This window comes from Benincasa hispida, chromosome 2, assembly GCF_027475165.1.
Source record: "Benincasa hispida cultivar pf3 chromosome 2, pf3_genome.v1.1, whole genome shotgun sequence".
Lineage (NCBI taxonomy): Eukaryota > Viridiplantae > Streptophyta > Magnoliopsida > Cucurbitales > Cucurbitaceae > Benincasa > Benincasa hispida.
The window spans coordinates 65,740,999-65,813,087 of NC_143479.1; the positions used below are offsets into that span (position 1 = coordinate 65,740,999).

Consider the following 72,089-nt stretch of genomic DNA (forward strand, 5'->3'; position numbering starts at 1 on the left):
TAGATTTAAAAGAAAAAGATTGGATCTCTAAACTTAGGAAAAGAGTCCTTAAGAACGACGATTCAATTGACAAGAAAGACGTTAAGAGAAGTTTTAAGTTCTTACACAATTCTGAAAGTGATATAGTGCCAAGGTTAAATTGGCAAACCTCCTCTTCTTGGAGTCTTTTTTAATCCATAGGCAAGGACATAATGTTGTTAGCAGGAAACATGTCGACATAATGGACAATGAACAAGCCTTTAAAAACTATCCTTGGGAATGATTATCATACAACTTGACATATCAATTTTTCAAAAAAATGGGGATCGGGGAGGTACGGAAAGGGTAGTGGTGAAGAGGGAGAAAGTGAAGCAAGCTATTGAAATGGTGATGAGAGTGAAGAAATAAGAAAGAGATGTAAAGAGATTGTTAAGAAGGTGAAGAAGGTAGTGGAAAAAGGAGGTTAGCGCCTTTGCCCATGATAATACAAGCTGTTGATTTTGATTTTTTAGAACTTCTGAAATGAGATTCAATCTTTTTCTTCTAAATCGATGGGAGGTAGTTAAGTACCATTTAAACCCGTGATCAAGCAAAATTATTTTAATCTAAATTCTGCTATGGTCATTAAAGCCAAAAGCCAAGACATTTGGCTTCTTTGTGACACATTATTTTTTTAGCATATAATTTATGAATTGTGTTGGCATTCTCTTGATTTTTAGATTTAGAAAGTGGCATAAAGAATCATTTCTAAAAATATTTAAATTTGTATCATCTAATTGCTTCTTTATATTTTGTATTACATCTAATGAAATGTACATGCTTATTCTTAAAGCCTTGTTTTAGTCTTGCATTATTATTTGATGTTCTTGTTTTGCCAGTTTAAAAATACAACTATTAGCAATTATCTATAAGAAAGTGATATTTTTCCAATGATATAAGGCTATCATTGACTATCACTCTCCCTAATTAATGAAGAATAGAAAGAGAAGGAAAAAGAAGGCACACATAGGGATACGTGGAAAATCCTAATACAAGGATAAAAAACCACGATATAGAGTTTTTCTTATTATGATTTGATACATCAGACACATAGAGACTACATGCTTAAATAGAAAAAGGGAAACCCTAAAGTATAGTGAAAAGACAAAATTGCCCCTAGTGCTGACACCCTATTTTCAACACTCCCCTCAAGTTGGGGTGTAGATATTAATGAGGCCAAACTTGCTAATACATGAGTCAAAGAACTGTCTAGGAAGCCCTTTTGTAAGAACATCTACAATCTGCTGACTGGAAGGAATATAGGGAACACAAATGTTGCCCCTATCAAGTCTCTCCTTGATGAAATGCCTATCAATCTCCACATGCTTCGTTTTGTCCTGTTATATTGGGTTGTTTGCGATACTTATTGCGGCTTTGTTATCATAGTAGAGTTTCATTGGACTGTCATGGCCTTGATCAAGATCACTTAGGACTTTTTCAAGCCAAATTTCTTTACATATTCCTAGATTCATGGTCTTTTATTCAGCTTTGGCACTACTTCTGGCAACAACTCCTTGTTTCTTACTCCTCCACGTAACAAGGTTACCCCACACGAATGTACAGTACCCAGATGTCGACTTTTTGTCTACCACAAAGCCTGCCCAATCAGCATCCATGTATGCCTCGATGCACCATCTGTCAGACTTTCTGAACATCAACCCTCTGCCCGGAGAGATTTTTAAATACCTCAGGATGCGCTCTACTATTCTCATATGTTCTTTGTAAGGAGACTGCATGAACTAACTACCTACACTGACCGCATACACAATATCTGCTCTGGTATGAGAGAGAGAGATTAGCTTCCCAACAAGCCACTGATATCTTTCCTTGTTAACCAGAGCACTGTTACTTAAGTTATCGAGTTTAGCATTAGCTTCCATAGAAGTATCCACTAGTTTACAGCCTGTCATACATGTCTCTTTAAGTAAATCCAGAGTATACTTTTACTGAGAAATCGAAATGCTTTCGATCAAGCCACTTCCATTTCGAGAAAGTATCTCAACTTTTTAAGATCCTTGATTTCAAATTTCTCAGCCATTTTCCTCTTCAATTAGTTAATTTCTGAAGCATCATCACCTGAAATAACAATGTCATCTACATACACAATCAGAACTGCAATTTTCCTGGATACTGATTTCTTTGTAAAGAGGGTGTGATCTAAGTGTCCCTGATTGTACCCTTGTGACTTCATAAAGGTAGTGAATCTGCCAAACTAGGCTCTCAGAGATTGTTTCAACCCATACAAGGACTTCCTCAGTTTACATACTCGGTGATTGGACTATTTCTCGAACCCTGGGGGTGGACTCATGTAAACTTCTTCTTCTAATTCTCCATTAAGAAAGACATTCTTCACATCAAACCGGTGGAGAGGCCAGTCTTTATTAACCACAATTGAGAGAAGAACACGAACTGTGTCTAATTTTGCTACTGGGAAGAAAGTCTCTGAGTAATCTATTCTGAAGGTCTGAGTGAAGCCTTTGGCAACTAATTGGGCCTTGTACCTATCAATCGTTCCATCAGGTCTATATTTAACGATAAACACCCACTTGCACCCAATTGCTTTGTGTCTCTTAGGAAGAGTAACCTGGTCCCAAGTGTTGTTTTTTTCAAGTGCCCCATTTCCTCCATGGTTGCAGCTCTCTACTCGAGAATCTCTATTTCTGCATGTATACTGCTCGATATTGTAACTGTGTCTAGGCTTGTAGTGAGGGCTTTGAACATGAGAGACAAGTTGCTATAAGATAAGTAACTCTGTAGTGGATACTTCATGCAAGATCTCATACCTTTTCTTAAGGCAATAGGGAGGTCAAGAGAGGCATCATGGTCTTTCTTCTCCTCTGACTCCCCCACTGCATTAAGCCTCTTGCTCATGTGTCTTATCTTCTAAGGGATCTCCTCCACCATCAACAATGTTCTCTGTTGGAACAGGTTTTTCACAGCTACCATCAGTTGTATCAATCACATTCTCGTTACAGTCCTTGGTGCTGTCATTGTCTTCTTTGTCTTTACTCACATCATTTTCAACACAAGCATCATTGTCCACATAAATGTTACCATTATCAGGTATAGGATTACTAGTACCTGGAACTGACATCCGTTCTGACTCATGAACTGGAGCCAGAGAAGTAAGAGGCGACGCTATTTCCTTTATGAGATTCCTCCTATAGTACGTGATCCATGGGACTTGTTCAGTAGGCAGAATGGGTTCGTTGATACTTATGTTAGGAATCAGTTCAAGAGTAGGTTCAGGTAAGACTGACAGGCTCGGACCCCAATTAGTCTCTTCACTAGTATTCTCCCCCTGAAGAGAACTAAGGAGAAAAAAGGGGTGATCTTCGAAAAAGGTCACATCCATGTAGACAAAATATTTTTGGGAAGAAGGATGGTAACATTTGTACCCATGTTGATGAAGAGGATATCCCACAAAGACACACTTCTGAGCCCGAGGGATAAACTTTGTTCGATTAGGACCATGAGTATGAACAAATACAACACACCCAAACACCCGAAGAGAAACATCAGGGATGAGTCGATTATGAGGATAAGACTCTTTGAAACAGTCTAAGGGGGTTTGGAATTTTAAGACTCGGGAAGGCATTTGGTTTATCAAATGAGCTGCTGTTAGAACAACATCTCCCCACAAATAGGACGAAAGAGAAGTTGACAACATAAGAGACCGAGCAACTTCAAGAAGATGACGGTTTCTCCGTTCGACTACTCCATTTTGTTGAGGAGTATACACACATGAACTCTGGTGGAAAATTTCTTTAAAGACTAAGAATTCCTTAAATGAATCATTAAAAAACTCTCAACCATTGTCACTATGAAGGATAGCGATTTTTGCATTAAACTGGGTTTCTATAGAACTGTAGAACTATTTGAAAACAGATGTGGCTTCAGACTTGTCGGTAAGGAGGAAGACCCAAGTTAATCTAGTGTGGTCATCAATGAAAGTTATAAACCACCATTTTCCAATGGTAGTAGTAACAGGTGACGGACCCCAAACATCATATGGAAGAGGGTGAATGGTTTGGAAGGCTTATAAGGCTAAGGTTTTAGTGAGACACGAGGTTGTTTAGCTTGGACACACGCATCACAATTCAAGTTAGAAAGATTAATAGTGCAAAATAGATGAGGAAACAAATATTTCATATAATGGAAACTAAGATGTCCAAGACAATAGTGCCATAACATATAATCAGTTTCAGAGGTAGAAAAACAAGATGAAAGTAAACCAGTTCTATCACATATCCTAGATGAAGCATCTTCAATAAGGAAATAGAGCCTCCCATCATGTCAGGTAGTGTCAATCGTCGTCCCCGGGTTCAGGTCCTGAAAAACAACAACATTAGGTGAGAAAGTAACTCAACATCTCAAATCCCTTGTAATCTTACTAACAGATAAAAAATTATAAGAAATTTTAGGCACATGCAAAACATCCTGAAGAACCAAACCCTCAAAGGGTGACAAACGACCTTTCCCGGCTACAGGGGCAAAGTGTCACAATCACACTTTCGAAAGCTTCCCTTAGTGATTGTGCGACACTTATTTTCGCTCATAAACAAGTTAGCCAATTCAAATATGGAACGTCGATGGCACACCGAGTAGCTCTCGCAACCTCCACCTTCGTTTTAGGGAAAACGGTTTTAGAAAACGGGTTTGGAGAAAATGGTTTTCGCAAAAATTTTTTAATGTATGAATAGAGAAGAGAAAGATTTTAGTAGGCTAGAAAGAAATAAGCAACAACGAATTTATAACATACTACTCCGGGTATGGGGAAGTGATGGTTAGTCTTATCCCCATATAGTGCATTCTGAACAGAAAGCCAACTGGCACCCTTGCATATACAAAAGGGCGAGTGATCACTTACAATAAAAGTATAAGGAAAGCAAACTAACTTAACCAATGAAATACATAACATGAAAGCATGATAAAAGGGGGTTGGATTGGGCATGCGGCCATGGGTAACAGGCCCTGGACAAACATGACCATGACATTTCCCCCACTTAATTATATCCCTATCAATCGACTCTGCTCGAACTCAGTGATCACTGGAGCAGCATTCTTCAAGTCTTTCGCGCGTTCCAAACTGATTTCTTCGTCAGGGAGGTCTTTCCTCTTCACTTAGAACTCCGTCAGTTCTTGTGTTGGTCTTCCAATATGGCGTGTACGTCTGTCCAAAATTCGTACGACTTTCTTCTCAGTTGAATTCTTCATCGTGACGGGTAGGCGCATCAACATGTTACGCTACTTGTCCTCGTGGTCAGGATGATAGGGCTTCAAAATACTCACATGGATGATAGGATGGATCTTCATCCACGAGGGTAGCTTAACCTTATATGAGGTTTTCCTGACCTTCTCAATCACCTCCACTGGTCCTTCATATTTTCTTATGAGGCGTTGGTCTTTTTGGCCTTGAAAACGGAATTATTCTGGTCGTAACTTGATTAGCACTTTGTCCCCACTTGGAACTCGAGGGGCCTACGCTTCTTATCAGCCCACTTCTTCATTCTCTTCGACGCTTTCTCTAGGAAGGCGCGTGCTATCTCAGAGGTTTGACTCCACTCTTTGGTGAAGTTATGCGCATGAGGGCTTTTTCCTGCATAGGGATGGTCTACCAGATGTGGTGATAACTTGTAGAAATACAAGTTATTTATACTGTTTTATTTAGATATTACGGCCAAAAGGAAGAAAAGTTGCATCGATAATATGGAAATTGGCTAAGAAATGCGAGAATTATAAATTGTCATCAATACACCCACTGACGCCATTGCGATGGTAGAAAAGAATGTTTCAAGTCTGTTTTGCAGGAAATCAAGTCACCGCATGCATTCATGGCTCAAAGATAAAATGAACAACGCATCTACGCACCTTGCGCCCGTCAATAAATAATGAAGAGACGATCAACGCAATGACGGCGCATGCGACAATCGATCAACAGCTTTGCGATCAATGCAACTTCAACCGCATGCGGTAATAAAAAACAACACCGTATGCGGGCAAACGATCGAAGATGTAAAGAGCAACGCAATTGCAGAGGATTCTGATGCATGTACAACTGACCGTTGTGCATTACTGATGGGATTGATTGCGTAACAGAAGGAATATTCACTCCACCATTTCAGGAACTACCTTAACAATAAAATGGGGACCACAATGTAAAGAGTCAAAGTTTCGCCTATAAATAGCTTATGTAATTCCATTGAAAAGATATACTGGATACGAAAGAATTGATACGTGTATATACTGATCTGAGAGAGAGATTGGTTGAGCGATTGATCAGAGTAGATCCGGGATAATCAAGAGACAAGGCCAAAAGGTGAGTCTCCGGGAAAAGAACCCTTTCAAACCCCGTTGTTGAAGCTCTATACGAAGGTCACTTCTACCAGACGAGCAAGCCTGAGAGGGAAGCTCTTCTCTTCATCCAGTCCACATGCCGGCATACAAAACCTCCGTCTGATCTGTGTCAAGACGTTGACACTCTTCTGTATTTGTTTACATCTCGTTTTCATCACTTGTACTCATCTTCTTTACTCTATCATTCACACCATGTAACAAACGCTTAATCTTAGTATTAATTGTTATGAACATTTCCATCATCATCTCTCTGTCTATTTCCGTTCATCCATGATTCACTTTCTTCATGATTTTTTCTTAATTCCCTGGGTAATTAATAAGAATTAAGCAAGTAAATTAATCTGTGTTAAGGAAGTAATTTTTGTTTAGCTAAAGCATACTAGACGACATCTTCACCTGTGAGAGCAGAATTGAGGATGCCATTCCGCTTATTGAGAGATGGTTGGAAAAATGCGTTAACTAAAGCGAGAAGTACTTCCAGAGATGGAAGCAACCTTATGTTCATCACGTTCATCCCTGGTTCACCATAGAGATATGGGAACGCGGCCGATCACCGAAAGGTGTATGCCAAGGGAAAGTGGAACCTTAGTTACATCTTTAACACAATTAACAAACTTGCGATGTTTTTACTAATTATTCTTTCTATTTCTGATTCATACATAAAGACTTGCCATCACATACCACGATCCTTTGTATAACTTCACATTCAGTCTCGAACTCAGTATCATGTATCATGAATCTTGTATCTTGTATCATAATAGTTTAAGACTTTACTTTTATCGCACTTTTATTTTATCAATGCAATTTATGTTTATCGCAATTTAAATTCATGTACAAACCAAATCTTTTATTAATTGTAAAACCGGTTGCATATATCACGAAAGTAACACATTAATGAAAACAATCCCTATGTCCGACCTCAGATTACTCTGAGAAACTTGCGTTGTAATTATACTTGGTTTCAGCGCAAGGAAACTATGACAACACATTATTCCATAGCATACTACAAGCATATAGTTGACAACACATATATTTAGAAGTAGTATTGCATAACACAACATCCACATTCCATTTCCATCTTTACGTCATCAAGTTTATGGCAACATGAGCTTATTATTCGTTCATCCATATTCATGTTTGTTCACATGCTGTAAGTAAGAAATAAAACAACATTTCTAGCGATACAAGTTTATGGTGCCATTGCTGGGGATTGGTAACGGTTAGTGTTGAGTACTTTTGTAGTATGTGCAGGACAGATCTCTTTGTATTTTCTGTTTATCGTGAAGAGTAGGCTGACGGTTTATGAGTACTGGAGTGATCCAGAAATTCTAAGCTGACCCAGAGATTAGGTGTACTTTTTGCGCAGGAGCACATCAGAATCAGATTAAGTGCCAGAATTTCAAGACCTACGGTTGTGGAGAATGCAAAGGTTGAGAAATGTGCAACGCATTCTCCATAACTGGTGTGATTCCCGAAGGAAGTAGATCATCTCTCTCCCCGTATACATTGCGAGATGAGACCAGGAAGAGAACAATGTCCTTGACATTGGGCAGGCAAGCTTGATCGCCTGCGGAGGTGTGGATTGCGTTCATCATGGGAAATTGTCTTCCGATCCATATCTCAATTCTATGTTTACTTGCTTTTTGAATTATTGTCTTTATTGCTTTATGAATCTAGTTATTTAATGCTTCTTTAACATTGTTTTTATTGCTTTATGAATTTATTTATCATTTAATTCACTTGCGTTAATTTTCGTACTTTCTTTAATTTCCTTACTTTTCTGTCTTAAATGCATTATCCTTAAATTTTGGCGAATGATTGTTTAATAAGAAGAGAATTAATACCGCAAAGTCCTTGTAACTTGCGTTGATGAAAGAAAAAAAAAGAAATAATAATAATAAAATAAAATAAAATGATCAACATTCAGTATGCATTGCGATGATGGGTGCATCTTGTACCAACCAGATACACTTTGCGCTCATCCAGCTCAAATGCATTTCGCTGAGGGGTGTGTTGCACTCGTATGTATTCTTTGCCCGTCCTTAGCGAAAATGCACGATGTTGAGGTAGTGTTGCGCCAGTAGAAATACCGTGCGCCCGTCCTTCAGAAATGTGTTGAGTTAAGGGGTGTGTTGCGAGGATACATGCATTGTTGCCCGTCCTCTGCAAAAATGCATTTGCGTTGATGGATGCGTTGTGTTAATTCTTAACCTTGCACCTATCCGAATAAAACACCAAAGAAAAAAAAAATTCTTTTTGCAAATTGAGAAGTCCAATCGCTTAGGCTTCCAAGGACATGATGAATTCGCAGTTGAAAGGACGTACGTCTCTGCAAATTCATAAATGTGAGGTGTGCGGCGACAGGCTTTTTGAGTAACTCGAGGCCTGCCACCGAAGAATTCGTGTTGGGCCCAGCAAGGCCCAACCTATAAATTCCATCTCCTCCATTTTAGGTTGTTTATTTGAATCTCTTTGCAACCAGAAAACCCTAAATCGCCTCTGCATACCAAACTTACTCTCTTCCTAAAACCCTAAGTATTTCCCAGCTTTCTTGCTCAATTCATCCATGGTCGACCAACCATCTTCTTCACCCTCATCACCCTCATCACCCTCGTCAACCCAAATCACTACTCGAGAGGTGGAAATCCTCGCGACAAGCCGTCGTCTCACAGCTCAACCACAAACCATCCCTCTAGTCATCAGAAAACCTCGGCAAAAACCTGTAGCAGCCGTACCACTCCAGTTTAAAAAGGGGTAGAGCTTAGAGAGTACCTCACTCCCAACATTTTCCTCTGAAATTGAAAAGAAGAGAAGGGACTATAAGAAGGTGTTTGGGAGTATACTCAGTAACATGGAGAAAAAAAGAGGACTGTTAGAAGCTGGGATTGTGAACTAGCCACTGCCTTCGGAGGAGAAGATGGAGGAAGCATCAAGGAGAAGTGCTCTGGCAATCTTGGATCCTAAGGAAACTGCTAATGCAGAATCCTATGAGGGACCCATCAGGGTCGGTTTGGAAGAAGCGGCGACAGAGAAGCAACCTGAAGTGGCTGAAGAGAAGAAAAAGAAGAAGAAGATCAAAGAGAAGAGGGCTGAAGGAGATGAGGAAGCCCATCCAATCAAGAAGAAGGAAAGGAGGACGGATGAGAAGAGGGAACACAGGCGGGAGGAGAGGCGCCTGAAGAAGGAGGAAGAGAGGGGAAAGAGAGCTGAAAGCCCAAAACTGGACTGAGAATCCACCTCTATAAGGAGGGATAAGAGGAGTCAATGCAACTGAGAGAATCAGCGCAACCCGAGGAGGAAACAACCGAAGTAAGATTGGTTACGACTGATGATGGAGAAGATACAGACATTACCCCCTTGATGCGGCGTCGCAAGGAGAATACGCCGCAAGGGTCAACAATTTACCCATCAATTTTGCAAGAAGCATTAGAAGAGAAGGAGAGGAGAAGAAAAGCGGAGGAAGAAAAGCAAGAGAAAATATTGCGGGCACAGAAAATCATCGCAGAAGGTAGTAGAAGGAAAAATTTACACGATGAGAAGGTGTGCTACAACAATAAGATATAGGCAGAAGAGGAAAGAAAAAGGCTCGAGGAAGAACAACGCATTTTGTTGGCCTCAGAGCAGTTCGAAAGAGAATTTGAGAAAGAAATGAGAGAAGAGGAAGAAGAAAAGAGGAAGAAGAAAAAGCGTCGAGCAAACGTTTAGCGCATAAGAGAGAAGAAGGGAAAAGAAATTGCAGAGTAGGAGAAGGAAGATCAATGCAAGGCAAGGGAAAGGAAACAAAAGCAAAAATCCCGCCTTGCATTGACCAAAGAGAAGGGCAAATCAGTTGTAGAAAGCAGTGAGTCTGCGTTGGCTAAGGGACGACCATCAAGGAAGAAAGAAAATGATGATATGATGATGGAGATGGGTTTCTTCCCTGCGCCAACACCACTACCGAACTTGATCACAAGCATTATATTGGAGCATGGATGGGGAACATTTTGCCAGTGCCCATCCATCGTCATTCCAAAGGTAGTGCGTGATTTCTACAATGGACGGCTCTATGGCACCAAAGATGCGGTGACCATGAAAGGGGGAGTGGTGCTTTTCAGCGCAAAGGACATTAATGAATTATATCAGATGAAGGACATCTCGGATACGTCGGGTAATAGAATCATTGATGATACCACAGAAGAGCAGATGGAAGATGCGCTAAGGGTATTAATGCAATCGGGCACTCAGTGGTCGGTTTCCTTAAAAGGCATTAGAACCCTGGCATCCAAGAGATTGCTTCCAGAAGCGCGACTTTGGGTATATTTGGTGAAACGACGACTCATCCCGACTTCCCATGACAAAACAATTTTGAGGGATAGAGTCATGGCCACATACTGCATCGCACGTGACATTCCAATAGACGTGGGTCAGTTGATCGCAAGACAAATTCGAGGTTTTATGGGGCACATAAGAGGCCAATATTTCTTTCCTTGGATAATCTCAAGCCTATGCCTCTCACTAGGTGTGGGTATTGAAGAAGAACCAATGCCAAGAGTACATGGTCTCATCAACGTCAAAATTTTGAGAATGCTTCTCAAAGATTCCTTACATTGCCCCGAACTTCCACCAAAAAGGCCCATGATTGACTTAAATGCATCGCAGCAACCAAAGCCAAAGAAACAACACAAGGACGACAAAGGAAAGGAAAAAGTACAAGAGGCATCAACGCAAGATCAAGAAACCTTGGACCCTTTGCCTTTGATAATTCGCCCTCCAAGCCCTCCTGCAGAACCTTCTCCCTCATTTCCCGAACATTTCACCAACCTTCTCCTTGCCTCTGATTCTCTAACCGCATATCTAATAACTCCATCCTCACCTTCATCATCATCGCAACTTTCCCTTCCACCGCCGCATGTTGATGAACCACGCGATTTGGGTGAAGGCACTTCTGCCCAACCCCAAAACGATGATGGCAAAACATCGTAGGCACAACCCACCATCGCCTCCTTAGCTGTTGAACTAGCAGATATGCGGTCCCTTCTCTCCCAACAACAAGACTTTTTCTGCCAGAGAATAAATGAGGTAAACGAGCGAGTCGAAGACTTGTAACGCAATGCTGCTATGACAAGGCAGGTGATGATCAATATTCAACGCAACATCTATGTGATCCACCTGAACCGAAGGCAAGTAGTGGAGCGCAACCATGAATATTTCAACTTCTTGACTGCCTATCTTCATGGTCCCATGGTGCCTCCGCATCTTCAGCAACATCTGCATTTCGAAGAAGCTCCTCACGTACCTCATCAGAATCCTCCACCGGAACCTCCTCCTCCTCAATAACTTTACAATTTTTTTTATTGCGGTCATTCTTTTATTTTTACTTCATTCATTGTTTACTAATTCTTTGATTCTTTGTACATGATAAAATTTTGTATTGCGTTATTTGTAATTCCTTATATACTTGGTGAATTTTTAATACAACTGAGTAGCAATTCCTTCCATATGCCTTAGCCTCTTTTTTATCATCCTTTATCATTATTTGTGATATTCTTGATCTTTTATTTTGCGTTATTCATTACGCTGCCATGATGAGCTATATGCATACACTTAGTAGCATTTTCCACACTTTGTATTTTCTGACTAACACTTAGTTAATTCGTGGCTATAGCACTATTTTACCTTTTATCCTTCAAAATTCTGCTCAAATCTTCTTTTCAAAATTTTGTTTAAGTGTTTGTCTATTCTATCCAAACAACGCAATGAGAACCTTGCGCATCTCTAAATTTGGGGGTGGGGAAGGTTTGAGCAGATGCGATCAAGTAAATGCGATCATTAAGAAAAATGCGTTCATTTCCATAAAAAAAAAATTCATACAAAACTCCAATGGCAGCGCAAGGGAAATCCCAAAAAAATCCCAACCTGATACGAGTTAAATTGTGAAAGGAACTTGTTCGTAGTTGGATGTTCGCATGACACCCGTGGGAGCAAGCCAAAACGAAGGTGGGTTTCCAAGAACGACGCAATATGAAAAAAAATGAGAAGAAGAAAAATAAAAGAATATAAGAGACAACTCCTCTGACCAGCAAAAGTTATACTTAGCTGAAATTCAAGAGTTAAATTTGAGATTGGCACACAACTGTAGTTGGATGTTCGCATGACACCGGTGGAAACAAGCCAAAACGAAGAGTGTAACATGATCAACAGTCTCTAAATGAATGACGAAAATTTGACCACCGCATCTAGACACATCGAGTTGTTTTTACAAGAAGAGGTAAACATTCTTTTTAAAACTAGAAAAGCATTTTTGAGTAGAAATTTGTTGTATAGAAGAATAAAGTAGGGATTTATTATGAATTATCAAGGATAGAAAGAAATTGTGTTGTTGAGTAATGTTGCCTAGGTGGAGCATTCGGAGCAACCAATCGACGCAAAATTTAGGATAGGAATTTAGAAATGTTGCCTTAGTAGAAGATATGCTAGAGGACAAGCATATATCTAAATTTGGGGGTATGATAACTTGTAGAAATACAAGTTATTTATAATGTTTTATTTAGATATTGCGGTCAAAAGGAAGAAAAGTTGCGTTAATAGTATGGAAATTGGCTAAGAAATGCGAGAATTATAAATTGTCGTCAATACACCCACTAACGCCATTGCGATGGTAGAAAAGAATGTTTCAAGTATATTTTGCATGAAATCAAGTCACAACATGTGTTCATGGCTCAAAGATAAAATGAACAACGCATCTACGTCGCCTTGCATCCGTCAATCAATAATGAAGAGACGATCAACGCAATGATGGCGCATGCGACAATCGATCAAGAGCTAAAGGATTAACACAATCTCAACCACATGCGGTAATAAAAAACAACATCGCATACAGGCAAACGATCAAAGATGTAAAGAGCAATGCAATTGCGGAGGATTCTGACGCGTGTATAGCTGACCATTGTGCATTACTGACGAGATTGATTGCGTAACAGAAGGAATATTCACTCCACCATTTCAGGAACTGCCTTAACAATAAAATGGGGACCACAATGCAAAGAGTCAAAGCTTTGCCTATAAATAGCTTCTGCAATTCCATTGAAAAGATATACTGGATACGAGAGAATTGATATGTATATATACTGATCTGAGAGAGAGACTGGTTGAGCGATTGATCAGAGTAAATCCGGATAATCGATTGATCAGAGTAGATCCGGGATAATCAAGAGACAAGGCCAAGAGTTGAGTCTCCGGGCAAAGAATCCTTTCAAACCCTACCGTTGAAGCTCTATACGAAGGTCACTTCTACCAGACGAGCAAGCTGGAGAGGGAAACTCTTCTCTTCATCCAGTCCACATGCCGACAAGCAAAACCTCCGTCTAGATCTGTGTCAAGACGTTGACACTCTTATGTATTTGTTTCCATCTCGTTTTCATCACTTGTACTCATCTTCTTTACTCTATCATTCACACCATGTATCATACGCTTAATCTTAGTATTAATTGTTATGATCATTTCTATCATCATCTCTCTGTCTATTTTCATTCATCCATGATTCACTTTCTCCATGATGTTTTCTTAATTCCCTGGGTAATTAATAAGAATTAAGCAAGTAAATTAATCTGTGTTAAGGAAGTAATTTTTGTTTAGCTAAAGCATGCTAGATGACATCTTCACCTGTGAGAGCAGAAGTAAGGATGCCATTCCGCTTATCAAGAGAGGGTTGGAAGAATGCGTTAACTAAAGCGAAAAGTACTTCCAGAGATGGAAGCAACCTTGCGTTCATCACGTTCATCCCTGTTTCACCATAAAGATATGGGAACGCGGCCGATCACCGAGAGGTGTACGCCAAGGGAAAGTGGAACCTTAGTTACATCTTTAACGCAATTAACAAACTTGCGATGTTTTTACTAATTATTCTTTCTAATTCTGATTCATACATAAAGACTTGCCATTGCATACCACGATCCTTTGTTTAACTTCACAGTCAGTCTCGAACTCAGTATCATGTATCATGAATCTTGTATCTTGTATCATAATATTTTAAGACTTTACTTTTATCGCACTTTTATTTTATCAATGTAATTTATGTTTATCGCAATTTAAATTCATGTACAAACCAAATATTTTATTAATTGTAAAACCGGTCGCATATATCACAAAAGTAACACATTAATGAAAACAATCCCTGTGTTCGACCTAGGATTACTCTGAGAAACTTGCGTTGTAATTATATTTGGTTTTCGCGCAAGGAAACTTGTGACAACGCATTATTCCATAGCATACTACAAGCATATAGTTGACAACACATATATTTAGAAGTAGTATTGCATAACACAGCATCCACATTCCATGTCCATCTTTACGTCATCAAGTTTATGGCAACATGAGCTTGTTGTTCGTTCATCCATATTCATGTTTGTTCATATGCTGTAAGTAAGAAATAAAACAAAATTTCCAGCGTTACAAGTGGCATGAGTGGTCGTCTGTTGCATACTATCTTGAAGGGCGTCTTTCTAGTTGCGGAACTTTGCTGACTCTTAAAGCTGAACTGAGCAACATCCAACAACTGAACCCATTTCTTCTGTCTAGCGTCGATAAAGTGACACAAATATTCTTCGAGCATGTTGTTAAAGTGTTCAGTCTAGCCGTCTGTTTGAGGATGGTAGGTGGAGGAAATATTCAACGTAGATCCTAATATCTTGAACAATTCCGTCCAAAAGGTCTCAATGAATTTCCCATCACGATCACTAACGATGCTTGCGGGGACACCCAATGATTTCACGGTGTTTGAAAAAAAAATTGGGCAATCATTATAGCTATACACATCTTCGGTGTTGGAATAAATGTGGCATGTTTTGAGAATCGGTCGATGATAACAAGGATCGATTCAAACTTTCCAACTTTGGGTAAGTGGATGATGAAATCGAGGGACACATTCTCCCACGGTCTAGAGGGCACAGGTAGAAGCTCCAATAGACCCACTAATTTTGCCCTTTCGACTTTATCTTATTGACAGACAAGGCAATTCTTGGTAAATTGCATGATGTCGTCTCGAAGGCTCGGCCAATAGTAACCTTGTTTTAACAGCGCATAAGTTCTCTGCCAACTATTATGTCCTACCCATGGTGTGTCATGATACTCTTTCATCAGTGATCTTTGTAGCTCCCCAGATCGGGGAATGTAGAGGCTGTTTTCCTTGGTGTATAGTAGGTCGTCTTCAACCCAAAATTGGCATGTCTTCCCTTCTTTGGCCAACTGCATAATGGCTTGAGGCGATGTATCGTTTACCAAGTGTGCCTTGACAGTTTCACGCACTATTCCACTTAATACTTGCTTTCAGATGCGCGAGCATATACAGGGCCACATGCTCACTCTTCTGGCTAAGGACGTTAGTCACTTGATTGCTTTTCCCCGGTCTATGCTTAAACTGGAAATCAAATTCTGCCAAACACTCCTGCCATCATGCCTGCTTTGACGATAATTTCGGCAGATTGAAAAAAGTGGAAAATGGAGCCATTGTCTGTTTTGACCATGAATTTGGCCCCTAAGAGATACTGTCTCCAGGCTCTCAGGCAATGAACTACTGCCAACATCTCTTTCTCGAAGCCAACATACTTTCATTCCGCATCATTTAGTTTTCTACTTTCATACGCGATGGGGTGCCCGTCTTGAAGGAGAACACCATCCAATGCAAAGTCAGAAGCATCTACCTCAACTTCAAAAGGTTTGGACACGCCGGCAATCCTAAGGACCGATCCTTCAATCATTACTTTCTTCAACCCCTCGAAGGTGGCTTGACATTTAGGAGTCCAACTCCAATGATTATCTTTCTTTAACAACTCAGTCAATGGTCCTGCTCTTCTGGAGAATCCTTCTACGAACCGTCTATAGTAATTGGCTAGTTTGAGGAAAGATCGTAATTCTGTAATGGATGTCAGCACCTTCCAATCTCGGATAGCAGACACCTTACCCTCTTCTATGCCTATCCGACCACATTCAATCATGTGGCCAAGGAAATTTATGCGCTCTTGAGCAAAGGAGCACTTCTCTCTCTTTACGTATAGTTGGCTCTTTCTCAATTTTTCGAAGACAAGTTGGAGATGATACCGGTGATCTTCCATTGAGGTGCTATAGACCACGATATCGTCTAGATATACTACGAAAATTTTTTCGAGTTATTCATGAAACACCTGATTCATCAGTGTACAGAAATTTGTCGGAGCATTAGTAAGGCCAAAGGGCATCACGAAAAAATCGAAGGCCCCATACCTCCTAACGCAGGTCATCTTTGGTTCGTCTCCTTCAGCAATTCGAACCTGATAGTACCCCGACCGTAGGTCCAGTGTCGAAAAATATCTGGAGCCATGAAGCCAATCAAATAAGTCTGTGATGATAGGAAGGAGGTACTTGTTACGAACAGTGAGCTTGTTCAAAGCTTGATAGTCAATGCATAGCCGAAGGCTTCCGTCTTTCTTCTTTTGAAACAACACTGAGCCCCATAGGGGACTTTTGCTGGTCTAATAAACCCTGCATTCAATAGCTTGTCTAACTGCTTTCAGAGTTCGGCCAACTATGGTGGGGCCATACGATATGCATTCTTGGTGAGCGGCTTTGCCCGTAGTAGCAACTCGATTTCATGGTCAATCCCCCTTCGTGGAGGCAAACTATCGGACATAACATCGAGATACTCTTCAAGGAAACACAGGATGTCCGGGGGACTTTCTCTTCTACAGTCTCAACTGATTCAATCGGAATGGCCATGAACGTGGGTTCATTGTGGGCAAGGCCTCTTTTCAGTTGGAGGGCTGAGATCATTCTTACACCGTTCGGCTGTTTGATACTGGCTTGAACCACGGTGGGCATAGATCCAGCAATTACTAGACACTTGGTGAGGGACATCGGTATAACTTTGTGTTCGAGTAAGAATTTTGTCCCCAACACTACGTCAAAATCGTCTATCTTAACAATTACGAAGTCAGCAAGGCCTTTCCAGTCCCCTAACTTCATTGGCATTCTCTTCGCTATTCCCGTAATAGGCAGGGCTGCAGAGTTCACGGCTTTCATCTTCCTTGCTTCTCTTTTCCAGGTTAAGTTCAGACGACGGGCCTCTATTTCAGTCATGAAATTGTGGGTTTCTCAAGAGTCGACCATGGTGCTCTTAGCCGATCTCTAGTTGACTCAAGCATTCACATACATGAGTCCTCTCTCCAACGACTCCTTCGTCTCTCCAATCTTCTTTTGGAGCGTAGACAAGAATTTCAACGCCCCTATCCTGGGGTTTTCACTCTCTATGGCCGACTCAATTTCAGGTTCACCTTTCTCAGCCTTGTCTTTTGAGCTTGAGGCCAACGTGGCTTGTTTTCTCCTCCTCCAGGTCTAGGAGGGCTTGAATAACTGTTTCTATTCCCACCATTTGATGAAGTTGGTTGCTTCCTCGCGTCTTGAGAGTCTGTGTTAAGGTCATATAATCGTTTTGCTGCCACATAGGCAGAAGAGAGGTCTTGTACTCTCTGTTCATACAGCTTCGACTTTGCCCACGATTTAAACCCTTCGACAAAATATAAAACTTTTGTCTTTCTTGGACATGTCACATATATCTAACATAAGTCCCGCAAATTTCTTGTTTCAACTCTTGGAGTTTTCGTCGGGCCAAAATCTCAAAATTCTCAGGAAAGAACTACAAACGAAGTTCTTGTTTCAATTTATCCCAGGTATCTATCGTACAACACCCTTCTTGCATGTTCGCAAATCGTGATCACCACCACAGTTTTGCATCTTTAGTTAGATGCATGATCACCAGCGTGACTTTCGACTCCTCTGTCATGATGTTCGTCGCCTCGAAATATTGCTTAAGTTCGAAGATAAAGTTCTCTAAAGCCTTCGCCTCCCGCACCCCATAAAAGGGTTTTGGTTTTGGGATTTTTATCCTGCTCACTTGAATTGCTCCCCCAGATGGGGCTTGGTTTCCTACAGCTCAGATGGTGAGATTTACCCTCGCTCTTACATCCGCAATCTTGGCTCTGACGACGTCAAGGACCGATCGAAAATCTTTTGACAGATCAGTTACCATCTAAATTATTACTTTCTGGGAGCCGTCCAACTCTTCGATGCGCTCCTCTATGTGGGCAATAGATCTTGTTGAACTATCCCCACGCTCAAAACTGTCGAATCGTGCAACTTTTGTCTCTAGGGTTTCCACCCTCATCATCAATTCTCTGACGGGTAACCCGTCTAGGTGGCCAACTCGCATCAATTCCATCGGCTTTCTCGACAATTGAGTTTCCAAGAAACGAATACTATCAGTGACTTGTTCAACATTTGCTCTTCCATCTCTACCAGCCTGTCCACATGGGACTTGTTTAAGTTCTTTGACATGTTTACTAATTTTTCCTTCTGTAAGCCAACCCTGATTCATATACCAACTATCACAATCGCACTTTCAAAAGCTTCCCTTAGCGATTGTGCGGCACTTGTTTCTGCTCATAAGCAAGTCAGTTAATTCAAATACGGAACGCTGATGGCACACCGGGTACCTCTCGCAACCTCCACCCCTGTTTTAGGAAAAATGGGTTTGGAAAAAAAGGTTTTCGCAAGCATTTTTTAATGTATGAATAAAGAAGAGAAAAATTGTAGTAGGTTAGAAAGCAATGAGCAACAACGCTTTATAATATGCTACTCCGAGTATGGGGAAGTGATAGTTAGTCTTATCCCCATATAGTGTATTCTGAACAAAAAGCCAATTGGCACCCTTGCATATGCAAAAGGGCGAGCGGTCACTTACAACAAAAGTACAAGCAAAGCAAACTAACTTAACTAATGAAATACATAACATGAAAGCATGATAAAAGAGGGTTGGATTGGGCATGCGGCCACAGGCAACAGGCCCTGGACAAGCATGACCTGACACGAAGGACCCATCAGCAATTCTGATCCTCTCATTCTTAGCACTTGGATGATATGAAAGAAACTGGTCGGAAGAACCAGTCAAGTGGTCTGTAGTTCTTGAATCTAGAATCCACGGCTTGCTACCAGTTATACTAACGAGATCAAAAGATTGAAAAGTACCTGACTGGGCGATCATACTTACACCCACTATACTAGAGCTACTCTGATTGGTCTTCTGATTTTGAGGTTGAGGTCCTCCGGTTGCCAATTCACCTACCAGTGCTCGTCCAGACCCTGACTGACGTCGTTTACCATTCGGTGGATGGCCATGCAGCTTCCAGCATTGATCTTTAGTGTGTCAGGGTTTCTTACAATGTTCACATATTGAAGTTGGCTTACCATTTTGCTTATCATTAGTAGAACCTGATGCTTTAAATGCAGTACAGTCAGTTGGCGAAACCAGTATATTATTCATAGCACTAGACTTGTCTTCCTCAAGGCGGACTTTAGAACAAACTTCCATTAGGGATGGTGTCAGACGGGTTCCCAGTATCCGACTTTTTACCGCATCAAACTTAGAATTCATCCCCGCTAGAAAGTCATAAACTCGGTCGGTCTCCTCAGACTGGTAATGTAAGACTCCCCCACACGGACAACTCTAGACCATCTCTCGGCATAGGTCCATTTCTTGCCAGACAAGAGATAGCTTGTTGAAGTATGTTGTAACGTCCATTGTTCCCTGCTTGCATTCATGGACTTGTTTGCGTAAAGTATAAAGCCAGGAAGCATTCTGCCGTTTGGAGTACAATTTCTGCACAACCTCCCAAATGACCCGTGCAGTGGCTGCATATAGTAGGGGTTTGCCAATTTGAGGCTCCATACTCCCCATTAGAATAGATCACAATAGGGAGTCTTTTCCCTTCCATATACGTTCTTGAGGAACACCCAATCTCGGTTTTGATATCTCACTTGTCAGATATCCGAATTTATGATGACCTTCGAGGGCTATTTTTATGGATTGAGACCAAGAAAACTAATTATGACCATTTAATTTCTCCCTTACAATACAACTAGCAGAATTTCCTATTACACCAGAAAATAAATTTGTTGGCTAAGAGGTTACCGAGCTTCTTGAGTAAGCTAGTAGACTAGAGGGGAGTTCTGATCGACCATTAGAGGTAGCTCCAAGAACCTTTCCGAGGGTAGCCATCTGTTGCTGAACTGACTCATTCTGCTGTTTAATCTGGAGTTAAAGTTGAGCAAACTGTTCCTGGATATAATCAAATTTTTGTTTCAGATATGACGAAGATGATTCACCCATCTCCAATCTGCCACCCATAGGAATTCCTTGGTTGAAACCACTACCCACTCTTGGTTGGAAATAAGGCATCGCGACTAGAATAGGGAAATCTATAGGCGCAACTGCAAAGAAGATGGCTTGGGTCTGAAGCATTGTGGCTGGCTGGGATGGCAGAGCTGGAGCCGAACACTTGGGCTTGCGCACGGAAGTCTGTGCTGGAACCGAGCGATGGTTGAGGATGATCGAACGACTGTGCTTGACTGAAGCCAGTCCAAAAAGATTCGATTGGGTAGGCGCCGGATGAATGGTTGCTGTCTTCGATCAGATGGCTATCGCTCGTGGAAGGATCGACGCGAGTTTACGTGATCAGTTGGTTGCTGGTCGTGGAATGGTTGGCGCGAAGTTGCGATCTCGTTTGGTGTGCCATCGCCTCTATGTCTGTCGTTTGGTGGTCGATCCAATCAGCTGGCTGGGTCTATTGATTTTTTACCCAGCCGGCTACCTGTCCTCTGGGTTGGGCTGCTCCAATCGACTGATGAAGACACGGTAAGATTGTCTAGAAGTATCGTTCTATGGCTGTTTGTATGATAACTGCAATATCCATGGTTGTGGGGCCAGATGGCACTTGTATTTCTCCTGTTTGATTTTCCTCAATGGCGGCCGGAGTTTCATCTCCTTTCTTTGATACCATGATGAAAAATAGAAAGAGAAGGAAAAAGAGGCCACACATAGGGATACGTGGAAAACTCTAATACAAGGAGAAAAAACCACGATATAGAGTTTTTCTTATGATGATTTGATACATCAGATACACAAAGGCTACATGTTTAAATAGAAAAAAGGGAAACTCTAGAGTATAATAAAAAGACAAAATTTCCCCTAGGGCTAACACCCTATTTTCAATACTAACTATTAGCAATAATAGACAATTATAAAATACTTTAAATGTTTATCACAGATAGATACTGATAGAATGTCTATTGTGATAGACATTGATAGAAAACTTCTATCCCTGTCTATTAGCGATAGACAGCGATAATGAAACTTGTACTTCTTTAGCATGACTAAACCATGAAATCAATCCTATAAGCAACTAAACTTAAAACAAAACAAATATCAAAACACTAACGGTATACAATCCAATAACTAGCCCCTATCCAAACATATCTAAGAAAGTATATCTATCATTGAGCAAACAAGCAAACAAGCAAAATATCAATAATGAAATCATATCTACCACTTTCTATCAATGATGGATAGAGATAGAACACTTTCGATACCTATCTGTGATGGACATGTTATCAGCGGTCTATCACTCTCTATTAGTGATAGATAGTGATAGAGCGCTATCACCGTCTATCACATGTTCCTTTATACCTTCAATTTTACTTTCTCTTGTTCCTTCTTTTGAGTTTTTATCTTCTTTGGTTTGTTTGATGATTCCCCTTTACCTGTCTTCCTTTTGATGTTGCTTACCACCTCTACACAAAATAGGGTTAATAGGTATTACCATTAAACAAAAATTAGGCTTAATAACTATAATAATTGATAAATTGATAAGAAGAAAATAAAAGAGCTATACCTTGAAGAGTTGTTAGTGATAGAAGAAAGATGCGGTAGCAGTAGCAAAAAGATGAAGAAGGAGAACAACAACAGTGGAAGAAGGATTAAGAAGAAGAAGAGGAAGAGGGGTAAGATGCAACAACATCGGATGTAGAAAAATAAGAAGCAACAACGATGAAAAAAGAAGAAGAAGAACGATAGAGAGGAATTCGATTTTGATTGATAGAAATGCATAGGAACAGGAAATGGAGATGAAGCATCAGCTTGCATTGGAGGGAAAATTTCTTGGAAAGGCATGGAGAAAATCACATGATTTCCAATTAATCGTGGATCGAGTTGGGTCATCGCATGGATTTCACGTTTTTTGCGTGTGGGCTGGGCTTTTTTTGGTATTTGACTTGATTTTTTAGGCTGCTAACGAATTTTCGGACATTTTATTTTATAAATTGTGAATAATATGGCCCATTTTCCTATATATAAAAACCCCCCTATAGAAAATCTAAAACAAAATTTTAGTTCAAGATCCTTAAAAATTTAAATTAAAAAGAAAAATTGAAATTTAAAACTACCAAACTCAACAGTTCTCATGAAAATATTCAAAACATCTAGGAAACCTGATACTAAGCAGAAGCGGTAAAGGTTGTCCCATGGCACCATCAACAAAATTCCTCATCAAGTACTTGATACATTACTTCTCGTACCTGAAATAAAAAAAAAATATTTAAGAAAAGAATGAGTATTTTAAATACTTAGTTGTAATCTCATTGCTAGAGTCAAGCTATGCAATAACAAGCAACTAAGTGTTTATAACTAGTAGAATCTAACTAGTGTACCCTATGAAGCACATACACAAATACGGCTACACGATACGGATATGATCGGATACGACGATTCGTCAATTTCTAAAAAAAACTTAGATATGGATACGTCTAAGGATGCGTCCTTTTTTTATATATATTTCTAAGAAACGAGGATACTGATACGTTGAAGATACATTTTTCTCTTTAAAAAAATCTAGGATATAGATAAATTTAGCATACAAGTTAATAACAATAGCACAAAATAAAATACAAAACACTGAAATACAATACAAAAAAAGCAACATCTAAGATGTTGAAGTACAATAGTTAATAAAATGCAATAGAAAAGTGACTCATATTGCAAAAAAGAAGTATGAAGATAAACGAAGAACTTATTGTTGAAGATGTCCAAATGGTTTATATTTTGGTGGACTTTGTGGGTATTCAAATGTGAAGATAGAGATTAGATGATTCTCTAGGGTTTGGTCCGTTATTTTTTTTTTCTCTTTTAGTTTTGGACTCGAGTAGTGAGCTTTTTAAATAGGTTGCCTAATTTTAGATTGGGAAGATTAGATGAGTTATTTGTCTTTTTTCTTAAAAAAGAGTATGCATAGAAATAGATACATTAAATCGCGTGTCAAATACGTATCTGAGAAGTGTCTGAAAGTATCGGTATCCGATACGTGTCTGATACTGATTCTTTGTCTCACATGAAGTATCTATGCTTCATAGAGTGTACCAAAGCTAAACATAGAGGTCATCTAAGCAAATAATTATACACATCCTATTGTAAGTGAGATATACTCATACATGTCTAGTGGATCCAAAAGTACACGAACATACTTATTTGGTGGACCCTGAAGATGTAGAATCATAGTGACATAGCTACTGGTAGAGGGTAATTGTCACTACACTGATCTAGAATCCAACATGTAATAAAGACGTCCCACATCATAAAATATATTGTAACAACTCATGAAATTCAAGTTTGGATCATTTGTGGCTTTATGGGGACTCTATTGGAGCAAGCTATCATGCAATCCATCACTAATAACCAATCAAAGCACTCGAAGGGTTGGCTATTATGGAAAGTCTTAGGAGCATTTTCGTTAGATTTAGATCTAATTACCCCCATCTAGTGGTCGAGTCTAATCCTTTGGAGATCATCAAGATATTCAACAACAGGATTGAAGACCTTATTGAAACGATGAATGTTGTGGCCGAGATTCTCTCCAATCACCCCTTTGGCGAAAGTGTCCAAGTTCTATTTTTGTGAAAGGGACTCCACCTACTTTCTCCTTAATACCCTTCTCCCTTGAGCACATCCTCCTCTCACTGCATATTCGCCAAATATTATTTCAAAGCACTTTGTCAACCTCTAAAGAGGTTTCTTTTGTTAAAATCTCCCATCCTGTATGAAAATTGGTAGGCCCAAGCCCAATTAAGGTGGTTAGCAAAAACTAGGTTTAGAATTGGTGTGTGTGAACATTTAAAGATTTCTTTAATTGTAGAGTGGATGTCAAATATTTTAATTCATATAGGAGAAGTAATTGGGTTTGATTTGTGTGAACATTGGAGGTTCGCCAGACAGTTTCAATTGCTACAATGGCAAATTCGATGATGTTAGCATGCAGTGGAGGATGAGGCCCATTAGAGTGAGGTTGAGTTGAACCTGTTCGATAGAGCAATGGTACAAAATAGAGTGGAATCGTAAAGCTTCACGATTCTAAACCCAATTTCTATTGACACCATGGTGCAAAATAGAGCCATTGGAGAGAATGGAATATAAAAGCTTAGGCCACATTTCGTCTTTGGTTTCTTGTTTTTAAAAATTAAGCCTGTAAACACTATTTCTACCTCTAAATTTCAAAACCAAGCCAATTTTTGAAAACTTCAAAGTAGCTTTTAAATTATTATTATTTTTTTAAAAAAAATTTAATTAAAAATTCAACCATTATACTTAAGAAATATTTCAATCATTAAATATTTCCTTGAAAACATTAGGATGTAGTTTTATAGGAAAAAGCATTATGTGAAATCAATGCCTAAGAGATCATTTTTCAATCATTCAATCAGAAGAATCCTAGGTAGTCCTTATCTATAAATATTTCACTCGAGTTTCTAAAATTTGAACTTTAAGAAATATGAATGCAAATTATTAACAATCTTGGATGTTTAGACATTTTAGTAACAAAAGGATTAAACTATAGAAGTTCACCCATTCTAAAGCTCAACTTTCAACCAATAAACTAAGATGTAATATTAAGATTACCTCACTCGTACATTTCTCTCTCCTTTCCTTAATCACCTTTGGTGTTTTTTTTTTTTTTTTTTTTTTGGGTTCTGCTTTTGATTGTATTTGGGTGATCTCCTTTTTTACCCTTTGGATTAGGGAAGGACCGGGGCAGAGATGCACGGTCCCCATCCTGCAGAAAAATCCTCACTTTTTATTTTATTATTTTTATTATTTAAAATTAACTAAATTTAATATTTATATTAAAATTGTAAATTTTATAAGAAATTAGTATTATTGTTACATATAGTTTGTTTAAATTAAACATTATATATATTTTATTATTATAAATTAATAAAAATTAATCTTATTATGTTAGATTTTTAAAATTAAAAAAAAAATAAAAAGCGGAAACTTACTATTTCAATAATATATTATTATTATTATTATTATTAACAATTAAAAAAAATCGGGGTCGGGGTCGGGGACGGGATGGAGATTCCCTCCCCGTCCCCGCCCCGTCCCCAACCAGAGACTCAAATCAAGGTTTAAATCCGTTCCCGGTCAAACAGGATTCCCCACTGGGTCGGGTTGGAATTTTACCATCCCTACTTTGGATGTTGCGGCTCAATGGCTCAGTCCTCCTCCACTCTCCTCATTTGTAACCGTTAGCCTCTCACTGTTACCCATGGTTGCCGCCTTCTCCGCCTCCCTATCCAGACCATCCTCCCGTTCAATCCTCATTGATCGGAAAATTTTCTCCATCAATCTTGATGAGAAAACAAGTGGATCCTCCGTTCGGAAAACAGAACAGGGGAAGAACACCTCCTTCTCGTTTTGTCTATCTTGGGCGGCTTTAAAATGGCTTGCATCTGCCTTTGACGTCTTGCACAAGGATCCTTGTAATCAATATCTTTTTCAGAAATGTATTGACGAGAATTCTACTCTCTGGCTGGTGAAACATAACAAGAACGGCTTCTTCGTGGAGATCTCCTACCTACATCATTCCGGTCGCACAAAGCTTTACACACCATCGGAGGACAACAAATAGGCAGGTTCTCCTTTTTCTCGTTGATATCTGATTTTCCCAGTGCACCCTTACCTTCCATCCAAAAGCAAAAAACCTTCAGCAAGGTGATCCAAAATCATCAAAGCTGTCCCCCTGTGGAAAAGCTCTCCCAACTGAGGCAGTCGACTCCCGTTCATCCCCTTCCCCAACATGATTGGTATTCAATGGTGATTGCAGACCGTTATCAGTTTCACGATTCTTGGGCAGAGATCAAAGAGGCTATCCAAGCTTCTTTCTCCAAGAGCTGTTCCATCAACCCTTTTCACGTTGACAAGGTGCTGCTCCACGTTTATGATCCAACAATAGCAAAAAAGCTTTGCAGTCACACCAAGTGGACCTCATATGGTTCCCTATAGATTAAAATTATGGCCACCATCCAATCATACCGCATACCAACGCCAATCCGCAGTTCATATGGAGGTTGGATCGAGATCATTGATCTTTCCCAACCTTTTGGAACGACAGAAATTTCAAATTTATTGGTGATCAATGTGGAGGATATCCAAATATTATCGTCACGAGTTCCATCAGCATCATCTGAAATTTTGATTGAAATGATGGTTAGATACTACAGATTTTCAAAAACAAATTAGGGGATTAAAAAACGTTCAAGTTTTTGCTTTAGATACGAATTGTGAACTGTTGAACGACCTTCCCCAATGCAAAATGATGCTTTCAATTTTGTTATCTTCCTAAAATGCAGATCGTCTTGTCAATTCGTCAGTGATAAGACCACTTCAGTCGTCCATGATGACGATTTCCTCTTCCTAGATGCCTAATAAACCACTCAAATCCCTATCGCAATATTACTCAGCATCTCATCAATTGATGTTGCCATTGCCATCAACGGTGACAATCTGTATTTGTTTCTTTGGTGCTCTGTAATTGGAGAGAACAAAAGAGAAAAATGTGTGTGAAAGGGAAGAACAAAAATGTGAAATAGTCTCACACCCATCATAAGTTTGGCTTTCTTCATTTTTTTCCTTGATTCTCAAATATTTTGCCGCGTGCATGAATAGTAAAATTTGTGGATTTTTTACCAACATTTTTATCAAAATACTACAAACAAAAGCTATAAAAAGTTATATTTATTGCTTGAGCTAGTCTTAGCTTAATTAGCTCCTAAGAGTGTTATCCAGGGGATCATCATGATTGAGACTACCTCTACTCAGATTTAGCAAACCAGGACAAAATTTTCACTCTCGACTGACTCACCTGCAACACAGATTGGTGATTTTCATCTATTAAATCTTGCGCTTCTTCCAGGATGATGAGAAATCAATCACCAGTAATCTCTACAAGAACAAATGCCATTGGTGAAGTGGTGGAATCTACTTATATCTCTTACTACAATCTCTCGGGCAAAAATTTCTGAAGCAAACTTCATCACGGTGTGACAATCTCCACAAGTTCTTAGATTCTTTTTTATCGTAATTGGAGCCCCGGCAGGAAGGCTCAGCAGCCCAAATGCAAGAGCTAGTTTCTCACTATGGTACCACAAACTTTGCTCCTTGTATGCTTCTGCTATGTTTATTGCAAATTCAGTCTCAGCCACATACCCTTTCTTCTTTACCAACTCCTGTATCTTTTCCAACATTTCATAAATCTCCTGCGTTTTCTCATGTGACTTATCATGCACTGTGAATACAAATGTTGAATTCTTTATGTCAATCCAGCTACATCCTGGTTCCTTCCTCACCCCAATGGTTTCCATCTTTCTTCTAATCTCATCAGCCTCATTTAACATCCCATTACGTGTCAAGATGTTACAAAGCAGCACATAATTTCCAGGATTATCTGGTTCCAAATCAAAAAGTTCCAGAGCGACTTCCTTACCCATTTCAAGGTTGCTATGATTCCTGCAAGCACTAAGCAGAGCACCCCATACCGAGGCATCTGGTTTGATAGGCATCAATTCTATAAACCTCTTAGCTCTATCCAACTGCCCAGCACGACCAAGCAAGTCAACCATACATGCATAATGTTCATATCCAGGGTAAATACCATGCACTTTAATCATTGAATTAAAGTAGAAGAATCCTTCTTGCACCCGACCAGTGTGGCTGCAAGCAGACAGAACAGAAACAAAAGTAATATAGTCAGGTTTAATCCCCTCTCTCAACATTTGCTTGAATAACTCAACAACCCGGTTAGTATGCCCGTGTTGTTGACAAGCTGCAATTATGGCTGTCCAACAAACCACATTACGTTCCTCGGTCTCTTCAAATATTTGAAAAGCATCTACCAAGCTGCCGCATTTTGCATACATCGTAATCAAAGAACTTGCAACACACAAATTCTTCATAAACCCAGATCGTATGATCTGATTGTGGATCAGTGTTCCCTGATATAATGCTGCAAGATTTGCACAAGAATGAAGAACAGAGGAGAATGATGCTTCATCAGGTATTAAACCTTCCCTCCTCATCATCCAAAAACTATTACAGGCATCTTCATAATTGTCATTATAAACACATGCCATAATCATTATGTTCCAAGTAACCACATCTCTAACTCCAATGTTTGAAAACAACTTTACAACGTCATCAAATAAGCCACATTTACTATACATGTCAATCAGTGAGTTATTTATATAAACCATATTCCTGACACCAAGCTTCAGAGAAACTCCATGAACTTGTTTCCCAAACTTCAAGTTACCAACATTGGCACAAGCACTCAAGGCACTGGAAAAGCTTACCTCATCAAGAGCAGTTGGACTCTCCAGTAGAAGCGTTTTAAAGAAGAGAATGGCCTGATCATAAAGCCTGTTCTGCAAGAACCCCACAATCATAGAGTTCCAAGTCACAAGGTTTCTCACGGGCATTTCCTCAAACACCTTCTCGGCCATGCACATATCACAACACTTGGCATACATGTCAACTAATGCACTGGCAACAAATACCTCAGCATGGTACCCATGTTTCCAAATCAAAGAATGCATCTGATCACCATGAACAGAAGCCATAGTGTCAGTGCAAGCAGATAAAACTGCAGAGAAGGTGTAATGATTGGGATAAACCCCAGAACGCCTCATATGGTTAAAGAAAGTCAAGGCCTTAAAGGGTCTTTTAGAACGGGTAAACTGGGTAATAAGAGAAGTCCAAGAGACAACGTTCTTAGAGTCATCTGGGGCTGAGGAGAAGAGCAACAAGGTTTGGTCGATAGAGCCACATTTGGCGTACAAGTTGAGGAGGTTGTTGAAGAGGAAAGGGAGGGAAAGGAAGGCGGTGGTGATGAGTTGGGAATGAATTTGAGTGGCATGTTTTAAAGTCCGGCCAGAATTGAGAAGGCTGTTAAGAGAGGTGGGAGGGTGGAGGAATGGGGTAGAATCGATAACTTTCATACCTAGTCATAAGTTGTACATAATCAATAAGATTATAAATTAGAAGTTACAAGCAAAGATTCTTGCTTTGATTTAGGAGGTTGGGTAAGATTAAGAAAATAATAGAGTGGGTATTGGTTGGAACGGAAAGCACTTTGATACTTCGGCCATTTGGGTCAAGATTCACACGACCTTGTTCAAAATCCCAAAGGGTGTTCAAAAAGGCGTTCAGAAGAGAAGTGCTTATCGGAAATCAACCTTAACTTAATCAAACAGTCCAAAACCGTCGAGGGAAGCCACCGGAAGAGCTTCGTTCCCGCGTGGTCTAAGCGTCGCGCGGTGGTGTGGCACTCAACATCCCGTCGCCCGCCGGAGATGAAGCAACGCTGTGGCGCCGCCGGAATCGAGAGAATATGGAGGTCGAGGTGGTTGATGCGGCGCGGAAGAGAATAAGAAATTTCTTTTTCTTTTATTTTGATAAAAATACATTTCAGTCCAAAATTTTTTTAAAATGTCAAATTATTTATAGAAATAATTATACGATTATAAACTTGTATTAATTTTTATTATTATAGTATTAATGATAGACTTCTATTCGTTTCTATTAATGATAGACTTATATCCGTTTCTTTTATCGGTGAGATTTGTATCAGTTTTTATCACTGTAGACGTTGATAAACTATATTTATTTGTAATAAACATTGATAACAATGTCTCTCACAATTATTATTAACTTTTGCTATTTATGTAAATATTTTTCCCTATATTTTCTATTTTTTAAAATCTCCTTTTTAGTCTCTAAGTTTGGAGTCTAATTTCCACTTTAGTTCTTAGGTTTTAGTTCTAAAGTTTTGAGTTTGATTTCGATTTGGTCATAAGTTTCAAAACGTTGTAATTTTACCATTAACATTTTGGTATTATTTGAATTTGACCCTTAGATTTCAAGATTTACATTTTTAAACTCAATTTTCACTAAAAATTCATTTTTCATCTTCAGTGTTAATGCATGTTAATAAATTTAAAATATTTAAATGAATTATAATCATTTCACTATTTTTCATCATTTTTAAAATAAAATTTAAAATTTTACTTCATAATTATTTTAAATTAATTAATAGACATTGATGTTAATGTTTGAAAGTGAGTATTTAATAAAAATTTGAGTTAAAAATGTAGAATCTTGAAATCTAGGGACCAAATTCAAACAAAACTCAAATATCAATAGTAAAATGACAACATTTTGAAACTGAAAGACTAAATTGAAACCAAATTCAAAACTAAATGTGCAATATTTTGAAACCTAAGGACCAAATAGGAATTAAACCTCAAACCTAGGTGCCAAAAAGTATTTTTCCCAAGTTTTTTTTTTATTTCTTTTTTAGACAATATGGGTGTAGAATCTCTAACCTCGAAATGTGTACTTTCAACCTCAAGATTAGAGGTTAACAAAAAAAAAAAAGGTCAAAATGAATTTTGTTATACTTTTTTAAACTTAAGAGTCTTTTTGGTCGAGAATTTGAAAATAAGAGCTATGTTAAAAATATAAAAATATTGTTTTCAAAATTTACATTATTTGAATCACAGAATCCGACAACAGTTTTCAAAAACAAAATCCAGATTATCTGTTAAACACATATTTTCTGAACTTAATAAATTTAAAAACATAAAAAAGAATTTGAATGGCCAACCAAACAAACCAAAAATTTTGCTATTTTCTTATGGACAAAAATACCAAAATATGCCTTTTTTTTCCCTCTTCCTCTTCTTGATTTTCTCTTTTTCCACTTTTCTTTTATGATGCGATGGAGAGTGAGACCGAGAGAGAGAGTGATAGAGCTAGAGGCGAGCTAGAGGCCATGTGCAAAGATGGTAATTTCATTGATGCAAGCAAAATGACAAAAATCTTGAAATTTATAAAGTAGGGTAGATTTCATTTTAGCTTTCAAAAATAGGTCATCCATATGATATTCTTTATATAGGTTGAGGTAAACTCATTTTGACCTAGAATAAAAGAAAGATCCTTCTTTTTCCAAAAATGTTATGCCATGTTAATCTACAATCATAATCCACCAATGGAGCCAAGTCGAGCATAGTTCAATTGATATCCGAATATGCAAGTAACCACGGAGTAGGGGGTTCAAATCTCCCACCCAATTGTTGTACTAAAAAAAAATCTATCAATGGAAATTCAATTTTCTTGATCTTACCTCTCCTCATACGTGCTTTCGACAACTTGGCGGTTGTTTGGTCTCCGCTTTTGGGGGCACAAGTGCTTGGTCGCTAGGGTTTCCTTTTCCTCAATCAAAACGAAACTATTACAATCGAGTACATTTACTAAAATTTGCAATGGTAATGTAAGGGTCTGACTTTTAAATACCTCTAACTAGAATTATTACTACATGCATGCAACTTTAAAACCAAAATCAATTGTCCATTTAACTTTAAAAAAAATAAACAAAACTTTCTAAATAAAACGTTGCTATAATAAATTAAAAACTTGCACAACAAAGTTTAATTCAAGATCCTTAAAAAACTTGATGAGAAAAAAACTATTTAGAGTTAGAAGTATTAACTCAGTGGTTCACATCAAAACATCAAAAACAATCTTAAAAACATGATACTAAGCAAAAGTAATGTCAAAATCTCCCGTAAAACCATCAATAGATCACGTCGATCAACATTTAGTATGTTCTTACCTTTACTTCAAAAACGTTTAAGGGGTGTTTGGCCCCCAAGTTGGGTTGGGTAAGTAAAGAAAACCCACTCACCGTTTGGTTCACCAATTATTAAAGAGATTTATTATCTCGTTATTTGCATCAACTCTCCCAATTATCCTTTGTGCGTCAAACACCCCCTTAGAGATAAGAAAAAGATTATAATGGATTGATAAAAATAAGACAACTTTTTACAAAGTTGAAAAAGAAAGGGACCAAGTTGTATGGGAGAATGACTTTGATGAGAAGGCAACATAATAAGAAGTCCTAAAAAAGGCATTTAACCCCATCATCAAAAGTTTGAAGGCATTTTAACCCCATCAATTATCAAAAAGCCACATGGTTGAAATAGCACCCATTTACCCCATCTTTTAATAGTCACATTATTTCTCTTCCTTTTGCTTTCTAGTGGGATATGATAATCAACTTTCTTCCCTCTATTACAACTATTACTTATTGTTTTTTTTGGTTGATAGTTTGTTCTCCAAATCGAGAATATGAGATTCTATTAACAAAAGCCCACAAAAGAAAATCCAAATCTTCTCAATCCATGAATTGATATAACTTTGTGTCCAGCACTGAAAAGAAGCAATCTTAAAACAGATTTTGATTAAACTTGTCTAATCATATTTAACAAAGAACATTAAACAAACAAATGACAGATAATTGTATTTGGTAAATATACAATCCCATTCAAATGACCCAATTACATGTGCTTTCTTTTAAGACCACATTATTCTTCTTATTCTTCTTCTCAAGCCTTATTCTCTATCCTTCTGTCCCGCCACCCATCACTTCACCAGAAACCATCAATGAAATAATCGCAGGTGAATTAGTAAAATCTGAAGAGGATAGCTCTAATTTAGAATTAAATAATGTTGGTGTTATATTAATGGTGATAGTTTGCTAATCCAGAGGAAAGTTCTGTAAAAGCAATGGAAAGAATTGCTTAGATACCAGTAATCGAAGCTTATTTAGGTCGTGTTATGAATGTCCGGCAAAATCTAATTGATGGACAAGATCTAATTACATCTTATGACTCTCAGTTAATTGAATCTCTCGCACTTGATATTATTTCAAGACATTTCGTATTCGAGCCTCTTCAAACAAGACTTATTGTTATTAATTCAAAGAATCATATTAAACGTGGTTAGCGAGAATTAATTATTGGGTATAGGTAGATCAATAAATCTGCAGTAACCACGAATATGATTCTCAATCAACAAGAGCAAAATGTAATGCGTTTATGCAGGAAAAGCTGTTTGTTAACACTTAATTACCTCCACATTGGGGTCTTCCAAACTAGCTAAGCTAAGCTATACCGAAGAAGAAGAAGAAGAAGAGAAGAGAAAAGAAGAGAGAAAGAGAGAAAGGGAAAAAAAATAAAAAAGAAAAGTAATGTGTGATCTGATCTGATCTGCTTTGCTGTGAATGTTTTGTTTTAAATTGTTGGGCGGCTCTTTTAAGTTTTTTAGATGTGCGTTTGTCATAGATTTGGAGATGAATTATGAGAGAGAGAGAGAGAGAGAGAGAGAGAGAGAAGGCCTTTCGTTGATTGGAAAACAGGGCAGACCCAACAAAACTAGACATCTTGTACCTGGTGGGAGTGGGCTTCAAAGCACGCAGGCCATGGATGAGGGTCCTGCTTTTCTTTCTTCAGCTATATAAAGATTATAATCTGGTGGAGAAGATGAGAATTGGGTTTCAGTTGAAAGTTCCTTAAAACATACCAACTCTCTTAAATCATACCCCAAAAAAAAAAGGTTTAACATTATTCTTTTTTCTGTTAAGTATCAACGACAAACATGCAACAGCAAATAGAAAGTACAAAAATAAAGTGATCTTTGAAAGCCTTAATGACCAATGTCCAAGTCATCCGATGTTAAATGCAACATTTAAAAGAGAAAAAAATATCAAATGGCGGATCGCTCCAATTTGATCTAATTTAATGCCATTCCAAACGTAACATGCATTTATGAATATGACATAGAAGGCCAAAACAATTCCAACCATGAAGAATAATACAAGCTGCGGGACCCAGTTGCTTTTGGTGTTTTGTCATCTTGCCAATGCAACATTTAAAAGAGTGAAAAATATATGTATCAAATAGTAAATGGCTCCTAGTCTAATCTAATTTAATGTCATCCCAAACATAAAATGCACTTATGAGAAGGCCAAAGCAATTCCAACCATGAAAATCAATACACAAGCTGTGGGACCCAGTTGCTTTTGGTGATTTGTCACTTTGCCAAAGCCAATTATCATCACTTTTATCTCTCCACTCTCTTTGATTTTCTTTTTCTTTTAGATAGAAACTAAAGGGAATCATTATCATCATCCTCATCCTCCTCAATCATTCCATCCCAGGTCATGTGAGAAAAGTCTGTCAGTGACAGACTGTTTTTGCTTTCCCTTTGCTAAATTTTTCCTCCAAGTGGTGTGGTTCTTCCATTTAGTCTGCTAGTGACTTAATTAAGCTTTTGTGAGTTGTTGCCAACCTCATCATTTCTTTCCTTAATTTCTTCATTTCTTTTTTCCATTTCCATTTCTTAACTACTAGGAACTGCCACTTTGTTCCTCAATCCACAATAATCATTATGGCCACCCAAACTGTTGATTCCCATCAAACTTATACATCCGATGAGGTGAGTTTTTCCTCCAAATTTCTCTTTTATTTTCACTTCTAATTAATTCTCCACGCTCTCCACTTCACTACTTAAGTTTCTTCAGCTTCTTATTTCTTGCTACATGATTTCTCTCTCATGATTGTTACGGGATGTGACGAGTTCAGGTTTTTAGATTCTTGATCAACACGCGCTTGTTACTTTTCTAGTTTAAACTTTAAACATTCTTTTGTGTGATATTTTTGTTAATTTGCATGTAATATTGACTGTATGCATCCATTATAAATTCTCTAAACTGAATATTACATGCACAACCCAGACATAGATTTGTTAATCAAGAATTAATTTTTCCCGCCACTAAGTCATCTTATCTATAGTTTAGAAGCATGGCTATGGTTCGGTTTTTTAATTATTTTGATTCCTATATCGAATTCCCTAATTTTTACTTCATTTGTGTTAGATATCTTTAATTACATCTTGATAGATCAGAACAGAGTTGCAAGAGCATGTAATTCTTATTCTATTCTTATTCCGTCACATGGTTGATTGGATCTCTCAATTCCTTCAGCAATATTTTCTGGGTTTTATTTTATTGTAGCAAAAAGAGAAGTTAAGTAGTGAACCAGTAAAAGTAGCGGAACAGATAAATCTCTCTTCACCACAAAAAACTATAGAAGATGACAGAGAGAAAGGCAGAGCTGACAACTTACGTATTCCAGATAGTACTTTGTCCACGTCCAAGGAAATGGCAGTGGATATTCAGGTTGAGCATCTTGTTGTTGAGACAAAAAAAATAGATGAAACTCCTATTGTTAATCTTCCAGTTCATGACAATGTGCAGCTTGAAAAAGAAGCTACTTCTATATCAGAGGAAGCCACTGCTGCTGCCGCCAATGAGACCCTACACGAGGAGAGGCGATCGGCTGAACCGGTTGAAGGAGAAGCAACAGAATTGCCAGTAATCGCGTACCTGGAAAAGAGTATAAAGGAGTTTGATGCAACTGACAATGGCAAGAGCCCACCAGAAGAGCAGCCAACTGTAGAAGTCATAGAAAGAGAGACTTTGGAGGTACCAGCAGAGGCAGCCGCACAAAAAGTAGAAGAACAACCATCAGAGGTTGTGGACCTTCCAAAATTACAAAACGAATCATCACGCGATATTGTTTACAGTGAAGAAAAAGAGGAACCAGGTGCCCATGTACATTTTGTAACAGAAGTTGCAGACAAAGTGGAAATGGTTTCTGAGAAAGTAGAAGAGAAGAACCCAACGATTATTGATAATACAATATTATCAGTAGAGGCACACTCTAGTAAGGGCCCAACAGATGCAGAGGAGGAACCAGTGACAGAATGCGTCAGTGTAGAGAAAGGGTCAGACAAGGAACCAGAGACTGATGTTCCAAAAGAACCTGTTGAACCACCAAAGAAAGAAGCTCAGGCAATTGAGGCTGTTCCATTGGAAGAACTGATAGAGGGGGTTGCAAAAGAAAATTTTGGAAGAGTTGAACCTCCAACAGAAAAAGAGCAGCCAGTTGAACTTCATCCATTCAAAGGGTTGGAAGAAGCGATAGCAAAAGAAATTAGCATACCCACAAAAGTTCCCAAAGAAAAGCAACAGGGATCTGAAATTGAAGCAGGGCAAGAATCAAGTGAAGTGATAGAAACAAAGATTAGTGAATCTATTGAAGTTTCCCATGAATGTGAAATTCCAGTGGAAGTTCATCTAGCAAAAGAACAAGTAGTGATAGAAAAAGAGACAAACGAATCCTTCAAACCTCCCAAGAATAAGGAGCAGTCGGACGAAGCAACTGCCCAGAAAGAATCAGTAGAAGTCACAACAAAAGAGGTTAGTGCATCCTTTGAACCTCCCAAGAACGATGAACAAGCAGATGGAAGTCTTTCAGCGACAAAATCTGGAGAAGTGAAGGAAAATGAGACTAATGATTCCACATTGGGTTTTGAAGTCGAGAGACAAGAAAAGGTAGTCATTGAAGTAAAGGATGGTATAAGAGAGTTACCTGAAATAACCAAACATGTCCAGGACACTTATGTTGAGGCTGAAACTGTGACAGATGAAAAGCCACTGGCACCTAGAGACGACACTGGCCTACCAATTAAGGAAAAAATCCAGAAAGAAGAAGGTAGTGATAAAGAAAGTTCAGAATGTCAGATGGCCGAATCTGGTCCTACAAAAGATTCTGTTAATGGGTCAGAAAAAGAGCACCCAACTACAGAGTTTGCAAGTATAAAGAAAGAGACAAGGCTGACACCAGAGACAACTTGCGTTCTAGAAGAATTTGTTGGACCTCCAAAGAAAGAACAGCCAATTGAGGTTGTTCCTGTGAAAGAACCAGTGCAGGTGTTTGCAAAAGAAGATATTGAAAAAGTTGAGCCACCAATAGAAAAGAAGCAGCCAGTAGTGGTAGCAAAAGAGATAAGTGAAGATATTAAAACAGGTGAGCCACCAATAGAAAAGATGCAGCCAGTAGTGGTAGCAAACGAGATAAGTGAGGTGGTCACAAAAGAAGTTACTAAAAAGGTTGAAACTTCAACAGAAAAGCAGCAGTCGGAAGGGGAAGTGACAGCAAAAGAGACAAGTGAGGTGGTTGCGAAGGAAGTTATGGAAATGTCTGAACCTCCAACAGAAAAGGTGCAACCAGTAGTGACAGGGAAAGAGACAAGTGCATCCATTGAGCCCTTCAAGAACAAGGAGCAGCCGGATGAAGTTATTTCTCAGAAAGAATCAGTGGAAGTTATTGCACAAGAGAAGGCAAATGAAGCTTTTCTGGTGTCAGAATCTGGTGAAAAACCAGACGAGGACCATCCAACAAAAGAATTTGTCAGCGTAAACAAAGAAATGAGGGAGAAACCAGACATAACTCCTGTTCCAGACTTATCTGTTGAACCTCCCAAGAAAGAAGTGCATCCAATTGAGGTTCTTACAGTGGAAGAACAAGTAGAAGTTATCACAAAAGAAATTATTGTGACAACTGAACCTCCAACAGAAAAGGAACAGCCCATTGAAGTTCACCCACAAAAAGAATCCGAAGAAGCAACAAAAATAAAAATTACTGAACCCACAGAACTTCCTAAGGAAAAGGAAGACAATGAAGTTCTTCCAGTTCAAGAATCAAGGGATGTGACAACAGATAAGATTAGTGAAATTGCTGAAATTCCAAAGGAAAATGAGTTGTTAACCGAAGCTCATTTAATGAAAGAATTGGAAGTCATATCGGAAGGCACTAGTGACTCCACTGAACCTCCCAAGAACAAGAACCAACAAGATGAAGCTCTTTCCCACAAAGAACCATTAGAAGTTATAGAAAAAGAGACTAGTGCCTCTTTTGAACCTCCCAAGAACAAGGAGCAAGCAGAACGCGATCTTTCCGAGACAGAATCATTAGAAGTTATAGCAAAAGAGATTAGTGCGTTCTCTGAACCTCCTAAAAACAAGGAGCAGGAAGATGAAGGTTTTCCACCGACAGAATTGAGAGAATTGAGAGAAATGAAGGGAAAAGAGACCAGTGATTCCACATTGAGTTCTGAAGAAGTTGTGAAACACGAACCTCAAATCATTGAAGAAAAGTATAGTGTGGGAGAATTACCTGAACTAATCAAACATGTTCAAAATACTTATGTGGAAGCTGAAACCGTGAAAGATGAGAAGGAATTGGTTCTTGAAGACGACATTGACCCACCCACTAAAGGAGGAAATGTCCAAGAAGAAGACGCACAATGTGTAGTAGAAAGTGATGAACAGATTTCAGTGGGTCAGGTGGCTAAATCAGGCCTTATGGATGACTCTGGTAAGGGATTAGAAAAGGAACAACCAGACACAACTTGTGTTCCAGAACTGTCTATTGAATCTCCCAAGAAAGAAGATTCAATTGAGGTTATTCCATCGAAACATGTAGAAGTGATCGAGCAGAAAAAAGTTGAAGCAGTTGAACTGCCAACAGAAAGGGAGCAGCACAGCGGAGTTCATCTACTAAAAGGATCAGAAGTGGAAAAAGAAATTACCGAAACCAAAGAACTTCCTAAGGAAAAGGAACAAGCAGTTGAAGTACAGTCAGTGCATTTGCAAGAATCAAAGGAAGTGATAGCAGAAAATATAAATGAATCTGCAGAAATTCCCAAGGACGGTGAATTGCTCAATGAAGTTCAACCAGTGAAAGAATTAGAAGTCATGGTACGAGACAATAGTGAATCCATTAAACCTCCCAGGAACAAGGAGCAGCCAAATGACGCTCCATGCGAGAAAGAATCAGAAGTTATAGCAGAAGATATTGGTGAGTCCTTCATACCTTCCAAGGACATGGAACAGGCAGATGAAGGTTTTCCTGTGATTGGATCCGAGGAAATGGGAGCAAAAGAGGTCAGTGATTCCACATTGGGTTCAGAAGAAATTGAAAAACAAGAACCTAAAGTTACCCAAGTGAGGTATAGTAAGGGAGAATTGCCTGAGATAACCAATCTTATTCAGAACGATTATGTTGAGGTAGAAACTGAGCCAATTATGAAAGGTGAAAATGTGGAAGATCAAAAGTCATTGGCTATTGGGGATGACAGTGCGCCACCTTTGGGAGTAGGACAAATCCACCAAGAAGAGGAGCAATGCACAATAAAAAGTGACCAACAAGATTCAATTGATCAGAGGGGTCAACCTAGTGTAGAACTAGCTGCACCTAGCTTTCCTCCTCATGATGCGAAAGAAGATGAAAAGAAGGAAGCGAGCAATATTGATGTGGTTGCACAATTATCAGTGGTGGAAGCACCCGCCATGGAAAAAGTGGGAGAGGAAAATGAAGAAAAAGGAGTGAGGACTGAGAAAGCAGATGAAGATAAACATGAGAACATACAAAACATAACTCTGCCAAGAGAAGAGATGGCTCCAAGAGATTATGAAACTGATGCTGCAGTAGCAGGAAAGTCGATTGATGACCAAAAAGCTGGGGAAGTAGTAGATCTGATAGCAGAAACCAAGGTAGAGAGTATTACAGATGAGAAACTAGCACCAGTTGAGACTGCCGATGCTCAAGTAAATGAAACAGCTAAAGAACCCCAGGAATTTGAGTTGGAAGTAAAAAATGAAGAAACTGTGAGGGCAAGAGGAGAAGTTCCGAAAGTGAATGACAAGAAAGAAGTTCCATCAAAGCCTAGTCATAAGCATTCACACAATATTTTATCGAAAGTGAAACAGTCACTGGTGAAGGCAAAGAAAGCCATCATTGGCAAGTCACCAAGCTCAAAAACCCTTTCCTCTGAAGCAAGGGATGACATTAAAGTTAAGTGATGGTATGCAATTCATAAGCGCTGAATATTTCACAGTTCACACAAATTTCGTATAAACCCTTATTGTTTGGACATGCAGCAGAGTTGTTGCGTCAGTATTATTTGATTTTTCTCGGTTTGTTTATTATTCAGAAATAAGTGTGTATAGGAGAAGGTTTCATTAAATGTTATACTTGATACTGTACGAATAGATTGGTTCTTCTTTGTACTTATCATTGGTTGGTGTTTTGTTTGTTTTAGTAATTATCAGAAGATGTGGTTGTGGGAATTTTTTGGATAGATGTCATAGTTGCAATGTAAAATTTGATATTGTACGTTATACATTGGTTCTTCTTTGTATTTACTATTGGTTGGTGTTTTGTTTGTTTTAGTAATTATCAGAAGAAGAATTTTTTGGATAGTTGTCATAGTTGCAATTTAAAATTCAATATTGTACTGTGATGCATACATTTTCAGCAAATTTGTGGATTTTGTTAGCAAACTTCTTGTCCTTCCATGGAGTTTTTGATCAAGTCCAAGGCAATTTTAATCTTAATTGTATGCCATTAAATTAACTGAAATGTAACTCGTACAGGCAATTTCAATGTAGTGAAATTTAAGTATGGGCATACTTGCCTGCCAAGCATGGGATGCACCTACTGACATTTAACATCAACATATAACATAAACGAAGGAATTCTTTTGCCTTGTTTCCTCATCAGACTGCTCTATTTAATACAACAAGGGAACTTCATTTTCAGACTACAAAAGCAATGGCCTCTAGAGCAACATGAAGAGGCAAGATACCGAGTAAATCCGGATGTCAGGAATATCATAGACATAATTCAACTGCTAACCTCATTACTAACATATTAATAGAGAACAAAAAGAAACACTCTTAACAATACATTACCAGGCAAAATAAGCCAAGATCAAGCAACTATTAATTTTCCTCCAGCTAGCATATCTTAACTTATCTTAAACCTCGCCACATTCCAAACTTCGATACATGACCTCTCCACCTCTCAAAAAACCCTATTGTTCATCTCGAGCCAAGCTCCTCACAAAAAAATTTCTTTGATAACACAACCGTTGCTATTCCAAGCCAATGGTCTCAAACCGACGAAGCTAGACACAGATTCTTAGAAAAAGCTCAACAAAAAGCAGAAATAGAAAACAAAAACCATAGAGAAGAACATCACTTACAGTACAAATACATCCCCACATTAATGAACTTACTCATTGAAAATAAAAAGGATCCAAAAAATCACAAGAAGAAATGTCGAATCCAATATGAAAAAAAAAAAAAAAAAAGATCCTAATTAACTGAGAATCCAGAACCCAAATGCAAGAAGAGGGTGATGGAAGACAAGATAGAGAGATATTAATTAATACCTTTGCATTAGATGACTTGAGCGGAGAGCTGGGCATAGCTTGAAAAGGTCCAAAAATTTGATGACTTTAAATATATGGAAATTTAATAAGACCTATGTTTGAAGAAGACAACTGTTGTTAGAAATAAGGGCTTTTATAGAGTGAATGAATCAAACTAAAGGTACCCAAAAAAGTATAGTTGTTTAAGGCGAGCCATTAAATTGCTTCGCATTCCTTGTGAAATGCCTTAAGAGGGGAAATGAACTTGTGTTTTTAAATGTTGTTTAGTGTGTTCTGCCTGTATTAGAATTCATATATTAGTTTAAAAAATTAACGAAAATGGTTGGATTTTAAGGAATATAATCTTTTTGCTCAGTCTGCATGTTCAATTAATTTTTCAATTCAAGGCATTCAAGTAGTTATGTACAGCAAAAAAAGTTTCAGCTTTAACCAAAAGTATCAGTTTGTCAAAGAGTTGTAGAAGTGATTAACTACATTTCCAACTTCAAACTTTCATAACTAAAATGGTCTGTCAGTGTAGAGATTTTTCATTTTTTTTTACCAGAACAATATTCATTGATGTAGAAAAAGAGAAAATAAGCTAAATAGTTTTCAAAAAAGAAATCCATATTACTCCAAGTTAAAAGAGAGTATATTCTAATCATATTTTAAAAAAAAAACAATAGTTAGGAAGATTGTATGAATTTAGAAACTTTCACCGAACCAAATTGAAACAAAACTTAAAATATTCAAACTAAACTAAAATTTAGACCATTTAACTAAACTCAAACTATAAGAAGGAAATTTATAATTTAACCAAGGTAGCCTTTCAAAGAATGGATTCAAATCCTATGATACCTACCGAATTAAACCGTTTTCTAATAAGCAAACCAACCCTATCCAGTGAAATTAAAGGTGGGTTAGAAGATAGAGATACGAACCAATCAATATGAAGGGAGTGAGATAGCTCATGGGCATGAAATGAAGCCAAATCCGATGGAGCTGATAGGAATAGTCAATGTACAGCATTTCAACCACCGGCCGGCGTGAAAAATCAGGCGAATCCCCAACCACCCCCATCCTCATTCTCCACTGCCTCTGCCACTCTCAATTTCTTCGATCAAATGCGGGGTTCCTACCATTCATTTTCACAAAAGAACTGCTGCTCCAATAAATATGGCATCTGTTGCGATTTTTTCTGGGGTGGGTGGGGGGGTTGGGGTTGGGATTTTGAAGCAAAGAGAAGATTATCTTTGAACGGTTAAGAAAGTGAGATTATCCAGTTTTGCGCGCGGAACCAAAAGAAGAGAATAAAAGGGATCGGTATTGGTTGGAATTGAAAGAACGGAAAGCATTTTGATTCTTCGCCCACTTGGGTCAACATTCTCTATCTCCTCTGAGGGCCTGTTTGGGGTTGGAATGGTCATTTTAATCTAATTATTAGCGCCCACGTTTGAGGAGAAATGACTGGAAATAATTAAAAGTTTCACTTTCCAAAGTAGTACGTTTTTCAAAACTCATTAAATTGGTTGGTCTCGAATTTAATTGAAAATTAACTCTTTTTTTTTTTTCTAACTTATACATTGGTTTGAGCACTTTGTGAAATGTCGAGTGGTATTAATATCAAGATTCTACTAATATTTTTAAATATTATATAATCTTTTCAATTTATACCAAATCTTATAGTTTTTAATTTTTTTTCCAAATTCGATTATTTTTATCAAATCTTAAATCTAAATTTTACATAATTTTTCAAATCTTTACCCTAATTTTTCTGTTTCTGCAATTACATATGAATTTTCAAAATTTCAAATGAATTTACCAATTATGATTTTTTATATGGATCTCAAGTGCATTGGGATTTTTAAATTTGGTAAAAGATCAAATATTGCAAATAGAAGAATTACGACCCAAGAAAATATAAAGAATCTTGATGTTAATCTCCTCGAGATTTTATATCTCCCAAAACTTACGAAAAATGGATAAAATCTCAGTGTTAAGTGCATGAGATTTCACCGAGAAAGTCCAAAACGATCAATAAGTTATAAAAAGTTAAATTTTTATGTAGATCTCGATGGTCGATCTCGGGCGAGATACCACAAAAACTATTGTAAGAAGTTTTTAAAAAATGTGCTAGTTTTGAAATATGAAAAATTGAGGAGGCTATTTCTTATAATTTTTTATACATTAAATTCTTAAAATGAAAAAGATCCACTTCATAACTAAACCCTATAAACTTATGAAGTAAAAAGCTAAACTTTCCTTTCTTTTGGAAAATTTCACAAAATGACCCAAATCTCAAAAATTTTTCTATGAATGACCTCTTCCTAAAGACTTATCTATGATTGACCTTTTGCCTATGTGAAATTCCAATTTTACCCCCAATTTTTTTTTAAAAAAATATTCAAATGGCACCACATTTCTCCTTCCTTCAACGATTTTTTCGGTTTTTCATTCAATATATATTCGATGCAACATTTGAAGGAACCCTTAAACAAGAGAATCCATGAGCGAAAGCGGATCTTTCCGATTTCACTGTGACAAAATTACCACAAATACATATGAACAAACAGATACGCATTGTAATACTAATTATAGACATGCTTTAATAAATAAAGTACAAAAGACCGAGTAAACATACCAGTTGAAGACTTTTTTCAATCAAACTCAGTCCAGCGGAAGCGAACTCCTCTACAATCCTTATCGCCCAGCAAACAATCGCCTAACAGCACCACGGTTGTATACACGATAGACGGCGCACGAACCAACAACAACCGAGGATGACACCACCACTCGAAGCCCTCAGTATTCTTGTAGTGAGAATCCAAAGGGTAGACTTTGATGGAATTGGTAGAGGGAGGAGGAAAAGAAGATCGTGTATTATGAACAAGCAAGTGAGAGATAGTAGAAGACTATCGTATAGTCAAGTGCCTTTCGTTTAGAAAAAGGTACATGATCGTATAGGTTTAGCTAAGTGATCATCTAGCAAATGGTAAGCGATCGTTTAGATCTGCTCGGCACGCTAAGCGATCGTTTAGAAATCGCGAGTGATTGTTTAGTACGTAGGTGTGCGATCGTTTAGGACGATGAGCGCTATCGTATAGGCTCTCAATGTTAAGCGATCGTAACTTTTCACACCATGAGCGAATTTCTGCGTCTTTTTACAAAAATGAAAAAAATTCTTCAGTTACAAAAACTGAATTTGATCTTCCCACTTTCGTACGATTCTAGAGAAATACTCGGCCAATTATTTCATACCGCCTAATTAATTAATTAATTAATATAATCATATTATATTCTTAACCTATAGTTTGATATCATATATCTACTACAGTATTTTCTCCTCTACTTGATATAAATCATATTTATATCCAATTTCCTCCAAAATAATGTATCTCATACATTTAGTCAATCATATCATTTATAATTAACCAGTTCAATTATATCATGTATAATCTAACTCCCTCTTGTTAATTTGAACATTTCAAACTGACCCAAAAACTAATTCTTAACTTTATCCAAGCTGCCAAAGGGACCTTATGGACCTATGGCTCGAAGCTCCAATGGTATGTGAATAGCTGACTAAACACTTTAGCCACGAGATCCACCATCTGTTAATTGCCAGACATTCCACTAAAGACCAATAGTTGAACTCTTCTTACCACATATATATTTCTGTGTCCATCGGATATAACCAATCATGAGTACGATGACCCTTCACAGATGCTTGTAAGTACAGCTGGCTAATTTACCATTTTGCCCCTAAAGTTACCTCTCACTTCTTAAGTACTACTGATCCCTCTAATGAACAATATAACATAGTCCAATATGTGTGAACACCTCTCGGGCCAAGAGAAGGTATGTGGCACCACATCGTTCAAGCCCTGAAATCGGCCCTTAAGGGAGTTATCTATCTATTTGCCCCTACATCGAGGAATGAGTGAATTCCATCTTGTGTAGCTGAGTTCTCAGCTCCCAAATCAGACGAATCCCTAAAGTGGTAAGTTTGAGTTGGCGACTTGGCCACTTACACCCATGAAAATCAAAGAACCGTCCTCAATGGCAGGAATTCTCAACTCACTCAAGATTGAGGTCATGTTACCTATGGTCATTCTAATGAAGTGAAGTCTCTGTCATGAACGGTGTTATATAACGAGATGTTAACACTTCGTGGTCAGGTCTTATACAAAATCTTTGTAAGGACGCCCGCCACCCGCATGTCCCCTACACGAATGATCAGGATTAGACCATCTGTGACAAGTCACAACACTTGTGACCATTCCACAAAGTGGGCCGCATCTGTAGCATTACCAGGATAAAGTTTCTCTCTTATATCCATATACTATAGACCATTTTGGTTATCACTTAAGACATGATCCACTTGTATGTCATCACATACATGCTTAAGTTACATTCGGATAACCAGAGATTGTAGGTTTTATTGGTTTGGGTAAAGCAAATAAAGCATTCAACTGAGAAAAATCAAGAAGTGAAGTAAAATATCATATATTATACATCAAAAGCATTCGTACAAACTATTTACAAACTACAGGACACGAGACTTTAGGGCATCAATCCCAACAACACTAACATTCCACCAACTCATTATAAAGTTGCATCCTGGGGGCAAAGCAATAAGTAAATATGAAGTTGAATGAAGAGTTATTTCAACAATGATGTGAAATTTTGCATACCGTGAAGCTAGAATCAACCACTGTGAATTAATACTTGCACAAATCAGATCTCAACTGCAACTTATAATGCACGTGTACCAATAAAAGATCCATATTTCGATCCCAAAAAAAAAACAATATAAGTATAAATCAAATTTTCTAAACGATCGCTTAGGTGTTCTTAAATGATCATTGAAGATTTGCTACATGATTGTTCAAGCTTTTCTCAACGACCGTTTAATATTTTCTAAACGATCATTTGGTAATTTCTAAATGATCATGTAGAGTATTCTGAGCGATTGTTTAAAATTTTCTAAACGATTGTAGAACTTTTTTTAGTTAAGGAATTACCCACGTCTCCAATCACCTATGTGTTTTGCTCAAGTGTCCTGAAGAACTCTTTGGTTCGGAATGTATATACTACTGTTTGCTCCTCAATTTTAGTTTTCAAATGGATTTTCCATTTTTTGTATGCATTCAACAACACATTTGGGATTGGGAACAACAGGTCATAAGAACTAATGGTCCTTATGGGAAAGTCAGGTACAGGGACCAAAGTTGGGATTGATAATACCCATGTCTGGTTTCAATTGAGATTCAATTACATCTAATCGATCTTCTTGATAATCGTTTGAATGTGATTGAGGCTATGGATCAATTAAATGGGGTAGTTGAAGATCTCTTGGATGTGGTTGAGGACCACTTGAAAGAGGTGGTTGATGATCACTTGAAAGATGAGGATCATTTGAAGGTGGTTGAGCTCCCGCCTCTTTGTTACCAACCGTATGTGACTTTCTCCCCCCCCCCCCCCCCCCCCCCCCCCCCCTTTCACATCTTTAGGTGAAAAGTTGGTTGATTTCTTCCTTTTTCGATGCTCAGGGAGGTCATTTTTTGTTGGAATACATCAGCACACAGCGGAAGCAACGAGGATCCATAAGCACTCTAATTCATTAATTTTGGCAGAAATGAAAGCATGCTTTAGCAGAAATAAATGAGTTTCAAGTCATACCTTTGTAGAACTTCTTCAAAGCTTGATTCCAGCTGCAAATCTCTCCAAATCTTGTTGTAGACCACCTCAAGATCTTCCCTACTATCCTTTTGGTGCTCTAGATTGAGTTGTAGGACTCAAAATAAGCTAGAATCAAGGGAACTTGGACAGGTACTCACAGCAACAATACACTTGAAGAACTCCTTCTTCAACCCGAATTTTCAGCAAAATTCTATCAGTTGCATTGCCTTAAAATCACTCAAATCTCTTCAATATATTGCAGACCATCATACAATGAGAATGGCTGCATGAGATGCAGCTCATGCTTGGAGTAATTGAAGACTAAGATGGTGGGTTATGGGTGAGCTACTTGAAGATGATGATGGAAAAAGTCAAATTCCATTTTGTGTTTTTCTTCTTTTTTCAACTTTTCAAAAAAGATTTCAAAAATCAATTTGTTTTATAAAATTGAAAATATTATTAATTTTATAAAATTAATTTCATAAACTAATTTTCTTAATAAAATTAATAAATAATTATTTAAACAATTTAAATAATTTAAATTAATTTAATATCAAATATTAAATTAATTTTACACAATTCCATCTTTATATATTTGAATCATATTTAAATATTAATTCTCCAATTCCTTTTAATTCTAAGGTCAAGTTACCTAGGTCATCGCTTTGAAATAGTCAGTTTTAAACAGTAAACAACATTATAAAGTAAGAGTGACTGATTTCGTGGTCCGGTCATGTACAAAACTTTGCACAAGACGTCCCCCATTCCTCATGTCATAACATATACGAATTAGGATCACATCGTTTGTAGCACTTTACAACTCTTTGTAACAACTACAAAGTAGGCCGCATCCAATAATGTTACCACACTAGAAGAAATTCGGGCTTTAATGTTAGTTTTAAATCGACATTAAAGGGCTTTAATATCGGTTGACAACCGACATTAAAGGTCTTCAGTGAAATTTTCAACCGACATTAAAGCCTATTTTCTTTTTTTTTTAATTCTTAACCAACATTGAAGCTCGAATCTATCCGTTTTTTTAACTTCCGTTGCCGAATCCATTTTTTTGGTAAAAAAGTATAACATGACACATCATCATCGAACGTTGTGGCTATGACATATTATTTATGTATGGATTGCAAATCTATTACATTTAATCCACAAATTCTGCTATAAAATTATAATTTAAAAGGTCGAATAATAATTCAGCCCTTGAAAACACAAATTACAAGTAATACAAACTATAAGTTTACTATCCCTCTCCACTTGGTAAGTATGGATCCCTTCATAATTCTTCTTGAACAGACCCCCCCAGCTTTAGCAGTGTCTGGTTATAGGCATCTTTGTCTGACCACTATTGTTCAAAGGATCACAAACAAAAAAGGTTTAAGACAAAGGATTGAAAGTGAAAATGTGATCAGAATTCATATTCAACTAACCGTGTTTATTGGGAATGTGTATATTAGTACATTCAAGGAAAAATTCTTTACTAGAGTTCCCCAAGAAAAAGCATAAAGAGGTTGCGATACTAAATCTTTACTCCTTTGTTGCACCTACAAAACAAGAAAACTTAATAGTTGAATAAATGAGAGAATCTTCTTTTTAAAACTGTGAGTTATCAACTAAAACTTATTAAAACTGTGAGTCAAACATTCTTTTAGTGTATTTAATTAGCATAATGCACATGTTCTCAAGCCAATCAATCGTTTAGTTCCTGCATCTATCGCTTAGCTCCAGCGGCCCATCGTGTAGCTCAATCGTTTAGTAAACGATCTCGTGCATAGGCTATCGTTTAGCTACCGCGCCCATCATTTACCTCTATCGTTTAGCTCTGATGCTTTATCATCTAACGCATTCGCCTATCGCTTAATGTCATCGCCTATCGCTTAGCATTCCGCCTATCGTCTAGTGCTTATGCCCATCGCGTAGTGCCATCTTGTAGTCTATCGCTTAGCTCCCGTCCAGCGCCCATGCATATCTACACGATTGTCTAGCGCATCGCTTAGCTCCGCGCATCTACTATACGATCATCTACCTCATCATTTAGCTCCCCGCATTACTACATGATCATCCAGCGTCCTCCTACACGATCGCCTACCTCATCGTATAGTGCTACCTATTTTCTACACGATCATCTACCCAGCGCCTTGCGCTCAACATTTCGCTCTCACTGCTCTTGCTCACGCATACCCAACACAGGAGCAACTCTTGGCAACGCCTCTTGCCAATACTTCAACAAATTACCATATACAACAAAACCATTAATCAAACCGAATTTCAAAGGCCATAGACACATAAAAAGTAGGCCCAAATCTAGAAGCAGAGAGCATATTGAAGTGAAACCGTAGCTGGCTTTCATTGAGACATTTACATAAAGAGTTAAGAGGTGTAACATAAGAACAAAAATTGCTGTGAGTTTAAGAGAGGAAAGAGAAGAAAAGCATACTAATCTGGATGAACGACGAACGGCGAACTTCAGATCGAACGACGAATGGCGGCACATGGATCAACGGGTCTGCTCATCGTCTAGCGCAACACCGCTATTATCTAGCGCTCACGCCTATCGCGTAGCACCATCGTGTAATCTAGCGCTTAGCGCCCGCGCATCTGCTATACGATCGTCTAGCTCCCGCCTACACGATCGACGATCATCCAGCGCTCGCGCATCTGCTATACACAATCGTTCAGTGCCCGCACATCGTGTAATCTAGCGCTTAGCGCTCGCGCATCTGCTATACGATCGTCTAGCTCCCGCCTACACGATCGACGATCGTCCAGTGCCCGCTTATACAATCGTCCAGCACCCGCACATATCTACACGATCGTCTAGCGTTGAGAGGAAAGTTGAGAGGCGTAACATTGAGACATTTACACAAACAGTTAAAAGGCGTAACATAAGAACAAAAATTGTTGTGAGTTTAAGAGAAAAAAGAGAAGAAGAGTATACTGATCTGGACCAATGACGAACAGCGAACTTCAGATCGAACGACGAACAACGGCACATAGATTCGGGCGAATTCAGATCTGGACTTCAGATCCAGGCGACTAGGTGCTGCGGCGTGGGTTGAACGACAAACAGACTTGCATGGAAGCCAGATCTACACCACGACAGATTTGTACGAGTTGCATGGCGACGCAGGTTACGCTACCTATTGGCAAGGGTTTGGAAAAGAGAAGTGAGAAATAAGAGGGTCTGAAGAGGGAAGTGTGAGAATGAGAGGAAAAAGAAAATAGGGGGAGAGTGAAGAGGGGAAAATGAAAAAAATAGGGGGAAAATAGAAAATAGGGGGAGAGTGAAGAGGAAAAAATTAAACAGGTTTTTAATGTCGGTTTAAAACCAACATTAAAGGTACCCCTATAATGTCGGTTTAAAACCGACATTAAAGATCCACTTTTTTAAAAAAATAAAACAAAACCGACATTATACATTCGATTTCACTTTTTTCAACCGACATTAAAGGCCAAAATTCTTGTAGTGCTAGAAAGGCACCCAATCTTATTCATATACTATAGATCATTTTTTACTATTTACTCGAACCTGATCCACTTTTATGTCTCCACATAAAGTTCAAGTACTCATGTAATAGTCAAGGGATTTTTAGGTTTATTGGATTTCTAATAAGCAATATATTCAATAACAATTTATTGAATTTTCAGAATAAGATCTATTGCTTACAAACCACGAGTTTTAGGGTATAAAATCCAACATTCTTCTCCTACATTTCAATTGTAAATCAGTTAATACAATGTTAAGATAATTAATTCATACAACGACTTTACCTTGACTCAATGACCTCCTTTTTATTTGCACTCTCCATAACCTTGGTGAAGGAACTTGTTTTATAGAGAACCTATGAGCGGAAGCGGATCGTCCAATTCCCATTTCGATTGAAACAAACATTTATAGCAAAACAGAACAGATTAAGCACTTTATCTAAAAATTACAGCATACTTTTGAACTAGAAAAAAAGGTTTAGAGATTATACCTTTGAAGAAATCTTCTTCAAGTAAATCCCTCGAACTTGCACGAATACTTCGAACAATAATTGATCTCCTCGAACAGCAACCAAACTCGACCCAAAGGAAGGGGACACTATAATTTGGTGACCTTGGTATTCTCGGTGTGAGAACCCAGGAGCGGTTGGCTCTAGCTATTTTGGTTAGGAGAGAGTTTATGGTTAGGAGGAGGAAGACGATTGAGGAAGGCAAAACTATCGCATAGCAAAAACTTCAATCGTTTAGGCTATGAGGCTATTGTATAGTCTTTGTTTTCGTGTAGAAGACTTAGGAAGAATAAGAAAAACTGTTTTTCTTTTTATTCCATTTTCTATAAAGAACCACTAACCTCCTACTGAGGTGGTTAGAGAGAAAAATGGGATAATTATCAATTAATTATAAATAAATATGATAACTAACTTATCATATTATATTTATAACCTATAGTTTTAATATTGCATCATATACCATATAAACTACAGTTTTTTTTCTCTATTTTATGACATTTAATATAAATCATAATTTATATTAAATTTAACAACTATGAATCTTATTCATAGAAAATATATTTGAATCATATTCAAATATTTGCTCCTCTAACTATAATGTATCAAATACATTATATGAATTATATCATATATAATTGAACTAATTTAATTATATCACATCTTATTAATTTGAACATTTCAAATTAACCTAAAAACTGATTCTCAACTAAATCCTTTTGAGCTACCAAGGGGACCTTATGGACCTGTAGTTTGAAGCTCCAACGGTACGTGAATAAATAATTAAACTCTTTAATTACTTTATCTACCATTAGTTAACTGTCGGTCACTCCACTAGAGACCGACAGCTGCACTCTTTGCACTACAGATATATTTATGTGTCCATTGGATATAACCAATCAATGGTACGATGACCCTTCACAAATTGCTCGTAAGTACAGCTGGACCAAATTATCATTTTGCCCCTGTAGTTACATTTAACTCCTTAAGTACCATTGATTCCTTTAATGAACAATAGATCATAGTCTCACTATGACTAAACCCCTCTCAGGCCAGGAGAGGGTGTGGCGCCACATTGTTCAAGACCCGGAATCAATTCTTAAGGGAGAAATTTATCTACTTTCCCTACTTCAGGGAATAAGTGAATTTCATCTTGTGTAGCTGAGTTTCCAGCTCCCCAATCAGACGAATCCCCAAAATAGTAAGCTTGTTGAGTTGACAATCTGGCCACTTTCACCCATACAATCAAAGGACCGCCTTCATAGGCAAGAGTTCACAACTCACTCAGGATTAAGGTCATGTTTACCTATGGTCATCCTAGTGAAATGAAAGTCTATATTATGAACGACATTATATAATGAGACTAAACATTTCGTGGTCCGATCTTATACAAAGTCCTTTGTATAGAATATCTCCACTCGCATGTCTATTTCATGAATGATCAGGATCAGATCATTTGTAGCACTTTATAACATTTGTAACACCTACAAAGCGGGTCATACTCGTAGTATCACCAAGATAAGGTACCCAACCTTATCCATATACTACAGACCATTTAGGTTATCACTTAAACATGATCCATCTGTATATCTCCACATATATGTTTAAGTTACAACAATAACCTTGGATGTTAGTTTATTGGTTTGTGGCTAATGCAACTAAAATATCATATATTTCATAGATAGAGTGAATAAAATATCAAATATTATTAATCACAGAAATGTTTGTTCATACAAGGTTTACAAACTATAGGGTCCTACGAGATGTAAACTATAGGGTTTACAAACTTAGTTGGATCCAAATTGAAGTGGCTCCTAAGATTGAATGGTTGTATGGGAAGTTCAAGTATTTCATCGACCGTTTCTTCTTCCGTCATATTGTGTTCAACAACTATGCAATGATCACTGATAAATTGAGATTTGGACTATTCATCATGGTGGGTTCCTTCATTATTATCATTATTATTACCATCATCATGATGAGTCCCTTCATTGTTACCATCACCATCATTACCATCATGAGTCCTTTCATTATTATCCTGAACAAATCACGCGAAATATACAAGTAAATATATGATTATATAAACGATCGTTTAAGATTTTCTACATGATCGTTTAGGATTATCAAAATGACTGTTTAAGATTTTCTAGATGATCATTTAAGATTATCCAAACGATTGTTTGGGTTTCTCTAAACGATCGCTTAGGATTTTCCAAACGATCATTTAGGATTATATAAATACATACCCCATATAGACACTGAACTAGCAGCTTTATTTCATTCAGCTGTTGGCTCATCAGATGATGCTGGACAGTAAAGGTGTCACCCATCTGATGGACCATGGTAATCAAGTTCGCCAAATTTTTGGGAACTTCTTTAATTTCCTCCCTAAGAACTTTATAGGATTTGAAATGACGATGTTTTGAGAATTTATGTTGCATATTTGACGATTCATTCTACCCTATTTTACCTTTCTCATGGTTAGTCTGAATCGGCCTATGTGATTTGGACTCTATGGCACAATGCTTAGTTACATGCTGATCTTACTCACCAACATGGGGTTCATCGGACGGAGGGTGATTTAGTTATTAACAACATTTTTGCATATAATAATAATGAGATTTCAATAAACCATATCATGACAGGGAAAAGATGGAACCGAACTAATGTAGTTATTAACAACATTTTTGCATATAATCTCGTTCTTGATATTATATCTGAAAATAAGAATTCTAAACAAAAATCTATTGAGAAATGTTGACATAGAAAAGATTGGTTTCGGTTGAAAAAAGCAATTGAGGCAGAATTAAACTTACTTTCAAAAGTTTTTGGACCAGTAGTCCAAACACCAGATGATGTCAAGTATGTGAGATACAAATAGATATTTGTAAGAAAAAGAAATGAAAAACATGAGGTCACAAAATATAAAGCAAGACTAGTTGCACAAGATTTTTCATAAAGACCTGGTATTGATCATGAGAAGACATATTTGTTGGAGTTGATGCCTTAAAGTTTCGTGTCCTGTAGTTTGTAAACAGCTTGTACGAATGCTTTTGATGTATAATATATGATATTTTACTTCACTTCTTGTTTTTGCTCAGTTGAATGTTTTATTTGCTTTACCACAAACCAATAAACTAAAATCTCTAGTTGTCTGTATGTAACTTAAGCATGTATGTGGTGACATACAAGTAGATCATCTCTTAAGTGATAACCAAAATGGTCTGTAGTATATGGATATTGGAGGGAAACCTTATCCTGGTAACGCTACAGATGCGGTCCGCTTTGTGGAATAGTTACAAATGTTGTAATTTGTCACAAATGGTCTGATCCTGATCATTTATGTAGGGGACATGCGAGCGGGGGCGTCCTATACAAAGAGTTTGTATAAGACTTGACTACGAAGTGTTAACGTCTCATTATATAACACTATTCATGATAGAGACTTCAATAGGTAACATGACCTCAATCTGAGTGAGTTGGGAACTCCTGCCATTGAGGGCGGTCCTTTGATTTGCTTGGGTGTGAGTGGCCAGGCTGCCGACTCAAACCTATCACTTTGAGGATTCGTCTGATTTGAGAGCTAGGAACTTAGCTACGCAAGATGGAATTCACTCCTTCCCCAAAGCAAGGGCAAGTAGATAGATAGCTCCCTTAAGGATTGATTCCAGGACTTGAACGATGTGGCGCCACACGCCTTCTCTTGGCCCGAGAGGTATTCACACATAGTTGGACTATGTTGTATTGTTCATTAGAGGGATCAGTGGTACTTAAGAAGTGAGATGTAACTACAGGGGCGAAACGGTAATTTGGTCCAGCTGTACTTACGAGCATCTGTGAAGGGTTATCGTACTCATGATTGGTTATATCCGATGGATACAGAAATATATCTGTGGTAAGAAGAGTTTAACTATCGGTCTTTAGTGGAATACCTGGCAGTTAACGGATGGTGGATCTCGTGGCTAAAGAGTTTAGTCAGCTATTCACATACCATTGGAGCTTCGAGCCATAGGTCCATAAGGTCCCCTTGGTAACTTGGATAAAAGTTGAGAATAAGTTTTTGGGTTAGTTTGAAATGTTCATATTGACAAGAGGGATAATTGAACTGGTTAATTATATATGATATGATTGACTAAATGTGTAAGATACATTATTTTGGAAGAAATTGGATATAAATATGATTTATATCAAGTAGAGGAGAAAACATTATAGTAGATATATGATATCAAACTATAGGTTAATAATATCATATGATTATATTAATTAATTAATTAATTGGGCGGTTATGTGATAATTGGCCGAGTTTTTCTCCGATTTCGTGCGATAGTGGGAAGTTCGATTTAGTTCTTGTAACTGAAGAATCAAAATGAAAAGTTTTCATTTTGTAAAAGATGAGAAAAATCGCTCAAGGTGTGAAAGCATACGATCGCTTAGCGTTGAGCTATATGATAGCCCTCGTCTTCCTAAACGATCGCACACCCGCGTACTAAACGATCACCCGCGATTTCTAAACGATCGCTTAAGTTTACTACACGATCGCTTAGCGCGCCGAGCGGAACTAAACGATCGCTTACCATTTAATAAACAATAGCTTAGCTAAATCTACACGATCGTGTACCCGACCTAAACGACAAGCACCCGACTATACGATATTCATCCCTTTCTCTCACTTGCTTGAACGTTCTACATGATCTCTTTTCCTCCTCCCCACTACCAATTCCATCAAAGTCCACCCTTTGGATTCTCACTCTGAGAATATCGAAGGTTTCGAGTGGTGGTGTCGTCCCCGGTTGTTGCTTGTTCGTGCGCTGCTGATCATGTAGACGACCGCGGTGCTGCTAGACGATCGCTTGCTGGACGATAAGAAGCACGGGAAGTTCGCTTCCGTTGGAATGAGTTCGATTGAAGATTGTCTTCAACTGGTAAGTCTCTCAGTCTTTTGTATTTTATTTGTTAAAGCATACCGGTAATTAGTGTTTATAATGTATATTTGTTTGTTCGAATGTATGAGTGATAATTCTATCACAATGAAATTGAAAAGATCTGCTTCCGCTCATGGGTACTCTTGTTTAAGAGTTCCTTCAATATTCTCCAGTGGTGGATGCAATTACACTAAGATATTTAATTGGTCTGAGTATGTATAAAAGTCTGGACATACATCTTATGGATGTAGTCGCAACATATTTATATGAATCTCTTGATAATGACATTTATGTGAGAATCCCGGAAAGATTTAAAATACTTGAAACATATAAGTCAAGTTCTCGGAAACTGTATTCAATAAAGTTATAGAGATCACTATACGGATTGAAACAATCAAGACGAATGTGGTACAATTGCTTGAGTAGATATTTGTTGAAAGAATGACGTCAAAACAATCCAATATGTTCGTGTGTCTTTATAAAGAAATCACAGTCATAGTTTGTTATTATAATTGTATATGTTAATGACTTAAATATAATTGGAATTCCCAAGGAGCTTTCAAAGGTATTATGATATCTTAAGAAAGAATTTGAGATGAAATATCTCGGAAAAACAAAAATTTGCTTTGACTTGCAAATTGAACATTTAAGAGATGAAATATTTGTTCATCAATCAACTTATATAAGAATTTTAAAAAATGTTCTATATCACATCCATTGAATATTCCAATACTAAATACGAGGGGATGACCTTGATAAAATGTTATAAGATCATATGGATCTTATCATAATATTAATAAAGGTGCATGTAAACTAACCTATAGAGAAAAGAAAAAAGAAAAACTAGTTTCATACTTTATAGGGCTGGCAATTGAGTGGGGTGGGGCCAAGAATGCATTCTCCATCCCCGTCCTCGTCCCATTCTCCGTTTTGGGGAGTCGGGGTTGGGAGTCCCCGTTCGGGGATTAGGTCCTCTCGGTGAAAAGTTCCCCATCTTTATTTTTTATTTAGAATCAATTAAACTTTGATATTTATATTGAAATGTAAATATTTTAGATAACAAGTTAGCATTATTATTGTTTTATTTATTTAAATTAATAATAAAGTATTTTACTATTTTTTATTTTAAATTTAATTATATTAGGAAATGGAATTAAAAAATAATAAAATAATAAAAACAGTAGATATAGCTGTTGTTTTATGTGTATATATATATATATATATATATATATAACAAAAACATTCAGGACGGGATCAGGGTCGAGGAAGGGGGATACCTTCTCCGTCTCCACCCCATCCCCGATTCGAGAACCCGTTTTGTGTCCCCAATTTGATCCCATCTTCGATCAAATCGAGGATTCTTGTGAGGATTTTTGTGAACCTTAATATTTAAAATATTAAATGTGGACAGATAAATTGTGTTATTGACGTGGAGGGCGGTTGTGATTCATGTGATAAAAAGACTCGTTAATAACTTTTTTTTGGGTCGTCATGTTAGTAGCCTCGTGGGATATATGCTTCTTCTTGACAACCTAAAATTAATTATTAATTTGACACAAATTTTGGTAAGTTTTTAATGAAAAAGAAGACAGGAAAGCACTGCATGAGGGAGCATGTGTTTATATACTGCCTCTCATTTTTCGTCACTCCAAATTCCCTCAAATATCTCCTTTATTATTATTATTATTATTATTTGAATAGGTTGTGTAATTTGGAGTAATTACTATTCTATTGTTATATCCAAAACCTCCGGTAAAATCCAATACAATGCTTTCAATTCATTTTGAATTTATAAAATATAAATGACCAAGTTAAAGAAAATAAAATATCAAATTCACGACAATATATTTTTAATAAAAAAAAAAAAAAAAAATTTACCGATAGAAAAAAATGTCAAACTATTTACCCAAATAGTAGAAAAGAAACAATGATAGACATGATAGATTTCTACCTCTATAAAATAAGATTAAAATTTTGTTATTTTGTGTAAATAATTTTTCTTATTTTTCTATTTTTGAAAATACCTTTAAAAACTAAATTAAAAATATTATTGAAAATTTAACTTAATTTCTTTCTTCTTCTTTTTTTTCTTACATTCCAAATTTACCTCTCTTTTTTTCCTTACATTCCAAATTTACCTACTTTAAACTAAAATTTCAAAAAACAAAATTAAAAGAATGAAAATCAAACTCAACACTTTATTCATAACCTCAATTTCCTATTTCTTTAGTTTATTTTATGTAAAATTTACTAATTATTATTTAAAAGATAATTGAATTAAAAAAATTGTCTCAATTTGTTACTTCTTTCATTCCATATTTACTTACTAAAATTTACATTTTGAAGATAATTAAATGAAACTTAACTCAATAAACTCAAAATTGGCACTTAATCGAAATTGTAAAATGTTCATAAAATAGTATAACTTACTTTCTAGATTTTAAAATCGATCGGTACAAATTTATATAACTCAAATTTTGAAAAGAAAAATAACATTGCAATACAACTATAATTGTATAGCCACGAAGAAAAAGGTAGAAAAAAAGAACGACCAACGTAAATTCAAATTTAACAACTTTGCATTAAACAACTATGCTAAATACAAATTTAGACCCCGTTTAAGTCTATATTCTCTCATTTTCTTATCATGATTTGTATATTTCTCAAGTAAAAGTATTGAGTTCTTAATCAAATTCTAAAATAAAAAACAAGTTTTTAAAAACTACTTCTTTTAGTTTTCAAATTTTGCCTTAGGTTTTATAAACATGGATAGAAAGTAGATAAAAAACAAAAAAAACCTAGATATAGAGGGATACTCGTAAGTTTAATTTAAAAAAAATAGAAATTAAATATAAAATGGTTATCAAACGGGACCTTAATAATTCAACTAAACAACTTCAAGTTAACTAAGACTATATACAACTCTTTACTTCGAATATTTCCTAAATAATTAAAGAAAACTACTTTAGACTAAACAACCTCTTGCCACAGAAAATATTTAATAGAGAAGACATATATTCTTAATCGATAGGAATACCTATTTTTGTGAAAAATTAATAAAATGAGACCTGATATGAACAGATTGTAAAGTCAAAATTTTGATTAATTATTTGTCGTACTTTTTTGGAAATCCTTGCTTATCTTTCTTTTGCTTGGCATCGAAAAAGATGTTTATGAACCAGCTAATGAGAATCCGATTTCACATGGATTTCTTTTTTCCTTTTTTCCTAAGAACAAAAATTAAATATATGCTGAGGCTGGAATTTTCAAAATACTTTTTGCGTCAAGGAAAAAGAAAATACACGTGGAAACTCATTAAAGCTGCACGTGATTGGGCGGTTACATTCACGTGCTTATGTGTTAAGAACTTGAGAAGGGAGGGAGGGACCACTTCGTATCCAAGTTAGAGGGCTTAATCTCCGCCGTTGCATTTGCAGTTGAAGGATGCGGCAACATAACCGCCGTTCGATCCCATTGCTTCAGATTAACATTGCCCCGACACCTGTCTCTTTTAATTGTATTTTTGTTCCGTCTTTTACGTCACTTGTTTACGGTTATTTCATTTCTATTAACCAACCGTCTGAAATTCAAATATTTTAATAGTATGGGGTGTTCATGGTTTGAGTGAGTTGAGTTGAAATACTTTTTAAATCTAATTCAATTGTTGGAGTTATAAATCTTATTAAAAAATGAATCCAACCCAAATATGGGTTGGTTCGGATTAATCAAATCATTTATTTAAAATTTTATTATAAAAAGAAGCAAAACGTAAATATGTAAAAATCTAATTGAATTAAGATTAACAACTCAATTTCAATTTATATAGTGAAAATCTTCTTTCTAAAGTACAAAGAAACTACTTTTAAGAATTGTTAAATAATAAATTATTTAAAATCAATATATGTATAAATAATTGTGTTAATAAAAAATATATTTTAAAGTTAATAATAAATTCGGGTTGGTTTGATTTATATCAGATGAACCCATGAACCAACCCAATCCATAAAATTTACCCAACCCAACCTAAACCGCAAGATTGAGTTAAGTTGATCGATTTTTTTTGAGTCATCGGATTTTTTGAACACCCCTACTCCACTTCTAATCTAATGTGATGACTGAGTAGTAATTCTCAAATTTTAATTTAATGATATGCTCCATAATCCAATGTATATGGATTTTTAACTACAACTGAGTGGAAGTAAAGGATTGATGAGCTTGATTCAGTCGTATTGACATGATAACCGTTCTTAGATATTGAAGATTCAATTTTCCAATCCATAGTTATTCTACTAAAAAAAAGAATTTATAAACTATATACTTTAAAGTTACATTTAGGGGACAATAATTTTGTCTAAAACTATATATAATGTGTCTTTTAATTTTATAAAGTTTAGAAACTTCATTATGTACAATTCCAAGATTTTGATTACTTACTAAGAATAAAAATGAACTTGGAATCAGAACGAAACACGATTAGAATAAAAATGTTATTCCTTTCACGTTGTGTATCAGGAATTATCTAGATTTAAAATCAATATATCTCATTAAAGAAGACAATTAATGTGCATGCTAATTTTTTATTCTCGTTATCGAAGATAAACATAAGGTTGGATCTCAAAATTAATTTGCAATGAGTCATTTTTTTAATATGTTAATTTGGGTATCAAGAAAATTTGTAGGATATTAAATCCTAGGTAGGTGGAACCTATGATCTCTTAGTCCTTTATCAAAATCATGCTCTTTATTTACTACTAGGTCAACCCATAATGATTAATTTGCAACGAGTCATAAAATTCATGTATCAATAAAAATTGTAAGGTATCACTATCTTTTTAATACGAGATCCTCAACACTCAATCTTTTGAAGTAAGGTCATGTTTACTAAATCGTAATGAAAATTGGTGTAATCGAAATGAGATTTCATTGATGGATGAATCGTGATCGCAAATACAATTGAATTGCTTTTGATCGTGTTTACTTAGAATTATGAATTTGTCGCATTTCTTTGTTACCATTACCGTTATTGTTACCTTTTGATCCTATCGATAATAGTACCGGTAACGGTAACGGTAATAGTAAAGTAAAAGTAATAATAAATGTAACAAATTGATAATTTTCATACTATTATGGTAACAATATCTGTAACGATAATGTAATGGTAAAGGTAGTGGATCCCACATGATTTTCAACCACAATGAGATTGAACATATTTTATTTATCAATCAGATTACACGATTTGATTACAAATTTTATGGCGAGTTCCACATCTCATTACGATTATGGAAAGTAGACAAACTACAACAAAAGTAATCAATTGAGACTCACTTTTTATATTACCGTTGATAGATTACTTTTCGACCGATGTAAACATGACCTAAATGTGAAAACAAATAGTTTAGTAAGAGAAAGTTGTAGTATAACCTATTAGTGTGTAAATATGGAGTCGAAAAGGTTAATTTGATTGTAATTAGTATTGAAAATATGTAATATACATTGAAGAGAAGAAATGTCATTAAATAAGAATAGAAAAAGAGTTTGGGTATGGGGAAGTGTAATAGAAAAATGTTCGGTTTGACAAAAAGGTGAAATTAATTTGCATATGATAGTCCATATCGGAAAATAAAATGTAATAAAAGGGGATGGGGAAATTGGGAGTGGGTAGGAGTTGTTAGAATGAGGGAATGAAATTACGTATTTCGAATTAAAATAAAAACAAAGGGGAGCATTTCGTAAGAACTAGATGTTTATGGGTTAGGTTGAAAGACTTTTTAGACCCAATCCAATTGTTTGAGTTGTAATTTTTTTCAACCCAAATAATATTTATTAAAAAATGAACCCAACTTAACCCAATCATGAAATATCTGGTTGGATTGGGTTGGTTTAGGTTAATCGGATTATTTATTTAAAATTTTATTTTAAAAAAAAGCAAAACATAAATATGTAAAAGTCTAATTTAATTATTTTCATATATTGAAATAAGATTAACAATTCAATTTCAATTTATATAGTGAAAAATTTCTTTCTAAAGCGTAAAGAAACTAGAGTTGTTGAAGAATTATTAAAAAAATATTGGAATTAAATAAAATTAAAATCAATATATGTATAAATAATTGTGTTATAAGTAAGAAAAAAAATATATTTTAAAGTTAATAATAAATTCGGGTTGGTTTGGATTAGTTTAGAATATATTAGGTGAACCCATAAACAACCCAACCCATAAAATTTTCATTTATTTGAACCCAACCCAACCCAAAGAGTTGATAACCCAACCCAAACCGCACGGGTTGGATTGGGTTGATCGATTTTTTCGAGTCATCGGATTTTTTGAACACTCCTAGTAAGAACCATGTCAGCTTTTGGAAAAGATTTTACCATGGATAACCCAAATTTCATGTCTAAAAAAAATGTTTTGATCCTAGTTCTTGAAAGCAAGGATGTATAACCTTTTAATTATTTGTGTCCATCTCTTGTGTAATAATTGTTGGCTTCCTTTCAACTAATCTAATATCAATAATATTCTATTATTCTCATATGTTAGGGTTCTCCTCTTACTCTCTACTTGTTCTCTACTTGTGATCACCGCTCTAAAAATAGAAAAAACGTGGTAAGTGTTTTTGACATTAACAAAAGGTTATTCTTCATCGTTTTTTCAAAATCCAACTAAACGATATGATTTTGGTTCTGAAATTTTGGTCATTTGTACAATATTATCTTCAAGAAATTGACTTGGACCCATTTCGATAAAGTTTATGTTTATTGTTTTTCATTTTTCAAGAAATTGACTTGTTTGATAACTATTCCCGTTCTTATTTCTAATTTCTTAAAATTTGCAAAAACTGCAACATGTTTCTTTTCTAGTTTATATGATAAAGTAATGGTTTTAAATGGTAAAACTGCTGTAAAATATTTTTAAGTATAGCAAAATGTATTGTTTATTGGTCTAGATGTTTATTATAGTCTATCTCTATTAAATAATGACATTTTGTTATATCTATAAATAGGTTGATTCATCTTTCTTTATTTAAAAACAATCCTATATATCATTGTTTTGGCAAATTTAAACGGTGGAAGTCTTGGTTGAGTTGGTGGTATTGTGCTCAATATTTGTTCTTTTTCCTAATTAATATTTCTTTCGTGTTTTAATTTTTCTATATTTATATATTAGTTTTACTTTTAGTTTTGAAATTTACAATATTTAAATTTATAAATCATTTTAATTTTTAATAGATATATTAAAATAGTTTTTAAATTTTGAATTTCAAATTTTGCAATATGCTTATATCATTTTTATTTTAAATTTTTACTTTTAGTATATTTGAACACGTCAGAATGTTACAATATATAAATTTTATTTACTAAAACATTCATTTAGCTTCACTTTAATACTTTACAACTATGACATTTATATAAAAAAAAATATAATTGAGTTAGATCTAAGCCAACATGCATAATTTACGATAAATGACTTGAGTGAAAAATAATATTAAAAACCAAATTTAAGTAATATATGAAGACGTGTATTTGATTATGTAAATATTTTATAATTATTTTTATATTTTAATATATATATTTTTTATTTTACATAATTAAATTATGTCCAAACTATAAAACAAAACGAAAAGTAAGAGGAAAAAAAATATACAAGAAACGAAAAATAATAAAGAGTTATCAAACAATTTTATGTTTATATTTTTTTTTTCAAGAAACAAGAAACAAAAAACAAAAATAGTTACCAAGCATATTCATATTTCTAATTTCTAAAACAAAAAACAAAAAACAGAAATGTTATCCAACAAACTCATTCAATTCTTAATTAGAAAATTTTTTGGTTGATTGAGATTACATATTATTCATTATTCATTTTTTAATATTTGATTGGGTAAGAGAATCTAACTTCTAACTCGAGATGAAAAGGTTGATTTTTAAAATTAATTGAAGTAAGAGTGTGCGGTTAGAGTTGGAAGGTGAAAAGGTAGAGTGCATTAGAGGTAAAAGGCAAGTCTTAGTTGTAAGTTTTCTTATATGTATATATATATAAAGAAAAACACTTGAAAGCAGTTTCACTGGTACACTCAATTAAAAGCTGCCACGTGTTGCTTTATATTTTTGAAAAAAAGAGATTAAAAATTTATTTTTTTATGTAGATAAAAGAAGGAGTATGGATGCACTTAAGTATTGTGCATATATAAATACCCCACCACCACCCACTACCACCACTAGTTGTAAACTCTCCTATTCCTCTGTCTCAGAAGATCAAGAAGAAGAAATGGCAGACGAAGCCACAACAAACTGCATCGATATCCTCCTCGCTATCTTGCTGCCTCCTCTTGGTGTTTTTCTCAAATTTGGCTGCCAAGTCTGATCTCTTTCTTCTCCTTCTTCTTCTTCTTCTTCTCTTCTTCTTAATTTGTCATATCCTTTAATTTCACCCTCTTTTTACTTAATTTTTTAATATTATTCATGTGCTTCCAGGTTGAGTTTTGGATCTGTTTGGTCCTAACTTTCTTTGGATACATCCCTGGCATCATTTATGCTGTTTATGCCATCACCAAGTGATTCTAATCGCTTCTCTTTTCAAAGTCAGTTTCTCCCTCTCTTTCTCGTTCAATAACTATTCTGTTTTCAAAATCCAAGTCAAATTTTAAAAACTAAAGGTATAAAACTAGTTTTTAATTTTGGAATTTGGCTTGAATTTTGAAAACAAAATGGACATCTTAGTAAATTATTAATTGGGTTTAATTTTAAATTTGAATTTATGTTCATTTCAGAGGTGTGGGAGATATAGGGAAGAAATTAGCAAGGATGATGGAAGAAATTGGAAACTCACCAACACTCCCTTGTTTCTCATATCTTTTTTTATGCTTTTTCTTCTCTCTGTTTTGTGTGTTGTCTGTGTGATCCCATCAAATTAGACACCTTACACAATTTCTGTTGCTATTTTTTTTTTTTTTTTTTTTTTTTTTGTAATCTGTAATTTTTATTATTTTGGGGTAATTTAATTATGTGTTGTTGCTGTTGTTGTATTGATTGAATTGAATTGGTTGATGTAAAGAAGAAAGAGGATAAAGACAAAGGTTGTTGAAGAATTGGAATTTGTTGAGTGTGGGTTACGTTTCTTTCTTTCTTTCTCCAAAAGTTCCAACTTTATGCTCTAACTTCCTCTTTTTTCATCCCTAATATTCTATCTAATTAACATTTTTTTATGCAAAAACAATATAATTCAATTGTCATAAAATTTTTAATATCGAAAATTTGACCTTCACTCTATAAAAATTTAAAATTAAAATCACGTTGTTTTGTTATAGCAAAATAGTTTATCACTACAAGATCTAGCCTATACGATTTGTTTCACTTTTACACGAATCTCTTAGTTTTATTTAATCTCTTCTCTATGCAATCTTTTGATTTTTATTACATAGCTAAATTTGTGTGCTAATTCATCTTTAAATGGAACAAATGAGAGAAGTGGATAGCTCGAACTCTTATTAAACGTTAAAGGACTAAATCTAAACTAAATTATAAATTTAATTCTATCGATTCCTTTTTAAAAACTTTTAATTTTATGTTTAATATCGTAACAACAAACTCAATTTTGAAAAGTTGATACTAAACATTATCATTTAATCTAAAATCAAAACCATAATTATTAGCTATGTAACTAACCTTCACCCACTGTCGGTACATTATTGTGAATTATAAAATATGGAAAATCACAATCCTGAATGCCTTTAGATAAGATTTTATGAATTAAAAATAAGGTATCAAATTCTAATTCCAATTCCAATGCTCAAATAATGTATTTGATTCACTTTAACTTTTCCCAGAAATGGGATTCAAAGACAACAAAAGTGAGCTCAGCTCTGATCACATAGACTTTGAATTTTGAACAGTAAGTGTAAATCCATTTTCACCTTAATCTTTTCAAGTTCAACACTTAAATTAGAAAAATTGAATAATCAACTTTTAAAAGGGTAGTTAATATCTTATCTATTGAATTATATTTAAATTGACTTTTTGTCATTATAATTTAAGTATATCATTATGACACAATTAATCATGATATATCACTTGCATGAATGATATACTTTATATAATTATATATTCAGACATGTCTGTTGATATATAAATAGAGATGAAATTAGAATAATAAAAAAAAATTCACATTTAAATTTTTTTTTGCCATATTTACAGTTTTAGAAAATTATTCCTACATTTGCAAATAACTTTTTGCCCGTCCATTACAATTTTTGAAACGCATTTGATGGCTCTAACTTATATTTCAAAATTCCTATTTTATCTCATTGCATCTTAACTTTTCACATTCTAAATAAAAAAATTATTTTAAAAGCTCCCTTAATTTTAAATTAAGCGTAAATCTAAGAACTCAAGATACTAAATTAAGATAAATGAATTATTTTCACCATATCTCACCACACAATTTTTTTTTGACAAGCTGTCATTGCTAGTTTCGTTTTTGTTCTAAATCAAAAGTAAATCCCTACATATTTCTTACTATGGTACAACCGCATCATGACTTTGGTTCCATCATCTTGGAATTAAAATGAAATAATTTAGAGCTTGTTGATAACCATTTGATTTTTTATTTTTGTTTTTGAAAATTAAGTTTGTTTCATCTACATTTTTTACAATAATTTGCATATTTCTTAAGTATAGTGGTTAAATTCTTAGTCAAATTCTAAAAACAAAAACAACTTTTTGAAAACTATTTTTTAATTATCAAAATTTGGCTTAGTTTTTTAAACCATTGGTGAAAAGTAGATAACAAAGTAAGAAATTTGGAGGTGGAAGTAATGTTCATAGGCTTAATTTTCAAAAACAAAAACAAAAAACAAAATGGTTACCAAACGGAGCATCCTTTCCATTTTTCAAATATGATTGTTTTAACGTGAAGGTCATGTTTACCAATCTGTAATCAAAATTGGTGTAATCATAATAGAATTTCATTGATGGATCAGTCTTAGTGAGTCTCCTTTGTAAACATAATCGAATTGGTTTTGATCACGTTTACTTTATGCGTTTTACAAATGTAATATGATTACAATTGAGGCCGTTTATTTTGCACTTGTAATTGAATGAATAATGTAATCTTACCATTACTATTACCATTTAGATTCAATTGGTAATAGTATATGTAATAATAATAACGGTGACAGGTTCACAATTCTCCTACCATAACAGTAACAATATCTATGACGGAACGACAATGGTAATTGAGAGCAAAAATTGAAAAATATTTCAAAAATATCTGAAAAAGCTAGGGGATTTCACGTAATTTTGTAACGCAGTCTAATTGATTTCTTTCAACTCTGTAATTGGATTGCATTTATTGATTACAAATTTGACAGTGGGCCCCACATTACATTACAACATATGTAAACAACAAGTATAATCGAATGGAGCCCACTATTATCATTGATGGATTACGTTTTGAGGGTAATAAACATGACCAAAATACTATTTTAAGCCTGGTTTAATAATGATTTATTTTTCTAAAATTAAATTTATAAGCACTATTTTTATCACAATTAAGTTTTTATGTTTTGTTATACACTTTCTTCAAATATTTTGAAAGACTAAATCAAAATTTCAAAATAAAAAAGTAGTTTTTGTTTTTAAAATTTTACTAGGAACTCAAGCCATAATTTGAAATTTGGAAAAAACAAGCATAAATTTGAAAAATAGGAAAACTAATACAAAATTGATATTAAATGGAGTCTTATTGTTATGGGTGATTTTGAACCGAAGCATATAATTGACAGAAAATAAGAATAAAAGCAACAAGGTCAATAAAATAACAAGGTTTGGGCCAAAAATAGCACCCTAGGCCCAAAATGAACCTAAGGAAGAGGATTAGTTCAAGTCAAAGCGCAAATTGGTTTGTTTGGACCTGACCAAAACCAAGACCGAGGCTAACCTTAGCAAAGTAGCTAAAGGGCATGTCCCACACATTTTCTGTCCCAAGGCATTGTCTTAAGCCCATCTTAGGTCTATAGGGAGATGCTTGGCCTCGGCTACCCTAGCAAAATAGCTAAAGGGGCATGCCCCATGCATGCCCCGACCCAAAGCATCACCTCTAGGCCTATTTTGGGCCTAAGGGGAAATGCGTGTTTGATAGGTTATCTAATTATCCTAAGGCGACTCTAGAACCCTAGGGACCAACCTAGATCAACTTTCTCTATAAATACATCATTATAATTTCATATGAGGTAATTTGAGTCCTACCCTCAAACTTTCTAGCTTCCATACTCTTTTACTCTCTGTCTTGAGCATCGAAGTGTCTGTGGCAAGCACCACACCAGTATGCAGGGTTTCTCTTTTATAGGCCAAGTTTTAGTTTTACCCTACATACTTCTTTTAGAACAAACAATTGCAGGGTTAGGGATTAAACCTCCAACCTATTGGGAAGGAGTGCATATCAATACCATTGAGCTAAGCTTATTTTGACTATAGTTTATATACTTTAAAGACTATAGTTTGAGTTTTTTAATTTTTTTTTTAAAAATGGGCTATTTTAACCGATGGTTATAAAATTTTAACTATAGTTCATGGATATAATGTCGTCCCAAAAGTATAGATATTGTTGGGAAAGGAGGGAGTTTTGTCCCATATTGAAAAATTAAGCACTGTCAAGAGGGTATAAATTTCAAGGCATGCAAGAGGAATTTCTAGATTGTGGTTATGGTGGAAGTTGGATCTTTTCCCACATGTTTTCACAGGCACGTAAAAGGAAGTAACTTTTTATTACCCCTCCATTTAAATTTTTACATTTTTTATCAAAACATTTCCAGTAAATTAGATCCATAATTGTTGGATCTAATTAAATATTTTTTGCCCATTTTCTCTATGCCTGTTTTCATTCGCTGGGTGTCCTAGTCGCTCATCATCTTCTTCATAAACAGTGGGTATTTTCTAGAAAACATAGATATGATATTCCCTTATTTTTCTGATGATTCCATTCCTTTCTCCGATGAATGCATACTTTGAAGGGATTGGAATTCCCCGTAGCAGAAGCAATTGGACGTATCAGTCTCTTGATTTCGTTTTATAGTATATAAAACATAATTCAGAGCGACGGAAACTCATAGATAAACAAATTTTTAATTTAAGCAAGTTGCTACTTAGAAAATACAAAGAGGAGAAGAGGGATAAGATATCACATACCCTTGAAGAAAACCGTTTTCTCGCTTCCTTTCCACAGCACAAACACAGACTACTTCTCTCGATCTCCCAAACTCAGCACCACGAATGCAACGACAACAACAAGGAAGAGGACACCACCACGAGATCTTCCTCATTATTCTCAAGTTGAGAATCAAAATAGAGTTTCGTGGGCTTGCTTAGAATAATTTTAGTGAAGGAAAATCTTTGTTTTGAGAGAGTTTTATGAGAGAGGAAGAAACAAACAGAGCGAGATTGGGAGGGATGAAGAAGATGATCATCCTCTCATTCCTTTGTTTTTTTACGTGATTGAGAGAATAAGGGAAACCACATCCCCTTATTTTTAACTAAAAATTTAAAAGAATAACTCCCAAAGAGAGTTGTAAATGAAATTCAAATTCAAAATTTGAATTTAATATATATTAACCATTTTAATATATATATATATATATATATATATATATATATATATATATATATATATATACTATATGTTATATAACATATGACCTGTAATTTATATTATATCACATATAATATAACTTATAGTTTATTATTCTCTCAAATAACCTATGGTATTAATATAAACCATATTCATATTAATTTTAACCTATGATATTTATATGAATCACATTCAAATAATTATCTCTCTCATAAAACTATATAAATTTAATATAAATCAAATTCACATTAATTTTAACATATAGTTTCTATATGAATCATATTCATATAAATAATATTTGAATCATATTTAAATATTTATTTCTCTCATAGAACTATATATAAATTTAATATGAATCATATTCATATTAATTTTAACATATAGTTTTTATATGAATCATATTCATGTAATTAATATTTGAATCATATTCAAATATTTATTTTTCTCATAAAATTAATATAATGTATCAACAAATATTACGCTTTATAATGTATCAACAAATATTATTTAATTATATCTTATATAATTAATTCCCTTTAATTAATTTGAACAATTCAAATTAAACCTTGATTCTCATTAGTTCGTGATAACATATATTACGCTTTATGATGTATCAATACACATTATTTAATTGTATCTTATACAATTACCTTTTAATTAATTTGAAAAATTCAAATTAATCCAAAATTAATTTAATTTTCATTAATTCTTATTGAGCTAACAAGGGGACTATATGGACCTGAAGTTCCAATGATACTTGATTACTTAATTAAACTTTTTAATAAAATTAATCAACCATCATTAACTGCCGGTCACTTCACTAAAGACCGACAACCGCACTTATCGCACTATATATATATATATATATATATATCAATTGAATATACTCAACAGTTTGTTGACCCTTCACAAATTGCTTGTAAGTATAGTTGGGTCAAATTACTGTTTTACCCCAGTAGTTACATCTAACTCCTTAAGTATCATTGATCCCTCTAATGAACAAATAGTCGTAGTCCTATTGGGTTTTATGTCCTAAAACTCAAGGTTTATACAAAAATTAAACTTATTATGTTATCAATAAAGTTGTTATTGAGGTTTATTCAATAAAGTTATTATTAAATGTATAAATTACTCATTTCGCTTTAAAAAGAACCTAAATATAATAAACTACGATCTATGGCTATTACATGAATACTTGGACTTTATATGGAGAAATAAGAGTGGATCAAGTTCAAGTAGATAGCCAAAACGGCCTATAGTACAAGGATAAGACTGAGTACCTTATTCTAGAAATACTATCGAATGCGACCCACTTTATATTTAGTGCAAACGATGTGATCCTAAATTGTTTATGTGGAGACATGCGAGTGGAGGCGTTCTGTGCAAAGAGTTTGTATAAGATTGGACCAAGAAATGAGTCACTCTTACTTTATAATGTTGTTTACGGTTAAGATTGACTATTTCAAAGCGATGACCTAGGTAACTTGACCTTAATCCTGAGCTAACTATAAACTCCTATTTATTTGAGATTATTCTTAGATTTGTATGGGTAAAGGTTGACTCAACAATGCTGGCTCAATAAGCCCCCATTTTAGGGGTAAGATTGGATAGATAGTTGGGACATAGTGTGTGCAAGACAAAATTGACTCCTACATATTTTTAGAGATAGTAGAAAGGTTGTTCCCTTAAGTGCTGACTCTGGGTCTTGAACAAGGGGTCTAACCCTCTCATTGGTTCGAGAAGGACTCAGTTTGATGGTTGAATCACAAACCAATTGTTCGTTAGGGGATCAATGGAACTTAAGGAGAAAGATGTAATCTCGAAGGTAAAACAACTTTTGATCCAACCGTTATTATGAACAACCTGTGAAGGGTCGACTTATTGATCATGGTTAAATAAAGTGGACAAAAATATATCTACACTGAGGAGAGGATAACTATTGAGTTTTAGTGAAGTGATCCGGTTGTTAACAAATGTTGATTAATTTAGTTTAAAGTTTAGTCAATTAGTCTCGGATCGTTAGAGCTCATGATCTGTAGGTTCATTATGTCCCTCTACTAGCTCATAAACAAATTAAACCTTAGAATAGCGTAATGAGAAAATTTGAAACGTTCAAATTTTAATTAAAGAAATTATTAATTATATGTGATATAATTAAACATTTAATTAATGAATTAAATGAAATTAGAGAAATAAATAATATTTAAATATGATTTAAATATTAATTACATGATAAAGATTCATGTATTAGGAATTGGCAGTTCAATAATTTAATACTTGATATTAAATTATTTTAATAATTAAAATGGTTTAATTAATTATCTATAATTAATTAATTATTTGAATTAATTTAAAGAAAATTG

The 72,089-nt window shown here is 35.8% G+C and overlaps 2 protein-coding genes and 1 pseudogene across 15 annotated transcripts; 2 read left to right on the forward strand and 1 right to left on the reverse strand.

Moving 5' to 3' along the window:
- Nucleotides 1-21,993: 21,993 nt before the first annotated feature.
- On the reverse strand, nucleotides 21,994-42,898 carry LOC120071034 (putative pentatricopeptide repeat-containing protein At5g52630 pseudogene; annotated as a pseudogene). 12 transcript variants are annotated; one of them, XR_016527519.1, is made up of 7 exons: nucleotides 36,874-37,015; nucleotides 35,566-36,768; nucleotides 33,829-33,909; nucleotides 32,286-32,371; nucleotides 31,725-31,807; nucleotides 22,705-22,791; nucleotides 21,994-22,008 (listed from the first exon to the last, which is right to left on the reverse strand). The product of XR_016527519.1 is annotated as a putative pentatricopeptide repeat-containing protein At5g52630 pseudogene, transcript variant X5 (transcript). The 12 variants fall into 12 exon arrangements; XR_016527521.1 differs by lacking the exons at nucleotides 21,994-22,008; nucleotides 22,705-22,791; nucleotides 35,566-36,768; nucleotides 36,874-37,015 and adding exons at nucleotides 25,545-26,729; nucleotides 26,844-27,071; nucleotides 41,522-41,613; nucleotides 42,442-42,898; XR_016527516.1 differs by lacking the exons at nucleotides 21,994-22,008; nucleotides 22,705-22,791 and adding exons at nucleotides 25,545-26,729; nucleotides 26,844-27,071.
- Nucleotides 34,503-40,490, forward strand: LOC120071033 (uncharacterized). Of its 2 annotated transcripts, XM_039023018.2 has the most exons (3): nucleotides 34,503-34,876; nucleotides 35,454-35,618; nucleotides 35,697-40,490. In XM_039023018.2, the coding sequence occupies exons 1-3, from the start codon at nucleotides 34,829-34,831 to the stop codon at nucleotides 40,146-40,148; spliced, it is 4,665 nt and encodes a 1,554-aa protein (XP_038878946.1). In that variant the 5' UTR covers nucleotides 34,503-34,828; the 3' UTR covers nucleotides 40,149-40,490. The 2 variants fall into 2 exon arrangements, with proteins under 2 accessions (XP_038878946.1, XP_038878945.1); XM_039023017.2 differs by having other exon boundaries at nucleotides 34,526-34,876; nucleotides 35,454-40,490.
- A 21,376-nt stretch (nucleotides 42,899-64,274) lies between the features above and the next one.
- LOC120071513 (hydrophobic protein LTI6B-like) lies at nucleotides 64,275-65,191 on the forward strand. The gene is made up of 3 exons (XM_039023836.2): nucleotides 64,275-64,461; nucleotides 64,578-64,684; nucleotides 64,874-65,191. The coding sequence occupies exons 1-2, from the start codon at nucleotides 64,372-64,374 to the stop codon at nucleotides 64,659-64,661; spliced, it is 174 nt and encodes a 57-aa protein (XP_038879764.2). The 5' UTR covers nucleotides 64,275-64,371; the 3' UTR covers nucleotides 64,662-64,684; nucleotides 64,874-65,191.
- Nucleotides 65,192-72,089: the final 6,898 nt, after the last annotated feature.

What these genes read in the sequence shown, in the direction of transcription:
- LOC120071033 (XM_039023017.2), top strand. Translation starts at nt 34,829, where the DNA reads ATGGCCACCCAAACTGTTGATTCCCATCAAACTTATACATCCGATGAG. An exon ending in AAACTTATACATCCGATGAG is followed by an intron (nt 34,877 to 35,453) that starts GTGAGTTTTTCC and finishes ATTTTATTGTAG; the next exon opens with CAAAAAGAGAAGTTAAGTAG.
- LOC120071513 (XM_039023836.2), top strand. Translation starts at nt 64,372, where the DNA reads ATGGCAGACGAAGCCACAACAAACTGCATCGATATCCTCCTCGCTATC. An exon ending in TTCTCAAATTTGGCTGCCAA is followed by an intron (nt 64,462 to 64,577) that starts GTCTGATCTCTT and finishes ATGTGCTTCCAG; the next exon opens with GTTGAGTTTTGGATCTGTTT.